This window comes from Triticum aestivum, chromosome 7D (assembly GCF_018294505.1).
Source record: "Triticum aestivum cultivar Chinese Spring chromosome 7D, IWGSC CS RefSeq v2.1, whole genome shotgun sequence".
Classification (NCBI taxonomy): domain Eukaryota; kingdom Viridiplantae; phylum Streptophyta; class Magnoliopsida; order Poales; family Poaceae; genus Triticum; species Triticum aestivum.
The window spans coordinates 44,636,777-44,707,594 of record NC_057814.1 but is presented as its reverse complement, the minus strand read 5'-3'; the positions used below and the strand labels follow the sequence as shown (position 1 = coordinate 44,707,594).

The following is a 70,818-nucleotide window of genomic DNA, read 5'->3' as shown; positions in this document are numbered from 1 at the left end:
GACCAATGCCCACGAGGCCCCGGTCGGCCCCCTGGGCTCACGAACCGGGACGAATGCCCCGATGGGTCCCGGTTCATGACTGAACCGGGACTAATGGGCTTGCCATGCCCGAACCAAAGCCCTGTTTTCTACTAGTGTGGGCAGGCCGGAGTCGCACTTGCATGACGTTCTTTGGGCCATCATGGCATAAAAAATCATAGTAGAAGTGAGGCGAATTACATGGAAGCATAGGCGCTAGATTCTCTCACTTGCAGTTCTGTCCCAGGCGCTAGATTCTCTCTCTCTTTTTTGGAACACAGGCGCTAGATTCTCGGGAGCAGTTCGTTCTGAGGAAGCAGATTACATGGAAGCATAAGGTGGATCCACGTTCCAAATGCTAATCCACCGTGATTTCTTGTTTCAGTTAGTCATAGCAAATTCCAAGGAAACCCTAGACAAGGACCCACTTTGCTAGTAATCCAACGATCGTAAGCAAATCCCATCTGCGGTGCTGCGTTCCCTTTTTGTTGTCAAACAAAAAAAAAGTCTCTACCCTTGGCCCCCTCAGATCGATCGGTCTTGTAGACGCCACCGGGACCGAACATGGCACCGTCGCGACGCCGCCGGAGACCGCCGCCCTTGCTCCACAGTAAAGTAAGTCACCTCGGCTCCCTCCGGCCATTCTCCAAGCGTCGACGTCTTACTAACGTGTCTTCATTCCTTTTTCTTTTTCCCTATATATATCAGCGAGGAATCAGCATGCAAGGCAGCGGCGGCGCGACCATCTTGGACGACCTACCCTAGTGGGTGGTCGTCCACGAGATCCTCGTCCGGCTGCCTGTGAAAGACGTGCTCCGCTGCCGCGCGGTCCGCAGGTCGTGGCGCGGCGGCACTTCCACGGACGCCTTCGTCCTGGACCACCATCGCCACCAGCCCTCGCTCCCCATCGTCAAACACGAAGACGGCATCTGCCGCGTCGTCAGAGCCTCCAACAATGATCTAAAGATACGGCCCGTCCTCCGGTACACACACAACGGCGTTATACACCGTGCCACCTGCGATGGCCTCCTCATCGTGCGACACCAATATGATTTCTACGTCTGCAACCCGGCCACCCGCAAGTGTGCCTCCCTGCCATATCCTCCACGACGACCAAACTTCTGGATCAGCGTAGCCGGGTTCTACCGGCACCACACATCTAGAGAACACCGAGTGCTTTGGGTGTCATACCCCTCATACACGATGCCCGATGGGAGCGACGTAGCAATTGAGTTGCTTGAGTATTTCGTCCTCACGGTCGGATCGGATCAGCCAAGATGCATCCAGTGGCCGACAGTTCCAGAACAAAGGTTTATTCCTGCTATTTGGTTCTATCATTGCCCAGCAGTGCACCATCGTGGTAGCCTGCATTGGGCAATGGGTCTCAACATAACGGTATTTGACACCATAGCCGAGACATTCCGGCAGATGAGCCGCCCAACACAGCTGGGCGATACGGCGTCATTGGTGGATATGGATGGCGCCCTAGCTTTGTGCCGCACCTCCTCTGAATGTGTCACTACTTTAGATGTTTGGGTGTTGCAGGACTATGATGCTGAAACCTGGGGCTTCATGTACAAGATTAACTTGTTAGCGATGGAGGCATCAACACTGCTTGATTTGGGGATCAAATATGTTCCTAGCATGGCTGTGATCAACGAGCGTGAGCTGTTGATTGAGCAGTGTCCTAGCCGTCTCTTGCATTGTGACATTGATGGAGTATTTTTAGGAAACGTGGAAAGTGAAGAGCATGAAAGCCACTTGACACTTACTAGGCATCGCTTCCAGGAGAGCATGATTTCACTTTCATTGTTTGAGACACAAAAACAAGAAGCTGTGAACAAGGAGCCTCTATTTGCTATTGTGCTATAAGATGCCATGCTCCATCTTAATGTTTTGGACTACTTGTGCTTGTGCACTTGTCGTGCCCTGGAAGCACCTATCCTGTATGAAGCGAACAATTTGGATGGGGGAATCGGCACTTCTATCATCATTCGGTGCTTAATAATTCGATCTTTCATGTTCAGTGCACACCTTGGTCCTATTGCTTTGTGTGGAGATGTTTTTTCTCAGTCATATTTGGGAAGCTGCCTGTGATCGGGGTTCTCAGCATGGTTTTGTGTCTGATTGTTACCGCAGCGGCAGTAATTGGGTCACTGCATCTGTTTTGGGTCCGATTGTTGCTTCAGCGTGGTTATTGTTAAGAGATGGCAAGTACTTTGTTTCATTGACCCATGTCTTCTGTTACTTTGTTCTTAGATGTTATTACTGCTAATAGAACGGAATACTTTGTACACTGATAATAGTACTGCAGCAAACTTGCGTAGTTGGGTGTGATTTGACACTCAACAAAGTTTTGTGGTTTCCGATTGTTACTACAGCACGGCCTCTGTTCAAGTTTTTGTTAAGTAATTCCTGGGCTGTTTGGAAGTGTTTGCTGGGGTCTTTCTTTCCTGCTGCTTCTGTGTCCAGGATTCGGTGTTGTTTTAACCAGCATGTTGGAAGGCTCGTGTTGGCCAATGGAGTATTATTTTTCTGCAAGGCCGTTGTTGCATGTCCCTTGCATTTGCGTTTTTGTTTGTGTTTTAACCAATTTGCTGTTAATGCTTGGCACTTGCTATTACTCCCTCTGTCTCATAATATAAGATGTTATTACTTCCTCCGTCTAGGTGTATTGGGTGCACGTAGTTTTAGGTCATCGATTTGGCTAACTAATTACTCCCTTCGTTCCATAATTCTCGCCGTGGTTTGAACTAAAACCCTTAATTCAATTTATGGAACGGAGGGAGTATATGTTATATGCCATCTACTACGTCGGTGACGGCAGGTCTCGACAGCGTGGCGCAACGGGATCTTGGCGTTGGATGTGTGTTGATGGACGCGCGCAGGGTGGTGGTGCTGTCTGGCGTCGATCTGGCAAGGTCAATGCATTGATCTCTCCTGAAGTTGGAACGACGGAAGATGACGGCGACATATTCTGGAGCGTGCGCATGCGTTACACACTGAGGGTCTGTTGGACCGATTGGTACTCTCGGCACGTCGTGGAGCAGCTTGGTGAGGCCATAAGACTAAATGATATGTGTTGGTGCGAGATCAAGGCACATTAGCAAACTAATAAATGTAGCCGCATGTAGATCGCTAGGATGGTGGTTTTGGGTTGATCCATGTATGTTTTGTCAGACTTTGTTGAATAATACTCCCTCTGTTCCTAAATATAAGTCTTTTTAGACAGTTTAAATAGACAACAACATACGGATGTATGTAGACATAATTTAGAGTGTAGATTCACTCATTTCACTTCGTATGTAGTCACCTGTTGTAATCTCTAGAAAAACTTATATTTTGGAACGGAGAGAGTATAATAAAGATGGCTGCGTGCATCGCTTGTTGTGTCAGACTTTGTTGAATAATATAATAAAGATGGTTGCGTGATCGCTTGATGTAGAGGTTGGGGGTTATCCTCCTTTTGATAAAAAAGAAAAAGGAATGACATCAAAAGCATATCATTGGATTCATATGTGGATATAGTTTTAAGCGAGCTAAATTATCGATCTAGAATTACGCATGTCCATGTACACCTGAAGTCCTGAACGGAGGTAATACACCAAATGATATATTGATTTTTTTTCTGAACCAAAAGGATATATTGATTGAATGATTGTAATAACATATGAGACAGATGGAGTAGGTTGTAATGGTTTGACCATAACATGCGTCAATGCTGAAACCGATGTATTGTGTTTTGTTTCGCGTTTTCTGGCATGCCACTTTTACTGTAGAAAAATGACTTGAAAATGTCCCCTCAGTTCACCTTTGTCTGTGAAAATTTGTAGCTTACATGGTGATACTTTGACCGTGATTTAAGTAATGCCGCAACATCTCGCAACAAATTTTTTTTTGAACCTTGATAAGTGTCACACATGTGGCACGAATACATGACAACTTCGAATGTTTTTATGAGAGGTGTGAAGTCTGAGAAGCTGGAGGGATGGCTTGCTCTCGCGATGGCGACGGCGACCCACCCCCGCCTGCGGCGCTGGTTCCCCCCGCCGTCTCCTCCGACCCCGTCGCCGCTCCGGCTTCCGCGCCCCCTCCCCCGCTGCCGGCGCCGCCCGCGGCGGCCGTGCCGCCGCTCCCTCCGCTCTCCCCTGCCCCTACACATCGCGTCCGGTGGGCGGACCTCGCTGACGAGGATCCGCTGCCCTCCCCCGCCGGGCACCCCTCCCCCTCTCCCGCCGCTCCCCGTCGCACTGCCCAGCCCGGCCGGACCGGTGGCTCAGCCCCCCAGGTGAGGGATTCTGCCGCCGGCTCGCGGCTGGTGCGGTCGCCGACGCCGCCCTCGAGTTCAGCTCGGGCCGCGGGAATGCAAGGCATGGCCTTGAGGAACGGGGGTGGTCGCCGCCGGCGCGACCGCTCTTGGGGCGTGGCTGGCTGATCCGACCGCGGCTCCAGCCGCGCGTCATGGCGCCACCCGTTGGCTGCTCTGCGCCCGGTGACTGCTCTGGCGTCGCCGGCGACGCGCGCAGGTCCGGCTCCCATGGCCCCGGCTGCTCGCTCCTCCCCTTTTCGCCCGTTCATCGCCACCTTCGGGTCCTTCTCGCTGCGTTTCCGAGCCTCCATCCCATGCGTCGTCCCTGGTTGCCCCTCACCGGCGGCGTGTCGGTGGCGGTGGCGCCTCCTGCTAGTCGTGGGGAAACCCTACGGGTTTCTCCCCCCCCCCCGCCGCCTCCTGGGCCGCTCATCACCCGATCGGGGCATTCTGGGCCGCGGTCAGGCCCATCAGCCGCTCGCGCTTGCTGGGCCCGCCTCGCCCCGGCTGGGCCGGCCCGCGGTGGCTGGGCCGCCCCTGTGCCCTAGGCCCGAGCCATCGGCTGGCTCGATTTGGCTTCCTCTAGGGCTCCCAGCCGCCCCGTCTCCCCCTCCCGCCGCCACGCTCGATTCATCCGTCCCCTCCCCTGTCCTCCCGCTCGATCCACCACTCCCTCCTCCCTTCCCGTCGTTCCCTGCAGTGAGCTCGCCCCCTCCTCCCCCCTTCGCTGCGGCCGGCCATGCCGCGCGAGTGGGACGACGGCGAGCCTCGGCACAAGCGGCGCGTGGATGATCGTCGCGACCCCCCCCCCCGTCCATCTCCCGACGCGCTGCGCCGCGAGGAAGAGCTTCGTCGCGAGCTGCGGGAGCTCCGCGACGGCCGTCGCGATGACCGGCGCTCTCCGGCCCCCTACGACACCCGGGGCAAATCCGGCTCCCCCCGTCCGGCGGTGTCTGGGGACTGGCGCCCCCGGCGCCGCTCGCCGTCCCCGGTCCCTCGGCGTGGTTGAAGCCCGTCCCCGTCTTGCTCGGCGCGCCCTTCGTCTCCCCGCTCCTAGGCACAGCCGACCGCTCCTGCTCCGCGGAAGTATGTCCCACCCCACGCCGCCGCGCCCTCGGCTCCGTCCTCCGCGGCCACCCCGAGCGCCGGCCCATCCCGCGGCCGCCAAGGACCCGCCAAGAAGAAGAAGCGTCGCGGTCAGGGACAGGGCACCCAAGCCGCGCTTCCCCCGGCGGCCCCGGGTCCGGTCTCCAACTTCCCTCGCCCCCTTGCTTCAATTGCGGGGTGGCGGGTCACTCGCAAGTCAACTGCGTCAACCCCCAGTGTTGTTGTTGGGGATCGTAGCAGAATTTTAAAATTTCCTACGCATCACCAAGATCCATCTATGGAGTATACTAGCAACGAGGGGAAAGGAGTGCATCTACATACCCTTGTAGATCGCGAGCGGAAGCGTTCTAATGAACGGGGTTGATGGAGTCGTACTCGCCGTGATCCAAATCACCGATGACCGAGTGCCGAACGGACGGCACCTCCGCGTTCAACACACGTACGGAGCAGCGACGTCTCCTCCTTCTTGATCCAGCAAGGGGGGAGGAGAGGTTGATGGAGATCCAGCAGCACGACGGCGTGGTGGTGGAAGTAGCGGGATCTCGGCAGGGCTTCGCCAAGCTTCTGCGAGAGGGAGAGGTGTTGCAGGGGGAGGGGGAGGCGCCAGGGGCTGTGGTGCTGCTGCCCTCCCTCCCCCCACTATATATAGGACCCCTGGGGGGCGCCGGCCCTGGGAGAACAGATCTCCAAGGGGGGGCGGCGGCCAAGGGGGAAGGGGGGTGGCTTCCCCCCCAAGCCAAGTGGGGCGCCCCCACCCCTAGGGTTTCCAACCCTAGGCGCAGGGGGAGGCCCAAGGGGGGGGCGCCCCAGCCCACTAAGGGCTAGTTCCCTTCCCACTTAAGCCCATGGGGCCCTCCGGGATAGGTGGCCCCACCCGGTGGACCCCCGGGACCCTTCCGGTGGTCCCGGTACAATACCGATAACCCCCGAAACTTTCCCGGTGGCCGAAACTGGACTTCCTATATATAATTCTTCACCTCCGGACCATTCCGGAACTCCTCGTGACGTCCGGGATCTCATCCGGGACTCCGAAAAACTTTCGGGTTTCCGCATACTAATATCTCTACAACCCTAGCATCACCGAACCTTAAGTGTGTAGACCCTACGGGTTCGGGAGACATGCAGACATGACCGAGATGCCTCTCCGGTCAATAACCAACAGCGGGATGTGGATACCCATGTTGGCTCCCACATGTTCCACCATGATCTCATCGGATGAACCACGATGTCGAGGATTCAATCAATCTTGTATACAATTCCCTTTGTCAATCGGTATGTTACTTGCCCGAGATTCGATCGTCGGTATCCCAATACCTTGTTCAATCTCGTTACCGGCAAGTCTCTTTACTCGTACCGCAATGCATGATCCCGTGGCTAACTCCTTAGTCACATTGAGCTCATTATGATGATGCATTACCGAGAGGGCCCAGAGATACCTCTCCGTCATACGGAGTGACAAATCCCAGTCTCGATCCGTGCCAACTCAACAGACACTTTCGGAGATACCCGTAGTGTGCCTTTATAGTCACCCAGTTACGTTGTGACGTTTGGCACACCCAAAGCACTCCTACAGTATCCGGGAGTTGCACGATCTCATGGTCTAAGGAAAAGATACTTGACATTGGAAAAGCTCTAGCAAACGAACTACACGATCTTTGAGCTATGCTTAGGATTGGGTCTTGTCCATCACATCATTCTCCTAATGATGTGATCCCGTTATCAATGACATCCAATGTCCATAGTCAGGAAACCATGACTATCTGTTGATCAACGAGCTAGTCAACTAGAGGCTTACTAGGGACACGTTGTGGTCTATGTATTCACACATGTATTACGATTTCCGGATTACACAATTATAGCATGAACAATGGACAATTATCATGAACAAAGAAATATAATAATAACCATTTATTATTGCCTCTAGGGCATATTTCCAACAGTCTCCCACTTGCACTAGAGTCAATAATCTAGTTACATTGTGATGAATCGAACACCCATAGCGTTCTGGTGTTGATCATGTTTTGCTCTAGGGAGAGGTTTAGTCAACGGATCTGCTACATTCAGGTCCGTATGTACTTTACAAATATCTATGTCTCCATTTTGAACACTTTCACGAATGGAGTTGAAGCGACGATTGATATGCCTGGTCTTCCTGTGAAACCTGGGCTCCTTGGCAAGGGCAATAGCTCCAATGTTGTCACAGAAGAGAGTCATCGGGCCCGACGCATTGGGAATCACCCCTAGGTCGGTAATGAACTCCTTTATCCAGACTGCTTCCTGTGCTGCCTCTGAGGCCGCCATGTACTCCGCTTCACATGTAGATCCCGCCACGACGCTTTGCTTGCAACTGCACCAGCTTACTGCTCCTCCATTCAAAATATACACGTATCCGGTTTGTGACTTCGAGTCATCCAGATCTGTGTCGAAGCTAGCGTCGACGTAACCCTTTACGACGAGCTCTTCGTCACCTCCATAAACGAGAAACATATCCTTAGTCCTCTTCAGGTACATCAGGATATTCTTGACCGTTGTCCAGTGTTCCATGCCGGGATTACTTTGGTACCTTCCTACCAAACTTACGGCAAGGTTTACATCAGGTCTGGTACACAGCATGGCATACATAATAGACCCTATGGCCGAGGCATAGGGGATGACACTCATCTTTTCTCTATCTTCTGCCGTGGTCGGGCATTGAGCCGTGCTCAATTGCACACCTTGCAATACAGGCAAGAACCCCTTCTTGGACTGATCCATATTGAACTTCTTCAATATCTTGTCAAGGTACGTACTCTGTGAAAGACCAATGAGGCGTCTTGATCTATCTCTATAGATCTTGATGCCTAATATATAAGCAGCTTCTCCAAGGTCCTTCATTGAAAAACACTTATTCAAATAGGCCTTTATACTTTCCACGAATTCTATATCATTTCCCATCAATAGTATGTCATCCACATATAATAAGAGAAATGCTACAGAGCTCCCACTCACTTTCTTGTAAACACAGGCTTCTCCATAAGTCTGTGTAAACCCAAACGCTTTGATCATCTCATCAAAACGAATGTTCCAACTCCGAGATGCTTGCACCAGCCCATAGATTGAGCGCTGGAGCTTGCATACTTTGTCAGCATTCTTAGGATCGACAAAACCTTCCGGCTGCATCATATACAATTCTTCCTTAAGGAAGCCATTAAGGAATGCCGTTTTGACGTCCATTTGCCATATCTCATAATCATAGAATGCGGCAATTGCTAACATGATTCGGACGGACTTCAGCTTCGCTACGGGTGAGAAGGTCTCATTGTAGTCAACCCCTTGAACTTGTCGATAACCCTTAGCGACAAGTCGAGCCTTATAGATGGTCACATTACCATCTGCGTCTGTCTTCTTCTTAAAGATCCATTTATTTTCTATGGCTCGCCGATCATCGGGCAAGTCAGTCAAAGTCCATACTTCGTTTTCATACATGGATCCTATCTCGGATTTCATGGCCTCTAGCCATTTTTCGGAATCCGGGCCCGCCATCGCTCCTTCATAGTTCGAAGGTTCACCGTTGTCTAACAACATGATTTCCAGGACGGGGTTGCCGTACCACTCTGGTGCGGAACATGTCCTTGTGGACCTACGAAGTTCAGCAGTAACTTGATCCGAAGCTTCATGATCATCATCATTAACTTCCTCCCCAATCTGTGTAGGCACCACAGGAACATCTTCCCGCGCTGCGCTACTCTCCGGTTCGGAAGGGGTGACTATCACCTCATCAAGTTCCACTTTCCTCCCACTTAATTCTTTTGAGAGAAACTCTTTCTCCAGAAAGGACTCATTCTTGGCAACAAAGATCTTGCCTTCGGATCTGAGGTAGAAGGTATACCCAATGGTTTCCTTAGGGTATCCTATGAAGACGCATTTCTCTGACTTGGGTTCGAGCTTTTCAGGTTGAAGTTTCTTGACATAAGCATCGCATCCCCAAACTTTTAGAAACGACAGCTTAGGTTTCTTCCCAAACCATAATTCATACGGTGTCGTCTCAACGGATTTCGACGGAGCCCTATTTAAAGTGAATGCGGCAGTCTCTAAAGCATAGCCCCAAAATGAGAGAGGTAGATCAGTAAGAGACATCATAGATCGCACCATATCCAATAGAGTGCGATTACGACGTTCGGACACACCATTTCGCTGAGGTGTTCCAGGCGGCGTGAGTTGTGAAACGATTCCAAATTTCTTTAAGTGCGTACCAAATTCGTGACTTAAATATTCTCCACCACGATCTGATCGTAAGAATTTTATTTTCCTGTCACGTTGATTCTCAACCTCACTCTGAAATTCCTTGAACTTTTCAAAGGTTTCAGACTTGTGTTTCATTAGGTAGACATACCCATATCTACTTAAGTCATCAGTGAGAGTGAGAACATAACGATATCCTCCGCGAGCCTCAACACTCATTGGACCGCACACATCGGTATGTATGATTTCCAATAAGTTGGTTGCTCGCTCCATTGTTCCAGAGAACGGAGTCTTGGTCATCTTACCCATGAGGCATGGTTCGCACGTGTCAAATGATTCATAATCAAGAGACTCCAAAAGTCCATCTGCATGGAGCTTCTTCATGCGCTTGACACCAATGTGACCAAGGCGGCAGTGCCACAAGTATGTGGGACTATCGTTATCAACTTTACATCTTTTGGTATTCACACTATGAATATGTGTAACATCACGTTCGAGATTCATCAAGAATAAACCATTGACCAGCGGGGCATGACCATAAAACATATCTCTCATATAAATAGAACAACCATTATTCTCGGATTTAAATGAGTAGCCATCTCGAAATATACGAGATCCAGATACAATGTTCATGCTCAAAGCTGGTACTAAATAATAATTATTGAGGTTTAAAACTAATCCCGTAGGTAAATGCAGAGGTAGCGTGCCGACGGCGATCACATCGACCTTGGAATCATTCCTGACGCGCATCGTCACCTCGTCCTTTGCCAGTCTCCGCTTATTCCGCAGTTCCTGTTTTGAGTTACAAATATGAGCAACCGCACCGGTATCAAATACCCAGGAGCTACTACGAGTACTGGTAAGGTACACATCAATTACATGTATATCACATATACCTTTGGTGTTGCCGGCCTTCTTGTCCGCTAAGTATTTGGGGCAGTTCCGCTTCCAGTGACCACTTCCCTTGCAATAAAAGCACTCAGTCTCAGGCTTGGGTCCATTCTTTGACTTCTTCCCGGCAACTGGCTTACCGGGCGCGGCAACTCCCTTGCCGTCCTTCTTGAAGTTCTTCTTACCCTTGCCTTTCTTGAACTTAGTGGTTTTATTCACCATCAACACTTGATGTTCCTTTCTGATCTCCACCTCCGCTGATTTCAGCATTGAATATACCTCAGGAATGGTCTTTTCCATCCCCTGCATATTGAAGTTCATCACAAAGCTCTTGTAGCTTGGTGGAAGCGACTGAAGGATTCTGTCAATGACCGCGTCATCCGGGAGATTAACTTCCAGCTGAGACAAGCGGTTGTGCAACCCAGACATTCTGAGTATGTGCTCACTAACAGAACTATTCTCCTCCATTTTACAGCTGAAGAACTTGTCGGAGACTTCATATCTCTCGACCCGGGCATGAGCTTGGAAAACCATTTTCAGCTCTTCGAACATATCATATGCTCCATGTTTCTCAAAACGCTTTTGGAGCCCGGTTCTAAGCTGTAAAGCATGCCACACTGAACGAGGGAGTAATCATCAACACGTGATTGCCAAGCGTTCATAACGTCTTGGTTCTCTGGGATTGGTGCTTCACCTAGCGGTTCTTCTAGGACATAATCTTTCTTGGCAGCTATGAGGATGATCCTCAGGTTCCGGACCCAGTCCGTATAGTTACTGCCATCATCTTTCAGCTTGGTTTTCTCTAGGAACGCGTTGAAGTTGAGGACAACGTGGGCCATTTGATCTACAAGACATATTGTAAAGATTTTAGACTAAGTTCATGATAATTAAGTTCATCTAATCAAATTATTCAATGAACTCCCACTCAGATAGACATCCCTCTAGTCATCTAAGTGAAACATGATCCGAGTTAACTAGGCCGTGTCCGATCATCACGTGAGACGGACTAGTCAAGATCGGTGAACATCTCCATGTTGATCGTATCTTCTATACGACTCATGCTCGACCTTTTGGTCCTCCGTTTTCCGAGGCCATGTCTGTACATGCTAGGCTCGTCAAGTCAACCTAAGTGTATTGCGTGTGTTCCGAGGCCATGTCTGTACATGCTAGGCTCGTCAACACCCGTTGTATGCGAACGTTAGAATCTATCACACCCGATCATCACGTGGTGCTTCGAAACAACGAACCTTCGCAACGGTGCACAGTTAGGGGGAACACTTTCTTGAAATTATAATAGCGGATCATCTTACTTACTACCGTCGTTCTAAGCAAATAAGATGCAAAAACATGATAAACATCACATGCAATCAAATAGTGACATGATATGGCCAATATCATTTTGCTCCTTTGATCTCCATCTTCGGGGCACCATGATCATCTTCGTCACCGGCATGACACCATGATCTCCATCATTGTGTCTTCATGAAGTTGTCACGCCAACGATTACTTCTACTTCTATGGCTAACGCGTTTAGCAATAAAGTAAAGTAATTTACATGGCGTTGTTCAATGACACGCAGGTCATACAAAAATAAAGACAACTCCTATGGCTCCTGCCGGTTGTCATACTCATCGACATGCAAGTCGTGATTCCTATTACAAGAATATGATCAATCTCATACATCACATATATCATTCATCACATCTTCTGGCCATATCACATCACATAGCACATGCTGCAAAAACAAGTTAGACGTCCTCTAATTGTTGTTGCAAGTTTGTACGTGGCTTGTATAGGTTTCTAGCAAGAACGTTTCTTACCTACGTAAAACCACAACATGATATGCCAATTTCTATTTACCCTTCATAAGGACCCTTTTCATCGAATCCATTCCGACTAAAGTGGGAGAGACAGACACCCGCTAGCCACCTTATGCAACTAGTGCATGTCAGTCGGTGGAACCTGTCTCACGTAAGCGTACGTGTAAGGTCGGTCCGGGCCGCTTCATCCCACAATACCGCCGAAACAAGATAAGACTAGTAGCGGCAAGAAGAATTGGCAACATCTACACCCACAACTGCTTTGTGTTCTACTCGTGCATAGTAACTACGCATAGGCCTGGCTCATGATGCCACTGTTGGGGATCGTAGCAGAATTTTAAAATTTCCTACGCATCACCAAGATCCATCTATGGAGTATACTAGCAACGAGGGAAGGGAGTGCATCTACATACCCTTGTAGATCGCGAGCGGAAGCGTTCTAATGAACGGGGTTGATGGAGTCGTACTCGCCGTGATCCAAATCACCGATGACCGAGTGCCGAACGGACAGCACCTCCGCGTTCAACACACGTACGGAGCAGCGACGTCTCCTCCTTCTTGATCCAGCAAGGGGGGAGGAGAGGTTGATGGAGATCCAGCAGCACGACGGCGTGGTGGTGGAAGTAGCGGGATCTCGGCAGGGCTTCGCCAAGCTTCTGCGAGAGGGAGAGGTGTTGCAGGGGGAGGGGGAGGCACCAGGGGCTGTGGTGCTGCTGCCCTCCCTCCCCCCACTATATATAGGACCCCTGGGGGGGCGCCGGCCCTGGGAGAACAGATCTCCAAGGGGGGCGGCGGCCAAGGGGGAAGGGGGGTGGCTTCCCCCCCAAGCCAAGTGGGGCGCCCCCCACCCCTAAACCCTAGGCGCAGGGGGAGGCCCAAGGGGGGGGGCGCCCCAGCCCACTAAGGGCTGGTTCCCTTCCCACTTAAGCCCATGGGGCCCTCCGGGATAGGTGAACCCCACCCGGTGGACCCCCGGGACCCTTCCGGTGGTCCCGGTACAATACCGATAACCCCCAAAACTTTCCCGGTGGCCGAAACTGGACTTCCTATATATAATTCTTCACCCCCGGACCATTCCGGAACTCCTCGTGACGTCCGGGATCTCATCCGGGACTCCGAACAACTTTCGGGTTTCCGCATACTAATATCTCTACAACCCTAGCGTCACCGAACCTTAAGTGTGTAGACCCTACGGGTTCGGGAGACATGCAGACATGACCGAGACGCCTCTCCGGTCAATAACCAAGAGTGGGATCTGGATACCCATGTTGGCTCCCACATGTTCCACGATGATCTCATCGGATGAACCACGATGTCGAGGATTCAATCAATCCTGTATACAATTCCCTTTGTCAATCGGTATGTTACTTGCCCGAGATTCAATCGTCGGTATCCCAATACCTTGTTCAATCTCGTTACCGGCAAGTCTCTTTACTCGTACCGCAATGCATGATCCCGTGGCTAACTCCTTAGTCACATTGAGCTTATTATGATGATGCATTACCGAGAGGGCCCAGAGATACCTCTCCGTCATACGGAGTGACAAATCCCAGTCTCGATTCGTGCCAACTCAACAGACACTTTCGGAGATACCCGTAGTGTGCCTTTATAGTCACCCAGTTACGTTGTGACGTTTGGCACACCCAAAGCACTCCTACGGTATCCGGGAGTTGCACGATCTCATGGTCTAAGGAAAAGATACTTGACATTGGAAAAGCTCTAGCAAACGAACTACACGATCTTTGAGCTATGCTTAGGATTGGGTCTTGTCCATCACATCATTCTCCTAATGATGTGATCCCGCTATCAATGACATCCAATGTCCATAGTCAGGAAACCATGACTATCTGTTGATCAACGAGCTAGTCAACTAGAGGCTTACTAGGGACACGTTGTGGTCTATGTATTCACACATGTATTACGATTTCCGGATTACACAATTATAGCATGAACAATAGACAATTATCATGAACAAAGAAATATAATAATAACCATTTATTATTGCCTCTAGGGCATATTTCCAACAGTTGCTACATCTGCAAGGATCCGGGCCATCCTGCCCTTCTGTGTCCGGATCGTCCGGTGACGTTGGAGCTCATGATGTACGGCCACGGTATCGAGGGGCTTGGCTTCTTCCACCTCGAGGTGCCCGACCTCCCGCCTCCCATCCCCTCACTTCAGGCGATCGTCACCATGGTCGACGGGGTGGCCTCCCCGGAGATGATTGAGGCCGAGCTCAACCACCTCTACCGTCGCCAGTGGGACTGGATGGTCACCCCTACCGCTGGCGACATCTTCACCGTGGTCTTCCCCGACGCCGTCAGCTACGGTTACGCCACCCGCAGTGGCCGGATCACCCTCGCCCTCAACCAGCTCGTCGTCGCCATCTCCGAGCCGATCCTCGACGCGAAGGCGGTGGCCGTCCTCGACACCGCCTGGATCCTTGTGGCCGGCCTCCCCGACATTGCCCGGTCGGAGCCCGTCATCCGCCAGATGTCCCGGATCCCGGGCAAGGTGGTGGTGGTTGACGAGCTCTCCCTCCGCAAAGAGGAGGAGGTCCAGGTTAAGGTCAAGTGCCTGAACTCCTCCAAGCTCCGTGCCACCGTGCGAGTGATCTTCAACGACCAGGGCTTTGACCTCCGGATCGCCCCCGAGCCTCCCAACCACGTCGGCCGCCCCCGCTTCTTCGATGATGGCCCGCCTGATGCCAACCCGGGTGCCGATGGGGACTACCGCGGTCGCCATCACCCTCGCGGCCACCGCTCCGAGGGGGAGGGGGGATCGGATGACTCGGCCTCCCGCTGCCCGTCCCGCTCGCCTTCCCCTCCAGCCACCGGGGGCCACGGTCGCCAGGCCGCACCCGGATTGCCTTCCTCCCCAGCGGCTCCTCTTGGGGCTCCGTCTGACCCGGCGGCCGGGGCCTCGGAGGAGAGCGATGCCTCCAGCGTCGGTTTGGTCGTCTGCCCCGCCTCCTCCCCCCCGCTCTCCGGCGACCCCCATCTCCGCCGAGACTGTCCTGGAGGTGGTGCCGCTCTCGTCTGCGGTCCCGGCCCCCGGCGCGGCCTCGCATGGCCTTCCTCCTGCGGCTCCTCTCGTGGCCGCCCTCCCGTCCCTGACCGCGGCTTCTCCGTCCGCGCCCCCACCAGCGGCTCCCCCCGTGGCCGTCTTGCCACCCACGGCAGTGCCCTCTCCAGTGGCTCCGCTGCCGCTGGCGGACCTGGTGCCCCTCGCCTCCGCTTCTGCGCTGCCATCGGCATGCTCGACTCCGACCTCTATGCTCCTCGTCTACACTGGACCGGAGCTCCAGCTCCCCCCCCCACGGGTGTCCCCGGCCCGGATGGGGAGACTCGGGTGACCACCCCCGTGGCCGCCCAGCCTCCCCCTCCGCGGTCCACGGCCTACTCCCACCATGCCCGGTCTGCCTCCTCCCCGATGACGACCTCCCGTCGGAGCGCTCGGCTCGACGCCGCGCGCTGATACGTCTCCAACGTATCTATAATTTTTTATTGTTCCATGCTATTATATTATCTGTTTTGGATGTTTAATGGGCTTTACTATACACTTTTATTATATTTTTGGGACTAACCTATTAACCGGAGGCCCAGCCCAAATTGTTGTTTTTTGCCTATTTCAGTGTTTCGCAGAAAAGGAATATCAAACGGAATCCAAACGGAATGAAACCTTCGGAAGAGTTATTTTTGGAACAAGCGCAATCCAGGGACTTGGAGTGGACGTCAAGAAAGAAACGAGGAGGCCATGAGGCAGGGAGGCGCGCCTGCCCCCTGGGCGCGCCCCCCACCCTCGTGGGCCCCTCATAGCTCCACCGACCTACTTCTTCCTCCTATATATACCTATGAAACCCGAAACCATCCAGGAGCACCACGAAACCCTATTTCCACCGCCGCAACCTTCTGTACCCATGAGATCCCATCTTGGGGCTTTTTCTGGCGCTCCGCTGGAGGGGGCATTGATCACGGAGGGCTTCTACATCAATATCATAGCCTCTCCAATGATGTGTGAGTAGTTTACCTCAGACCTTCGGGTCCATAGTTATTAGCTAGATGGCTTCTTCTCTCTCTTTGATTCTCAATACAAAGTTCTCCTCGATCTTCTTGGAGATCTATTCGATGTAACTCTTTTTGTGGTGTGTTTGTCGAGATCCGATGAATTGTGGGTTTATGATCAAGATTATCTATGAACAATATTTGAATCCCCTCTGAACTCTTTTATGTATGATTTGTTATCTTTGCAAGTCTCTTCGAATTATCAGTTTGGTTTGGCCTACTAGATTGATCTTTCTTGCAATGGGACAAGTGCTTAGCTTTGGGTTCAAACTTGCGGTGTTCGATCCCAGTGACAGAAGGGAACCGATACGTATTGTATTGTTGCCATCGAGGATAAAAAGATGGGGTTTATATCATATGCTTGAGTTTATCCCTCTACATCATGTCATCTTGCCTAATGCGTTACTCTGTTCTTATGAACTTAATACTCTAGATGCATGCTGGATAGCGGTCGATGTGTGGAGTAATAGTAGTAGATGCATAATCGTTTCGGTCTACTTGTTGCGGACGTGATGCCTATATACATGATCATGCCTAGATATTCTCATAACTATGCACTTTTCTATCAATTGCTCGACAGTAATTTCTTCACCCACCGTAATACTTATGCTATCTTGAGAGAAGCCACTAGTGAAACCTATGGCCCCGGGTCTATTTTCCATCATATAAGTTTCCGATCTACTTTATTTTGCAATCTTTACTTTTCAATCTATATCATAAAAATACCAAAAATATTTATCTTATCATCTCTATCAGATCACTTTTGCAAGTGGCCATGAAGGGATTGACAACCCCTTTATCGCGTTGGTTGAAAGGTTCTTATTTGTTTGTGTAGGTATGAGGGACTTGAGTGTGGCCTCCTACTGGATTGATACCTTGGTTCTCAAAAACTGAGGGAAATACTTACGCTACTTTGCTGCATCACCCTTTCCTCTTCAAGGGAAAACCAACGTTGTGCTCAAGAGGTAGCAAGAAGGATTTTTGGCGCCGTTGTCGGGGAGTCTACGCACAAGTCAAGACATACCAAGTACCCATCACAAACTCTTATCCCTCGCATTACATTATTTGCCATTTGCCTCTCGTTTTCCTCTCCCCCACTTCACCCTTGCCGTTTTATTTGCCTTTTCTTCGCCTTCTTCCCGTATGTCTTTTTGTTTGTGTTTCCATGTGCCTTCTATTTGCCTACATCTTTGCTTGCTAAAAATCTATTGATATGGATCCACTTAAAGTGTTCTACTTCGATCATCTTTGATCCTTATGCGCTCGTGCTGAAACCCCAACTAGCCTAGTTGATGGGAAATCTTTAGATGAGCATGATCATTTTGTGCGTCACCGTTTGTCTGAAAAAGGGAGACTCTTATGGGATCAAATAAACAGATTGTTGTGTTATGCTTGGAATCTTTGTGAAATTTGTGATTTTACTTGTTGCTCTAAGAACCCTAAAAAACACCTTCCCTACCTATGTGAGTTTAATGAAAATGAAATCTTATCTTCTTATGCAAAGGGTGTTTATAGTTACTATGATATCGAACAAATTGAAGAATTTGTTGCTTTTAAGGGTGCTTATGAAGTTGCTTATTTGATTGAAAAATATGATGCTACTCTCTACGAATCTGAAAATTTTGACATACTTAAATATTGCTATGAAAACTATGCTCATAATGTCTATGTCAAAGAATTTATTGAGAGAATGACCGTTGCTTTGGAAGAAAATAATGATATGCATGAATCTATGGATAATGATGATTCCGATGATTTGATTGAAATATCCCTTGATGAACATGATGCTTGCTATTCTTGTGGCCATGATGCCAATATTTATGAAGATGAATTTGCTATAGTTCCTTATGTTAAACATGAGATTGTTGCTATTGCACCCATACTCGGTAGTTCCTTCGATGAAAAGCATGATTTCAATGATGTTATTATAAATTCTCTTAATGCCAATTGTGCTAATAATATGCAAAACCCTAAGCTTGGGGATGCTAGTTTTTCTATGCCAATTGTGCTTCTTATGATCTTGAAAATTCATTTAAGCCTCATGATGAATATGAGATTGATAATAGTGTTTGCAATAATATTGAAATTGGGTTTGGAAGAGTGCCAACTTTAGATCCCACATATTTGGAGAATGTTCAATCTTATGAAATTTTTGAGAAAAGTGGGTTTGGAGAGGTCATGACTTTAGTTAATGTTAATCCCACTATTTTGGAAGAGTGTCAACTTTGCATGCATGTGGATCGTGTTGAAAATATTTTATGTGATAGCTATTTTTTTTGAATTTGCCTATGATCCTACATGTAATTATTATGAGAGAGGAAAATATGGTTGTAGAAATTTTCATGTTACTAAATTACCTCTCGTCATGTTGAGATTGCTACCATCTCTTTCTTCTTCCTTGCATACGCTAATCTTTGCTTGCTATGATAATTTGTTTGACTATAAGATGCCTATGCATAGTAAGTATGTTAGACTTAGATGTGTTTGTCACGTGTTTCATGATGCTCTCTTTGCGCTTCAAGTCTTGTCTTTCTTGTGAGCATCATCGAAATCTCAATGCCTAGCTAGGGGCGTTAAACGATAGCGCTTGTTGGGCGGCAACCCAATTTTATTTTTATTTCTTTCTTTTTGGTTCTGTTTAGTAATAAATTTTTGATCTAGCCTCTGGTTAGATGTGGTTTTGTGTTTTAATTAGTGTTTGTGTCAAGTAAAACCTTTAGGATAACCTACGGTGATAGTTATTTGATCTTGCTGTAAAAAACAGAAACTTTGCGCACACGAGATTAGTTTTAATAATTCACAGAAACGTGATTTTCAGTTGATTCTTTTTGAAGTAGATTAATAAACAAATTATCTAGGACTTCCTAATTTGGTAGAATTTTTTAGGTTCCAGAAGTTTGCGTTTGTTACAGATTGCTACAGACTCTTCTGTTTTTAACAGATTCTGTTTTCCGTGTGTTGTTTGCTTATTTTGAAGAATCTATGGCTAGTATCGGAGGTTATGAACCATAGAGAAGTTGTAATACAGTAGGTTTAACACCAATATAAATAAATAATGAGTTCATTACAGTACCTTAAAGTGGTGGTTTGTTTTATTTCGCTAACGGAGCTCATGAGATTTTCTGTTGAGTTTTGTGTTGTGAAGTTTTCAAGTTTTTGGGTAAAGATTTGATGGATTATGGAATAAGGAGTGGCAAGAGTCTATGCTTGGTGATGCCAAAGGCACTCCAAGGTAAAATCCAAGGACAACCAAAAGCCTAAGCTTGGGGATGCCCCGGAAGGCATCCCCTCTTTCGTCTTCGTCCATCGGTAACTTTACTTGATGCTATATTTTTATTCACCACATGATATGTGTTTTGCTTGGAGCATCTTGTATTATTTGAGTCTTTGCTTTTTAGTTTAACACAATCATACTTGCTGTACACACCTTTTGGGAGAGACACACATGAATCGGAATTTATTAGAACACTCTATGTGCTTCACTTATATCTTTTGAGCTAGATAATTTTGCTCTAGTGCTTCACTTATATCTTTTTAGAGCACGGTGGTGGTTTTATTTTATAGAAATTATTGATCTCTCATGCTTCACTTATATTATTTTGAGAGTCTTTTAGAACAGCATGGTATTTTTCTTTGGTTGAAATTAGTCCTAATATAATAGGCATCCAAGATAGGTATAATAAAAACTATCATATAAAATGCATTGAATACTATGAGAAGTTTGATACTTGATGATTGTTTTGAGATATGGAGATAGTGATATTAAAGTTGTGCTAGTTGAGTAATTGTGAAATTGAGAAATACTTGTCTTGAAGTTTGCAAATCCCGTAGCATGCACGTATGGTAACCGTTGTGTAACAAATTTGAAATATGATGTGTTCTTTGAGTGTCATCCTTTGTGTGGAGGTCGGGGGCGCGCGATGGTTAACTCCTACCAACCTCCCCCCTAGGAGCATGCGCGTAGTGCTTGGTTTTGATGACTTGTAGATTTTTGCAATAAGTATGTGAGTTTTTTATGACTAATGTTGAGTCCATGGATTATACGCACTCTCACCCTTCCATCATTGCTAGCCTCTTTGGTACCGTGCATTGCCCTTTCTCACCTTGAGAGTTGGTGCAAACTTCGCCGGTGCATTCAAACCCCGTGATATGATACGCTCATCACACATAAACCTCCTTATATCTTCCTCAAAACATCCACCATACCTACCTATTATGGCATTCCCATAGCCATTCCGAGATATATTGCCATGTAACTTTACCACCGTTCCGTTTATTATGACATGCTTCAACATTGTCATATTGCCATGCATGATCATGTAGTTGACATCGTATTTGTGGCAAAGCCACCATGCATAACTTATCATACATGTCACTCTTGATTCATTGCCCATCCCGGTACACCGGCGGAGGCATTCATATAGAGTCATATTTTGTTCTAGTATCGAGTTGTAATCATTGAGTTGTAAATAAATAGAAGTGTGATGATCATCATTCATAGAGCATTGTCCCAAAAAAAGTGAAAGGCCAAATAAAAAAAGGGAAGGCCCAAAAAAATAAAAAAAATAAGGGACAATGCTACTATCTCCTTTTCCACACTTGTGCTTCAAGGTAGCACCATGATCTTTATGATAGAGAGTCTCTTGTTTTGTCACTTTCATATACTAGTGGGAATTTTTCATTATAGAACTTGGCTTGTATATTCCAACAATGGGCTTCCTCAAATGCCCTAGGTCTTCGTGAGCAAGCAAGTTGGATGCACACCCACTTAGTTTCTTTTGTTGAGCTTTCGTATATTTATAGCTCTAGTGCGTCCGTTGCATGGCAATCCCTACTCACTCACATTGATATCTATTGATGGGCATCTCCATAGCCCGTTGATATGCCTAGTTGATGTGAGACTATCTTCTCCCTTTTTGTCTTATCCACACAAACCCCATCATGATATTCTATTCCACCTATAGTGCTATGTCCATGGCTCACGCTCATGTATTGCGTGAAAGTTGAAGAAGTTTGAAAATTCTTGAGTATGAAACAATTGCTTGGCTGAAACCGGGGTTGTGCATGATTTGAATATTTTGTGTGACGAAGATGGGACATAGCCAAACTATATGATTTTGTAGGGATAAACTCACTTTGGCCATGTTATTTTGAAAAGACATAATTGCTTAGTTAGTATGCTTGAAGTATTATTATTTTTATGTCAATATTAAACTTTTATCTTGAATCTTTCGGATCTGAATATTCATGCCACAATAAAGAAAATTACATTGAGAAATATGCTAGGTAGCATTCCACATCAAAAATTCTGTTTTTATCATTGACCTACTCGAGGACGAGCAGGAATTAAGCTTGGGGATGCTTGATACGTCTCCAACGTATCTATAATTTTTTATTGTTCCATGCTATTATATTATCTGTTTTGGATGTTTAATGGGCGTTACTATACACTTTTATTATATTTTTGCGACTAACCTATTAACTGGAGGCCCGGCCCATATTGTTGTTTTTTGCCTATTTCAGTGTTTCGCAGAAAAGGAATATCAAACGGAATCCAAACGGAATGAAACCTTCGGGAGAGTTATTTTTGTAACAAACGCAATCCAGGGGACTTGGAGTGGATGTCAAAAAAGAAACGAGGAGGCCACGAGGCAGGGAGGCGCGCCTGCCCCCTAGACGCGCCCCCACCCTCGTGGGCCCCTCGTAGCTCCACCGACCTACTTCTTCCTCCTATATATACCTACATACCCCGAAACCATCCAGGAGCACCACGAAACCCTATTTCCACCACCGCAACCTTCTGTACCCGTGAGATCCCATCTTGGGGCCTTTTCCGGCGCTCCGCCGGAGGGGGCATTGATCACGGAGGGCTTCTACATCAACACCATAGCCTCTCCGATGATGTGTGAGTAGTTTACCTCAGACCTTTGGGTCCACAGTTATTAGCTAGATGGCTTCTTCTCTCTCTTTGATTCTCAATACAAAGTTCTCCTCGGTCTTCTTGGAGATCTATTCGATGTAACTCTTTTTGCGGTGTGTTTGTCGAGAACCGATGAATTGTGGGTTTATGATCAAGATTATCTATGAACAATATTTGAATCTCCTCTGAATTCTTTTGTGTATGATTTGTTATCTTTGCAAGTCTCTTCGAATTATCAATTTGGTTTGGCCTACTAGATTGATCTTTCTTGCAATGGGAGAAGTGCTTAGCTTTGGGTTCAATCTTGCGGTGTTCGATCCCAGTGACAGAAGGGGAACCGATACGTATTGTATTGTTGCCATCGAGGATAAAAAGATGGGGTTTATATCATATGCTTGAGTTTATCCATCTACATCATGTCATCTTGCCTAATGCGTTACTCTGTTCTTATGAACTTAATACTCTAGATGCATGCTGGATAGCGGTCGATGTGTGGAGTAATATTAGTAGATGCAGAATCGTTTCGGTCTACTTGTTGCGGACGTGATGCCTATATACATGATCATGCCTAGATATTCTCATAACTATGCACTTTTCTATCAATTGCTCGATAGTAATTTGTTCACCCACCGTAATACTTATGCTATCTTGAGAGAAGCCACTAGTGAAACCTATGGCCCCCGGGTCTATTTTCCATCATATAAGTTTCCGATCTACTTTATTTTGCAATCTTTACTTTTCAATCTATATCATAAAAATACCAAAAAAAATTATCTTATCATCTCTATCAGATCTCACTTTTGCAAGTGGCCGTGAAGGGATTGACAACCCCTTTATCGCGTTGGTTGCAAGGTTCTTATTTGTTTGTGTAGGTACGAGGGACTTGCGTGTGGCCTCCTACTGGATTGATACCTTGGTTCTCAAAAACTGAGGGAAATACTTACGCTACTTTGCTGCATCACCCTTTCCTCTTCATGGGAAAACCAACGCTGTGCTCAAGAGGTAGCACGCGCCCCGAGGGCGGCCCGGCCCTGCCCATCCCGGAGCGGGCGGAGCTCCGTGCTGCGGCACGGAACCTGGAGCCAGGTACATCTGCAGCCCCATCCTCTGCTACTACTTGTTCGTTCTCTGCTCTCGAGTCTGCCCCGCTTGGGCACCTTTTGAAAGTCGCGACTGACTACGCGATCATCTTCAGGGGGAGGTGGCTCCCCCCTTAGTGCAGATCGAGGCCATCAGGGCCCGCGAGATCCTCGATGGTAGACTAGCGGAAGCCCGTGCGGCTCTGCTCTCACCTCCCGCTCTTGAGCCTGCAGAGGGGGCTCCCGCCCCGGCCCCTCCTCGGAGGACCGATGGCCTCCTCCCGCTGGCTGCCGCCGACCTTCGTGGCCGCACTCGGTCCTGGGGTCAAGCAGCCCCCCAATGGATTCCTGATGCGCGCCCTCTTCTGGAACATCCGCGGTTTCGGCCATGATGGCCGGCACCGCCAACTCATTGAGTACATGGGTGAGGAACACATTGACATTGTCGCCATTCAAGAAACCATGCGCACGGAATTCTCCCTCCCCGAGCTCGCTCGCCTTAGCTCCCACCTCTTCGCTTGGCATTGGCTCCCTTCTAGTGGGAGCACTGGCCACTCCGGTGGCATCCTGCTAGGTGTTAAGGATGCCACCTTCAAGGTGGGGAGTATGGACCAAGGCCAGTTCTTCGTTAGCATGGAACTTTTCGAGTGGGCCTTGAACTTCAAGTGGGAGGTTATTATTGTCTACGGCCCTACAAACCACAGTAGGTCTGCCTCCTTCCTCGAGGAGCTCCACCGGAAGGTTTCGGTAGCGACACTTCCGGTGGTGGTTGGGGGCGATTTTAACCTCCTTAGGTTCGCGGAGGACAAGAGCAATTCGCACGTCAACTTTGCTCACATGCAAATGTTTAATGACTGCATTGCCGACCTTGGTCTCCGCGAAATAGATAGGGTTGGTGCCAGGTTCACCTAGACCAACCGTCACGCATCCCCGACCCCGTCCGTCCTGGACCGGGTCCTAGTCTCCCCGGAATGGGACCTCCGGTGCTCCCTTGCCTCCCTCCGCGCCATAACTCGGATTGGCTCCGACCACGTCCCCCTCCTCCTCTCCACCGCTGACGAGCGCCCCCCGATCCCCCCCCCCCCGATTCTGGTTTGAGACATTCTGGTTGTCCCAAACTGGCTTCATGGAGGTGGTTGGCGCCCGTTGGGTGGAGGCTCGAGCCCATCCCCAGCTTCATCCCCCATCTGCCATTGACTCTTGGCACTTTTGTGCCAAGCGAGCCTCGCAGTTCATGAAGGGGTGGGGCGCCAACCTGGGGCGTGACCTCCGCGAGGCTCTGTTGACCGCCATCCAGGCCCTGGACCTTCGTGCCGGCGCGACGGGCCTCTCCCCGGAGGAGTGGCTTGCTCGATACGACTTGGAAGACCAGCTCTCTGTAATCTACACCAACGTGGAGACCTATTGGCGCTTGCGTGGTGCCCAGAAATGGGTGTTGAAGGGTGATGCGAACACGGCCTATTTCCAGGCCATTGCGAATGGCCGCCGTCGACGCAACACCACCCCCTCCTTTGGGATGGCCCAACCCTCCTTCAGTCCCCTCGTGACATTAGGGCCCATGTCGATGGCTTCTATAGGACCCTATTCTCAGCCGCTCCTCGGAGCGGCTTATCGCTGGCCCTTGACTGCTGGTCCGGCCGCCAGTTAGTCTCCAATACGGAGAACGTGGCCCTTACGGCCTCCTTCTTCGAGGGCGAGGTCTGGGCTGCCATTAAAGGCATGAACCCTACCTCGGCCCCAGGTCCGGATGGCCTCCCGGTTAAATTCTTCCAGACCTTCTGGAATGTGATCAAGCCTGAGATCATGGCCATCTTCGACGAGTTCTACATGGGGTCCATCGACCTTGGGCGCCTCAACTATGGGATCATCTCGCTCATCCCCAAGGTGCCTGGGGCGTCTGACATCCGCCAGTTTCGTCCGATCACGGTGATTAATGTGATCTTCCGGATTCTGGCAAAAGGGTACGCCAATAGGGTGACCCTTCTTGCCGACCACATTACCCACCCCAACCAATCCGCCTTCATCCAAGGCCGATATATCTTGGATGGGGTGCTAGTCCTTCATGAAGTCCTACACGAGGTCCGATCCAAACACCTCAAGGCGGTCTTCCTGAAGATTGATTTCCATAAGGCCTACGACACGGTTAGTTGGCCCTTCCTTCGGGAAGTCCTGCTCCGGAAAGGCTTCGGTGAACGTTGAATTACCAGAGTGGTGCAGATGGTCTCTTGCGGTCGCACGGCCGTGAACATCAATGGGGAGATTGGCCCGTACTTCCCCACCCTGTGTGGGGTCAGACAAGGCGACCCATTCTCCCCATTCTTGTTCAATATGGTGGTGGACGCGCTTGCTGCCATCCTGGATAAGGCTAAGGTCGCGGGCCATATTCAGGGGATCACTCCCCATTTGGCCGGTGGCGTCGGGATCTCCCTGCTCCAATACGCCGATGACACCATCATCATGGTCGAAGGCTCGGACGTGGACATCGCGAACCTGAAGTTCCTCCTCCTCTGTTTCCAACAAATGTCTGGCCTCAAGATCAACTTCGACAAGAGTGATGTGATGGTTTTGGGCTACCCCCGACGCAGGCCCTTGACATTGCCAACCGCCTTAACTGCCGCCTGGGCTCCTTCCCCAGGACCTACTTGGGCACGCCCATTAGTGACTCTCGGCTCACAGTCGTGGACTTGCGTCCATCTGTGGCCAAGTTGCAGACTCGCATTGAGCCTTGGCAGGGTAGATGGCTATCGAAGGCGGCTCGGACGATTCTCATCAACTCCTCCCTCTCTAGCCTCCTCTTGTTCCTCATGAGCTTCTACAGCCTTCACGAGACTCTTCACCATGAGATCGTCAAAATCCAATCTCGATTCTATTGGGCTAGCGATAATAATAAGCAAAAGTACCATATGGTTAGCTGGCCGGACATCTGCAAGCCCCATGATCAAGGAGGCCTCGGTATCATGTGCTCTAAGCGCATGAATATTGCCCTCCTTTCCCGCTGGCTTTGGCGCATTTCGCAAGGGCATGGTGCCCTATGGTTGGACATCATCCGGAACAAGTACCTTCGTGGGCAACCCCTGGCCTTCTGTCAAAGGTCCGGCGGTTCCCAGTTTTGGCAGTCGGTCATCCAACTGCTTCCCGTCCTCCGTATCGGAATGTCCATCTTGGTTGGATCGGGGGCGGCGACTTTGTTCTGGTTTGACCGCTGGGCGGGTGACTCCCCCTTCGCGGCTCGCTTCCCCGACCTCTTCTCCGTCGCTTTCGCCCCCACAATCTCTGTAGAGAGGGCCCTTATTGACTTAGGGCGCCTCGCTTTCCGGAGCCCATTTGGGCCTCCGGAGGCCGCCGCTTGGCACGAGCTGCTTGTCACATCCCTAGTTCTAGTAATGCCTAGTGCTAGCATCTGGTGTTGCATCATGTTTACTTTTCACAGAAAGTTGAAATGGGGATGACAGAACCCCCAGCACCCCCCCTGAAAACAACTGGGGTTTACTAAAATCTTTTTCAATGAACCTGAAATGCCCTTCTAAAATGTCCATCATTTTTGTCTTGGTCCAGAACCTCTGCCAAAATTGGTTCACATTTTTCTAGGACACATAAGGTCACTGAATTAAATCATTACCTATTTGCATTTGGGCATTTAAATGCTATAAAATATTTCAAATGTCCAAATAATCCTAAACTGAAATGTTCCATGTTGGTTATGTTCTAAACAGTGGGCATGTGAAGTTTGGTGATTTTTGAAAATGCCTAAGAATTTTTAGAAATGCCACAAACTTGCAGAAATAAAACAAAACAGAAAATAAAAGGGAAAGGACTTACCTGGCCGCAACCCACCACCCAGCTCGCCTGGACGGCCCAGTAGGCATCCCACCTGGCCGGCCCAGCCCAGCGCCGCTGCCAGTCATCTCCCACCTCTCGCCAGCAGGACGAGAGGCGTGTGGCCGCCGTGCGCGCCCACGCGCCCCGGCCACCTCCTGCTTCCTGCCGCTTCCCCCTCGATGCCCTGGAGTTGCCACGCGACCCCTGGAGCCGTCTGGATCCCCCTCTCGCCCTCTCAAGCTCTTTCCCCTCCTCTCCCTCGCTCTCTCTCACCGCGCCCGAGCGCTGCCCTCGCCGCCGCACGCCGTTGCCGCGCCCACCGCCACTGCCTCGCCTCTCCGACAAGCCCATTAGCTCCGCGCTGCCGTCCTCGACCTCTCTGACGACTCACGCAAGCCAGGACGCCCAGCAGAGCTGCCCTCGACGTCGTCTTCCTCATCGGTGCCGCAGATCGCCGCCGTCAAATTCGTCGCCGTTCGGCCTTCCCCGAGCTCGTCGTCCACCTCTACGGGATCCACGTGAGCTCACCGTCCGTTTCCCCCTCTCCGTTCCTTTGCTTGCGCGCCGTAGCCTGCTACCTGTCGAACCTGCGAGCACCTCGCCGCCGTCCATGGCGCCACCGTGACCAGAGCCCGAGCCAGCCGCTCCCGCGCGCGTCACCGTGCTCCTGGTGACGCCAGGAGGCCGTAGAGGCCCTCCGCAGCCCCTGCCGTGCCCTGCAGCCACATCCCGCCCGGAGCCGTGTTTCGGCCGCCGCCCCGAGCTCCGCTCCGGCGAGCTCCGGCCACCCCGCGTCCTCCCGTCGCCTCCCCTGGATGCGCGAGAGCCCGGGCTACGCCCCGGTGCCCTTAGTCGCCGCCCCCGTGGCCTGAATCGCGGACACCGCCGCGTCCAGAAATCGCCGGCGATGACCTCGCCGGCCTGACATGCGGGCCCGACCTACCAGGTGATTAGCTTAATGCTAACCACCATTTAACTAATCCCTGACGCTGACAGTGGGCCCCAGCGCCACTAATATTAATTAGATTAGAAATAACCCCCTCTATTTAACACTGTGACACTGACGTGTGGACCCCACACGTCAGGTTTGACCCGGGGCAGCCCTGTTGACCTGCTGACGCCAGCATGACGCAATGCTGACGCAGTTAATCATTTTTTGGATTTAAAATAATTCAGAAATTCCAGAAAATGCCCAAAACTTCTAAAATTCATAGAAATTAAACCGTAACTCCAAATGAAATAAATTATATATGAAAAATGATCAGAAAAATCCAGTCCATCCATTTGTGCTGGTTTCATGCATGTTCAAGCAACCTAACCTTGCTTTTTAGCTCAAAACATGTTAATGCACTTTATAAACCCATAACTTGAGTTTGTATTTGAATCTTTGATTCAAATGAGCTCAAACCACCCTGGTTGTAGATGCATTAGCCCAACACACTCATTTTGCCATGTCATATTCATGCATCACATTGTTGCATTGCATTGATTGTGTTTTCTCTGTGTTGCCGGTAAATGTCCCCTCTCACTAGACGTTGCTTCGACGATGTGATCGATGACACCGATGGAGAACTATATTATCTTCAGAAGTGACAGGCAAGCAAAAACCCCTTGTTCATTCCAATATAATCCCACTCTCTCGCTCCTGCTCTCTTTTACTGCATTAGGACAACAACGATTCATCTGTTACTTGCTGCGGTAGTTGAACCCCTTATCCTCTGCATGACCTGTCATTGCCACAGTAAATAGATGAAACCCACTAGCATGAGTAGGAGTTGTTTGAGCCCTGATGTACCTACTCATTCATGCTTGTTTGTCGTGCCTGCTATTGCTTAGAGTTGTGCCAGGTCTGATTCATCGGGAATGAATTGGAATGGTGATGAACATGTCCTACTGTGTGTGAGCTAAGTGTGTGAACACGATTTGGTAAAGGTAGCGGTGAGAGGCCATGTAGGAGTACATGGTGGGTTGTCTCATTGAAACCGTCCTCAGGAACTGAGTTCTGTGTTTGTGATCCATGAACAGCTACTACCACACATTGGGATCCTTAATTGACTCTCTCGGCTTCTTAACCACCCTTGTCCTCTGTCCAGGAGTTGCAAGTAGTTTCTGGTGTTTGTAGTACGCTGGAGGCCGTGCGCAGCACTGACCCGCGGGGTGGGCTATGATGCGGTAGGCACGTGGCACGGTGTACCGGGCGCCTGTTTGGTGTCTCCGGAACCCTGCTAACATCGTTCGGGGCCGTATGTGGAAACTTCGGCCGGACTCCCTGCGGATGGAACCTGAATAGGCGATAAACCTGGACTAGAGACTTGAGTGTTTAGGTAGGCCGTGGCCGACACCCTCGCCAGGCTTCCGCTTGAAGTACATGGCGGTAAGTGGCGAGAGCGTGTGTGAAGAAGTACACCCCTGCAGGGTTAACATCATCTATTCGAATAGCCGTGTTCGCGGTAAAGGACTTCTGGGTTGCCTATAACAGTTCATAGACAAGTGAAAGTGGATACTCTAAAATGCGCAAGATAAGCGTGAGTGCTATGGATGGCCTTCTCGTAGAGTGACGGGAGCGGATCCATAGTGGTGTATTGATATGGTGAATATGTGGACTCGTGTGCGCCACCTCAAAAGAGTTACTTACAGTCGTAGTTCAGGATAGCCACCGAGTCAAAGCTGGCTTGCTGTTAAACTCCACCACTCCCTTTGTTGATAATGCATATGTAGCTAGTTCTGATGTAAGTCTTGCTGGGTACATTTGTACTCACGTTTGCCTATTTTATGTTTTGCAGAGAGACGCCAGTCTCGCTAGTAGTTCCACGTGGACTTCGACGTTTAGCTTGTTACCTCAGCTACGATCTTGTGCCCTCGGCAGGATCTGGTAGATAGTCAGGCTTCTCAGCCTTTTTCATTTGTAGATGTCTGTACTCAGACATGTTAAGCTTCCGCATGTGCTTTGACTTGTATGCTCTGAATGTTGGGTCATGAGACCCATGTTTGTAATATCTCGCTCCTCGGAGCCTAATGAATAAATACTTGAGTCGTAGAGTCTTGTTGTGATGCCATGTTGTATCTACACATATCGACCATATTGTGTGTATGATTGAAATGCTTGGTATGTGTGGGATCCGACAACCTAGTTGTTTATCCTTGGTAGCCTCTCTTATGGGGAAATGTAGTCTTGTGCTTCCATGAGCCATAGTAGTCCGCTACAGCCCGGTTCACCGGAGTCCTGCTAGCCCAGCACTACTGCTCCGAAACACTTGACTGGCCCGCATGTGATTCACTTCGTTCCTGTGTCTGTCCCTTTGGGGAAATGTCACGCGGTGACATCCGGAGTCCTGCCTAGCCTGCTACAGCCCGGTTCACCGGAGTCCTGTTAGCCCAGTGCTACAGCCCGGATTCGCACGCTGCTGACCGACATGCTCGATGTTGATTCATGTATGCCTGTCCCCGTAAGTTAGTGCCACTTTGGGTTCACGACTAGTCATGTCGGCCCGGGTTCTCTGTCATATGGATGCTAGCGACACTATCATATACGTGAGCCAAAAGGCGCAAACGGTCCCGGGCCATGGTAAGGCGACACCCGTGGGAATACCGGGCGTGAGGCCGCAAAGTGATATGAGGCGTTACCGGCTAGATCGATGTGACTTGGAATCGGGGTCCTGACACTGCTTGACTGCATCGCCCTCCACGAGCCGGTTGTGGATGCTGGCCCGGATGAGGTCCGGTGGCGCCTTGAGCCTTCGGCCAATTCTCCACCAAGTCCCTCTATCTGGCCATCGCCCCCTCGCCCCGCCCCCCCCCTTTGGCGGTGTGGTCCATCCGCTTGCCACTGAAAATCCAGATATTCATGTGGCAATGGATCCGCGGACGGCTCCCGTCTGGGGTGGAGGTTCGCAAGCGCAACAGCCCTGGGTCTGGCCTCTGCCCGCTGTGTGGTACCCCCGAAGATTCCAATCACATCTTCTTCTCCTGTGTGTCCGCTCAATTCGTTTGGAGCTGCTTTAGAGAGGTGGTGGGTGGTGATTGGTGCCACACCAACTTCCCCGACCTCTTCACCGAACTACAGAACTCCCCCCTGCCCTCTCGCCACATTAGGTGGCTCGAGATTGGGGCACTCGCGTGGACCCTCTGGACGATCCGCAATAAGCTTGTGATTCAGCACGTCCCTCTCCGACGGGCTACTGACGCTCTATTCAAATTGTCTGGTTTCTTGCAGCTCTGGCGGCCGCTTAGCCATCCTCAGGACCGGGACGCCATCTCCACCTTCATCGCCGACCTCCGCTCGATGGCCGTCCGCCTATCGCCGCCGCTCCCTCCGCCACCCCCAGAGCCTGATTAGACGCCGGGCGTGTTCGTCGTCACCGGCTGCGGCCGCCTCTTTGTTTTTTTTTTGGGCTTGTTGAGCTGTGCCCTCAGCAGAACCTTTGTACTCCTTGTTGTGTGACCTGGGTGTGTGTGTTCTGAACTAGTCCATGTATGCGTGCTCTTGGCGGTTTGCTTTATTTATTAAGCGGGGCGAAAGCCTTTTTCGGTAATGTTTTTATGACAAGTCTATTGACGCAAGGATGTCAACTTCTTTTCGGATGGCAAGTTTTAGTTTTTTTAGGTTTTTTTTTCTTTTCGGATGGCAACTTCAGTTGTAAAAAAACGTCAAGGCCGGAGTGCTTCGAGTCACACGTGTGGCACTTATTATTTGAGATTTTCTTTTTATAGGATGCTCAATCAAATAATCCCTTGTATGGATGGACAGGTGGTAAATACATTATTATTTCAAAAACACTAACGCCCACGTGTGTGGGCGTTTGCATCTCGCCCACACGCGTGGATCCGCGTCCGTTTGTGGGTGCACGAATCTTGGCATGTTTGTGGTGCCACGTAGGACTGGGCTGGTGTGTGGGCATTCACCCGGTCGCCCACACGTTCGTTTCACCACACAGAGGGGTCGGTGTGTGGGCGTTTAGCAGTTCGCCCACACGCCAGTTTTCACTCACGCACAAGGGCTGGTGTGTGGGCATTTGCCATCTCGCCCACACGCCCGTCTCCTCTCTCCATACCCAAGCTGCCAGTTGCCATGCGTTTTGCAGTGTACATGGCCCTAGCGTGCTTGTAAGCAGATGACAACTCTTTTTTTTTACCCGAACATGTCAGCTGCCATGTGTTTTGCAGGGTACACGGCAACTACCCTAGTGTGCTTGTAAGCAGATGGCAACTCTCTCTTTTACCCGAACATGTTGTTTTGCCATGTCTCTTTGTAGCGCTACACGGCAACTGCCTAGTGTTAGTAGGTAACTCCAGGTTTTCAAATCATGGCAACTGTAGTAAACCAGACCATACATGGCAACTGCTTAGTGTTAGTAGGTGACAACCTCTAAAGTTTTCAAATCATGGCAACTATAGTAAACCAGAACCATACATGGCAACAGTTGCAATTGTCCAAAATGGCATCCGGCACTTGACCTGAGATGGCAACTGCAGTTGAGCAACTATGGCAATTGTAGTTGTCCGACATGGCAACTGCAGTTGAACGGACATTGAAGAGGATCCGGACCATGGCAACTGCGAGGACGCATGGTGACTGTCACGTGGGGCGTGCGGGACCGTGAGGTAGGTGGCTAAGAGAGGTCGTGTGGGCATTATGCATTTTGCCCACACGTAGGCGTGTGAGAGAGGGACCGCAAGAAAAAAAAGAAGCGTGTGGGCGCTAGTTATTTTGCCCGCACGTAGGCGTGTGGGCTCGTCCTCTTAGACACCACACGAAAGATGGCCTAAACCCTAAACCCTCACGTGTGGCAGTTATCGTCATCCTATTATTTATATGGGCATCCAAATCCAAACTAAGATAGATTGTCGCTAAACTACATTAACACACCAAGATACAACAAGGCTGTTTCTCAACAACAACAAAAAGATACAACAAGGTTGTTTCTCAACAACAACAAAAAGATACAACGAGGCCATAGGCCATCCAGGTTACATACATAATACATACTCTAATACATGCATACACGCTGGCTACCAAAAGGTCATCTCCGTGACTTGGTGGAGTTGGGACTCTGGCCATGAATAAACAGCCTCCACTGCACCAGGTCAGAAAGAAACCAGAGCCACCACCCACTGAACTGGCCATAAACTCTCTCAATGTTAGCTCATCAGCTGAGCTGGTCTCACATGCTGCCAGCAGTGGGGAGAAAAACCAGGGTTGCCACATTTGTCAAGTTGGATCTAGTATCCTGCAAATTGCTACAAACTTCGGCGCCAAAGCGGACTCTCCAAAACATGCTTTGGGATGGCAAGAATATATAGAATGACCTAAGCCAGAAAACAGCCAACGTAAGTCGATGTAGACAAACTGTGGGTCAAGACGCAGCTCAAGAAAGATCGCTGGCGCCCGATAACGCCCAACTGGCACATAAGGTTGGGCATCCCTTCGCAGCGGCCATCCTGACTTCCACCATCTGCCGCCAGCGGCAAACTTCCGGCCTCCACTGACACGCTTCTTGCCGTCAGACAACCACACCAACTCATTCACCACTTCTCCAGCGGCAATACACAGGACAAAGGATATGTAACCTTCAATGTGCTCGAACTTTGTGTCCTTCAATGTGCTCTGCTCACAGTTTTGTAGCCACTTCTCCACATTCAAGGGCGAAGGATATGTAACCTGCAATAGACAACACGCCACCACTCAATTTCCAACCTGAGACCATTGCCCTAGTTTTTGGCAAAAGAAAACAAATTCACAACAGGAAATGGCAAAAATGCTCATCAAAAGCATTACAGGAACAGAATCTCGGATTTAGGGCAGATTATCAAGTTGCCACATGTATCTTTCCAAAAAACAATATCAACTTTCTTTTTTGATAACTTACAGCAGGAAAGGCTCCCACTGTTCTATATTAAAAAAAAGGCATGCACATGGCACCAGAACCATTTTTCCTGCTATATCTTTGGCATGGAGAAGTGTCACAGCCACGAAAATGCTCATGTAGGAGCTAAAGAGAAGTGTGTACAGCTAATCAGTTACTCCCTTCCAAACAAATGTAGGTCACTTGGCCATTTTTTGTCCTTCACTATGCTCTATTCACAATTTTGTAGACATTTTAATCCACATTTCCTATTATGCCCCCAAACTATTACTCCCATCAGCAGAGTTGCCTCTTTGGAAAGAAAACATGCAGGGGCACTCAGGAGCAATAGAAAGGAATGATGATAATTTAGCCTATTCATTTTACTGGGCCCATTGCTGATAGTCAAATACAATGTACTTTTGTGGACGGAAGGAATATCAAATATGCTTTAAAACAGTGTTCCAAATATCGGCCGAGATAACAGTTAACTGGCCAGTTAATCATGTCTCGGAGGGTGGCCGATGCGAAAAACCTATTCAGCTGAGAAAATCGCCCAGGTAGGTAATCAGTCTGACAGGCCAAAAAATCGGTTGTCAGACCAAATTTTTGGGTGAGCAGAGATTAACTGGCTGCAGTTTTGGGCTGCCAAAGCCCAAAATTTCCCAGCCCGTGCACATCTCCAGTTTTGGGGGGGTTCAGGCTCCCACTCACGATTCAAGCAGCCGCCGGTCAGTTCCCACGGCGGTGCAGCTCCCTCAGAGTGGAGACAAGCAGAGAGATGACAGGCGCTCGGTGTGACACAGAGGATGAGAGAAAGCAGGAGCTGGGGGCGTGCTCTGGGAAGGGAAAGAGAAGAGAGGAAGAAGGTGGCGGCTGGAGAAGGGGAAGAAGGAAGAGACAAGGAGAGTGGCTGCACAGGGGGGGTCTTTTACACACCCACCGCTGGAACCCTAGTGGGCTGAATGGGCTTCAGCTTTGCAGCGGCGAGGACAGCCCAAACGTGACTTATGGAGAAAGAAAAGAGAAAAAGGATAGTAGAGGGACAAGCAGAATATGGCTAACACAAATATTTAGCTGTATGTTTGGTATGGCCCTAGTTAACCTGCCAATAAATTCAGTTAAATGGCCGATTCGCCAATTAATCCCTATTCAGCACCCGACCGAGATGGTACCCGTTACCGTTATCCTGAACATTACTTTAAAATCAATTAAAACTCTCTCCATTTGCTCACTACCGGATAAGTGAAGCAATAATACCAAGTTGTTTTCATCTACCATATCAAATTTACTAAAAGAGTTAATGAGATAATAGTTGTCACCTGCTGTATGGCAGCGATGTAAAAGTGATAGCAATGTTGTAAACCTGAAACCACTAGTGCAAATTAGCAATTCTCAACCATGGATGGCATACAGTACTGAATCATTAACAAGAGTCTTGTATGTTTGCAAAAACAATATTAACCTTCTTTTTTGAGAAGTTGCAGCGGGAGAGGCTCCTACTGCTCTATATTAAAAAACAGAGTATGTAAATGGCACCAGGACCATTTTTCCTGATATATCTTTGGCATGTATATGTGTGTTGCAGCCACGAAAATGCCCATGTAGGAACTAAAGAAAAGAAAAAGGACAAGTGCATACAGCTAGTTAATTACTCCCTTGGAAACAAATGTAGGTCACTTCAAAATTTTTTTGTCCTTCAATGCTCAGTTGACAATTTTGTAGGCACTTCTTCTTCACATTTCCTATTATGCCCAAAACTCCCATGAACAAGCGAACCTTGCCTCCTTGGAAAGAAAACATGCGGGGGAACTTTGGAGCAAGAGAAAGGAATGATGATAATTGACTTTTAGCATATCCAATAGTTATTGTGTGGTTTGTGCCCATGGCTAATGGTCTAATACAATGTAATTTTGTGGACAGAGGGAATAGCAAATATGGCTTTCAAAGCAATGGAAACTCCCCCCCCCCCCCCCCCCCCCCCCAACTGCTGAAAACAAGAGGATGATATGGTAGCAAGTTTACCAGTTCATAGAGTTGGTGCCGAGATCTGCGGCGGGTAGCCCCTATACAGGTGAGCATGCAACATTTTGTGCTTGGACACGTACATCCTCTCGAGTTGCAATGCCTTGAGCTCCAGTGCAAAATACTCAATATCCGGACTCTCCGATGAAGCGCTCCCGAACCAGGGCCAATCAAGTGAAATCCCTCTCAGGAGCAAGTACTCCTCATCAGAACCTATGATGCGCCAGTGATAGTCAGGCAGTGGGTGCTCTTTCGTTTCGTGTTGCCACTCTCCATTGCGTTTGCCTGGCCAGGCCTTATAGTACAAGTCCAATGTGTTCCTCCCAATATTTAGCAGCCCAATCCTGCCTTGCCCTGCCTCCAAAATGGCGAACCGCCGCTCGTCGTTGCCGGGCGGGAGGTCCACGATGGAGAACTCCATCGCACCAGCATCGAGCATGAGCAGCTTCTCCATCCACTCCAACAGCCAGCAGAAGCAGCCCTGCACATAGTGGCGCCGCTCATACAGCGCGTCCAGCGCAAAGTCGTTGGACAGCTCGCTCGAGCCGTGGCTGCGCCACTCACCGGTGCGCGAGGAGAAGGCGAACACGGCGACCCTGTCCTCGCACAGCACCTTGCCGATGACCCTGAAGGGCGCGCCCTCGTCGCGCAGGTCCTCGGCGCTGGCCGGCGCGAGGAAGGGCTCGAAGTCGAGCATGCCCCACCGCAGAACGGGGGCCGCCAGGTCGTCGGGCACGGGCGGGACGCGGACGCAGCGGCGGGAGAGCGGGTCGGCGACGACGAGGTCGACGAAGGTGGTGGAGGTGGCGTCGGCGAAGCTGCCGCGGCCGTGGGAGCTGGGCACGGCGGAGAAGAGCACGCGGCCGTCGCGCGCGTCCCGGGGGCTCCAGCACGCGGCGTCGTCGGGGAGGAAGGAGAAGGCGAAGTCGGCTGCCCGCGCGAGGGCGCGCGCGGCCGGGGCGGATGGGTGCGGCGGGCGCGCCGCGTAGAAGTCCTCCCGGAGGAAGCCGAGCACCGGGGCCCTGTGGAGCGCGCGGAAGCGGCGCCGGAACGGGAGGGCCGACGTGATGGCCCGGAAGGAGGCGCAGGCGGCCGACGCCCGCGCGACGTCTGCTGCCGTCGTGAGCCGCAGGAAGATGTCCTCCAGGATGCCGTCCGGGAGGTGCGGCTGCTGCAGAGGCGGGGCGTCGGCGTCGGCGTCCGGGGGCGGCGCGGCAGGGGCGTCGGCCTCCGGGAGCGGCGGGGGGGATTCGGCGTCCGTGGGCGGGGAGGGGGCATCTCCGTCAGGAGTAGGCGGAGGCGGAGGCTCGTCGGCGGTGGGCGGCGTGGGGGGAGGCGAAGGCGAGGCCATTGGCGCGGATGTGGCGGCCGGCCGGCGGTGGGAATGGGAGAGGGGAACTGGATTTTGGGCCTGCCGCGGGCAAGAAGAGTGAAGCGAGCGGGACTAGGGTTTGCAGGCTCTCGTCCGAGATCCGACAGAATAACAACAGCAGAGGAAATCACTCCGGATTTAGGCCAACTCCACCGCGCGACCTCAAACGGACGTCCGCTTTGCCCGGAATCGGTCCGTTTGGGTAGGGCAATGGGGTCATGTCCGGGCCTGTTCTGGGATGCAGTGGCCGTGCGCCCAGCGCGCAGGGCGCGCGGCCGCATCCGTTTGCCCCATCCTGTCCGCCAGGGCCAAAAATGTTCATATTTTCATATCAAAACAAGTTTGCATGTCCAAATATTAATTGTCTGAAAATAAAAATAGTTTTACAACCCAATCAAAATTGTCTCTAATAAAATAGTTTTACAACCAAATCAAAATTGTTTTGAATGAACATAAAATGAACCAATACATCTATTGGTTGCCAATGTGATCCACACGTGCTCAACCAAGTCATTTTGAAGATTCAAATGAGTGTGTCAATCACGCATCTCACGGTGGAATTAGGCAAACTGTTCAAATGTGGCCGGGTCTTGGTGCAGGAGCTCAATATTTTCACCTTGATAATCAAATCCTTGGTCGAAGATACTCTCATCACGCTCGTCCTCGACGATCATGTTGTGCATGATCACACAAGCAGTCATCACCTCCCAAAGCTTCCTTTCATCCCATGACAGTGCAGGGTTTCGAACGATACCCCACCGGGATTGAAGCACACCAAAAGCACGTTACAATCCTTTCTAACACTTTCTTACATTTGGGCAAATCTCTTTCTCTTCTCACCTTGGGGTTTCGAGATTGTCTTCACAAAAGTTGACCACTGAGGATATATACCATCTGCTAGATAGTATCCCTTGTTGTACTGGTGGCCGTTGATCTCAAAGTTGACAGGTGGGGAGTGGCCTTCTGCAAGCCTCGCGAAGATCGGAGAACGCTGCAGCACGCTGATATCATTGTGAGAACCTGCCATGCCGAAGAAAGAATGTCATATCCAAAGATCCTGTGATGCCACCGCTTCTAATATGACAGTGCACCCGTTGACATGCCCCTTGTACTGGCCCTGCCAAGCAAATGGACAGTTCTTCCACTCCCAGTGCATACAATCTATGCTGCCAAGCATGCCTGGAAAGCCTCTAGCTGCGTTGGTCGCCAACAATCTCTCTGTATCAGCGGCAGTTGGCTGCCTCAAGTACTCTGGGCCAAACACCTCGATCACAGCTTGGCAAAACTTGTACATTGACATCAGACATGTTGTCTCACTCATACGCACATACTCATCCACCAGATCGCCTAGAATTCCATATGCAAGCATGCGGATGGCCGCGGTGCATTTTTGGTAAGAGGAGAATCCAAGCTTGCCAAGGGCATCCGTCTTGCACTCAAAGTATGGGTCATGAGCAACCACTCCCTCTCGGATACGATTGAACACATGCCTTGCCATTCGAAAACGGCGACGGAATTTATCCGTCTTGAAGAGCGGGGTGTTGGCAAAGTAATCAGCATAGAGCAGGGCGTGGCCTCTCTCCCTGTTGCGGTTCAGGTTGGGAGCACGGCTAGGGACTGACCCCCTGTACCGAGGAAGTTGCCGTTGAATATGGTCATGAATGACCAGTGCAGCCACCACAAGATCTTCATCATCCAACGACGAATCGTCCGATGAACAAAGGAAGTGATGGAAGAAAAACTCGTCTCCACTGTACATACCTTTGTGGGCAAAATGCCGAACACCTTGCGGTCGTGGTGGCGAAGAGGCCGCGATGATCACCTCGACGCAGCAGGGGTGGTTGCCGGCCGGCTACTGGCCGCTCTGGAGCTCTCGTCGGAAGCTGCTGAGGCCGCCGTGGTGTGTCGCCGGCGGTCCTGTCGCCTCTACGGCCGGCAAAGACGGCGACGGCCAAACCTGATCGACGACCAAAACTACAGCCAAAGCACGGGCGTGGTGGCGGCCATGTCGAGAAGTGGTTTGGTAGGGACGGTCGAAGGCTGTGCGGTGAGGAGGCGGCCGGAGAATAGCGGCGGCGCCGGCGGCAGGGCGGGGCAGGAGAGAGAGGGTGGAAGCGTTGGGAGCGGAGGGACTGCTAGTGTCCCCGACAGGCGGGCCATGGGGGGACAAGGGCGTGCGTCCAGGCCGTCCGCGCGCGTCCGTTTCACCCCAAACTGAGCGCAAGTTTGGGCCGGGGATGGGTCGAAAACGGACGGAATCCGGACATTTGTGCGTTTGAGGCCGCGCGCTGGGCCACGCTATTCGTCCATTTTACCCCAAACGGACGGGGCCGGACAGGATAGGGTCGCGCGGTGGAGTTGGCCTTACTATTACTCCGTGAAGAAATATAAGGGCGCATGTTTTTCTGTTTTTTTTTTTCAGATTTATAAGGGTGTATGTTAGAAAAATTAAGTTTCACTAGAGGGTACAGTACAATCAACCATACCATGTGTGTGATGTGTGCTCGCCAGAGGATTTATTAACTTATTTCGATTTTGTGTCTGTGAGTCCTTTTTCGATTCTCCATCGTTACTTACTCGCGGTGTGCCTCTTAAACAGCCCACGGAAAAGTGATGCTTACATTTAATTTCATTGGAGATTATTACTGTTGTGCACGGGAAGGGGCAAATGACCTCTCGTCTACTGATGTCAAATGCGCTTTGGATTTCCATTTATCAGTTCTAAGGTTGATTTGAACTTCAAATGGCCGCTTTGCTGCAGCATCCACTCTTCGGTTCCGGGGCAGTAGAATCTCCACCAGTAGATTTTAAGCCGATTTGTGCATGACAACTCATCCTCAGCAGTAGATTTGGCCCATTCCCTAATCTCTACGGGTTGGAGCTGCATATTGCCGGAATTGTTATGTGCTCTGTTGTCTGCATAGCTATTTTGATATAGCAAGCACACATCATCCTAGCATGAATTTACGGTGCGGGTGCGGATCCTGAAGGTCAGACCCAAAAGATGATCCAAGTAAGATTTTAGACGACACTTTTGGCTGCTAGGCCCTGAAGCTCTGAAGCTTAAGGCACATACACGCGAATTTGTTGACCGCAGAAGGCAAACAGAGGGCAATAGAATCCTTACAATGCATTTCCTGAAAGATAAAAATATAGAATTGGCCTCACATTTACAAGAATGTACAATTCAGTGGATCTGATGTTTGGGGTGGGGCCTTGGCGTCCTGTTGAGGCGGAGGGGTGGTGGCGGTCGGCTACGTGGGGCTGGTGGGGGTAGGCGAAGGTGAGGCCATTTACATGGGTTGGGGCGGTCGGCTGGTGGTGGAAGTAGGGAAGAGGATGGATTTGGGGCCTGCCATGGGGCGAAAGAGTGAAGCGGGCGCAAGCAAGGGACTAGGGTTTGCAGGCTCTCATCGGAGATCCGACAGAGTAATAACAACCGGTGGTAGAGGAAAGTGGCTCTCCGGGTTTATTAAATCATGGCAAAATTAAGTTCCATATAGGATACATGTCTGCTCACGGAAACTGTGATATCTTTAGCTTCATTTTGGGATTATTAGTGTTATGTTGGGGGGGGGGGGGGGGGGGCAAATGTTCCCTCACTAATAATGTCAAATGCGCTTAGGATTATGTGTGTCAGTTCTAAGATTGACTTCAACTCCAAATGGCTGAGTATCCAGTCTTTAGTCCGGAGCACTAGAATACGTCATGTTTCGTCAAAAACAACTGTAGTAAGCACACATCATTCTTGAAAGTGAAAATTTAGAACTGGCCTCACATTGACTCTTGGTCGTGTGTACAAGAATGTACAGTTCAATGGATTCGATGTCCTGTGGTGGGGCGTCGGCATCCTGTTGAGGCAAAGGGGTGGCGGCGAGGTGGGGATTGGCGAAGGCGAGGCCATTGGTGTGGGTGTGGCGGCCGGCCGGCTGTGGGAGTAAGGGAGAGGATGTGGATATGGGGCTTGCCACGAGACGAAAGAGTGACGTGAGCGCAAGCAAGGGAAATAGGGTTTGTTGGCTCACATCCGAGATCCGACGGAGTGACAACAACCAGTGATGGAGGAAAGTGGATCTCTAGGTTTATTTACACGTGGAAAAAATAAGTTTCACCAAACAATACAACCAACCATATCATGTGCGATGTATGAAAAAGTCAAAAGCTAATAATTCATTTTGATTTGGTGTATGTGAGTCCTTTTCTATTCTGCATCATTACTCACTCGCACTGTGGCTCTTGAACAACCGTGGAATGTGATGATTATCTTTAGTTTTACTAGAGATTATTAGTCTTATGTTCGGGAAGGGGCAAATGTCCTCTCGGCTAATGATGTCAAATGCGTTTAGGATTCCATGTGTCAGTTGTAAGGTTGATTTTAACTCCCGACGGTTGCTTTGCTGCAATACTGTCAGTGTCCAGACTTCAATCCGAGGTAGTAGAATCTCTGATGTTTCATCAAAAACAAATGTAGTAAGCACACATAATTCCCAGCACGAATTCTGTAGTGCTGGGCGTGGATTAGTGAAGGCCGTATTTACATACAGAGAAAAAAAAAAGTAAGACTACTGCCTGCACTCAAAAGATGATCCGGGTGTGATTTTCGATGACACTTTCGGTTGTTGGATCCTGAAGCTGAAAGTACCTACGCGTGCGAGTTTGCTGACCGCAGCAAGCAAACAGAGGGCAATAGAATCCTTACAATTATTTTTCCAAAAGTGAAATTTTAGAACTGGCCTCACATTGACCATGAGTTGCATGTACAAGAATGTACAATTCAGTGTCTAGGGGTGGGGCGTCGATGTCCTGTTGAGGCGGAGGGGTGGCGACGGTCGGTGGCTTAGGGTGGTGGGTGTCGGGGATATACCCCGAGGTATGACCCGGCCGGAGTTATAACCCGGCTGGTACTTGGTAAACCGGCAGGAGTTAAGTCAGATGATAACCCGGCAGGAGTTAAGTCAGATGATAACCCGGCAGGAGTTAAGCCAGATCATAAACCGACAGACCATCATAAACCGGCAGACCATCATAAACCGGCAGACAGTCATAAACCGGCAGACAGTGATAACTGGTTGACGGTCATAACCCGGCAGATAGAGTCGCCTGGGGTTATGAAGCCCGAGACGTTATGAAGCCCAAGACGTTATGAAGCCCAAAACGTTAAGAAGCCCGTGAAGAGAAGTCAAAATAGTTTAAGCCTTAATCCGAGTTGGACTCTACTTCTAACCTGCCCCTTCAACTTATATAAAGAGGGGCAGGGCACCCCAAAGGGAGAGAAAAAATAAGCTTAGGGCTAGACATAACTAGGAGAGCCGGTTTACGGCGACTCCCTCATGATGATAATGAGACCTAGTCACAAACAGCACGTAGGGTTGTTACCGGATGATGTTTCCCGGGGTCCGAAGCTGTCTAAATCCTTGTCTTGTGTTGCGTCTCTCGATTCCGCTCAACCCCTCTCAAGCTACCACATAGATGCGGTGGCCTCACGACTAAGTCCTCACACTAGGACATTTGCTTTGACAATTCCACGACGGTGGGGGTAGGCAAAGGCGAGGTCAATCACGTTGGTGTGGCGATCGGCTGGCTGTGGGAGTGGGAGAGAAAGGAGGTGGGCTTAGAGCCTGCTATGGGCTGCATGGGGGGAGGCGAAGGCGAGGTCATTGGCATGGATGTGGCGGCCGGCCGGCGATGGAAATGGAAAAAGCGAGGTGGATTTGGGGCTTGCCGCGGGACGGAAGAGTGAAGCGAGTGCAAGCAAGGGACTAGGGTTTCCAACACCCCCCCCCCAAGGAGTGGAAAAATTCGCCTGGGGGGCCTGTTGGGGGCGCTGCTGGGGATTGCCGAGATCTGACAGAGTAAGAGCATCTCCAGCCGCGCCCCCAACAGGCTCCCCAGGTGACTTTTTCGGTGCCGCCGCCGAAAAAACGCCCTAGTCACGCCCCCAGGACGCCGAAATCCGCCGGCTCGGCCCGTTTTGGGGCCCGGCGATTGCAGGCCGAACCCGGCGCACTGGGGGCGCTCGGGGACTCCGGCGCAAGGGAAATGCACGTCTGGCCCACACCGTTAGGCGAAAAGTCAAGTCTTTCTTCCAGATTTTCCTCCCCCCCCCCCGCGCGCGCTCGGCCGCCAACCGGCTGATCCTGGCGCCGCCCGCCACCGCTAGTAGCCCATCCCGGCCGGAAAAAGAGCAGAGGTTTCGCCGAGGCAGCCTCTCCACCACCGGCTAGGCAATTTTTCCGGCGTCTCCGGCCCGGAAGGGGGCGGTGTAGCGGCGGGTACGCGCCCACCGCGCCCGCAAGGTGTTCGGCGATTTGCCTGCCTCGGCAATGGACTCGGACGACGAGGAAGCGCTCGACGTGCTGCTGGAGGAGGAAGCCGGGGCCGACGTCCAGGAAGAGGAACATCTCATGGTCCTCGCTGCCCTCGCCGGCCTGCTGGCGAGCAATGAAAAGCCGCGGCGAGGTGGCTCGGCGCCGGGGCGGATCAAAGCAAAGAACCGGCATCGTCTCGAAGGCTACTGCATGTTATACTCCGACTACTTCGCCGACGCTCCACTGCACGGCGACAAAACATTTCGGCGCCGTTATCGGATGAGCCGAAAGTTTTTCCTCGGGATTGTGAATTCCATCCGGGAGTTCGACAGCTACTTCAAATGCAAGAAGGATTGCACCGGCAAACTTAGATTCACCTCAATCCAGAAGTGCACGACAGCGATGAGGATGCTTGCATACGGAGCTCCCGGTGATTCACTCGACGACTATGGGCGCAAGGCCGAGTCCACCACCATTGAGTGTTTCTACAAGTTCTGTCGGGCAGTGGTGGCAGTGTTTGGACCGCAATACTTGCGAACACCCAATGCGGAAGACACTGCTCGGATCCTAGCACAGAATGCAGCAAGAGGATTTCCTGGGATGCTTGGAAGCATCGACTGCATGCATTGGAAATGGAAGAACGGTTCATTTGCTTGGCAGGGGATGTACAAAGGCGCCAAAGGCGGTTGCAGTGTGGTACTTGAGGCGGTGGCAACACAGGACCTGTGGATTTGGCACACCTTCTTTGGTATGCCAAGAACTCACAATGACATCAACGTACTGCAGTGCTCCCCTGTCTTTGCCAAGCTTGTTGAAGGTCATTCTCCTTCGGTGAACTTCGAGGTCAATGGGCGGCAGTACAATAAGGGGTACTACCTAGCTGATGGCATCTATCCGAGATGGTCTACATTTGTGAAGACTATCTCAAACGTTGTGCCAGGAGGCAAGAAGTCCCACTTTGCCAAGGTGCAGGAGGCTTGCAGGAAGGATGTCGAGTGGGCATTTGGTGTGCTCCAATCTCGATTTGCTGTTGTCCGGTACCCTGCTCAGACCTGGTCGAAAGATCAAATGTGGGAGATCATGACTTGTTGTGTCATCTTGCACAACATGATCGTCGAGAGCGAGCAGGAAGAGCCAGTGTTTGACACTAAACCATACTACATGCAGGGTCCTCTAGCCAAAGTTGATCATCGGCTACCGGCAACCTGGACTGCCTACCTCAGTATGCGTCAGGAGATCCGAGACCCACAGGTGCATCATCAACTGCAGCAGGATCTGGTGGAGCACCTATGAAGGATCAAGGGCGACGCATAGCTCGACGTGTGATGAGTTTTTATTTGTTAAACTATATAATTTGTATTGAACTATTTGTTGTTGCACTATTTTGTTGAATTATTTGATTTTCTATGATAAATTATGTGAAAAAGAATATTTATGTTGAGAATTAAACGACGAACCACGCCGAATATGGGTTGTTTCTCGCCGATATCGGGCCATTTTTCTATTTATCTGGGCCGAAATGCGGCCGCAAATGGGCCGATATCGGCGCCTGGGGCGACGGCTGGATGCCCAACCGCCCCCAGCGCGGATTCTACCGCCGGCTCGCCCCCAGGCGGTGATTTTTATGCCTCCTGGGGGGCCAACGGCTGGAGATGCTCTAACAACAACATGTGGCTCTCCTGGTTTATATTAACTCATGGGAGAATTAAGGCTTTCGTCACAGGGAACAACCAACCAGACCAACCAAGTACTCGAACCAAAACCGCAACACTTATTAGGGAGTACAAAAATAATAACAAGTCACATTGATATTGTGTCGCGAGTCCTTTTGATTCTGTATCATCAATTTCCCGTCATTTCTCGCACTGTGGTTCGTGAACAGCCTGTGGTAAAAATGTATCTTCAGCTTCATCGCGGGATCAGTGTTACAGTACAAGCGTAGGTCGCCGGGGTCCGGGGAAGGGGCAAAAATTGTCCTCTCCGCAACAAGGTTAACTTCGACCCAACACATATTTCAGAGATGCCCAATACCTGACAATAAAATAGGCAAGAGCAATGTAGACAGTTCAGTGGACGACACTTGCAGCATCTCCAACAACTCCACTTTCCCCAATAAACTCCTGGTAGTGGAGGAGTTGGGCCAAAAAAATAAATCAGCTCCAACGACTCCCCTCTCCCCAATAAATTTATTCATAGGATGAAATTGGCGCCTTATTACTTTCAGCAACAATTTACTCATAGGAAACTGAAATTTATTAGTCAGATTCAGTGGGCAACACTTAATTTTGGTCAAAAATGCAAATGAACAAATGAGAGCTTGCAGTCAAGAGCTCGAGATTTTCAGTCTTGCTGAACTAGAGTTCAACTCATGCTCTTCATGTACGAGAAATCCGGACCAAGAAATTCATCAGCATAGCTATGTATTTAACCCCTTGTTTGCAATGCGCCAAACATGGTACTGTCAAATGCTACAGATGGATGTCAAGATGCCAGCTGAAGACTTCTTTTTTTTTTAGGCTATCTGAAGACATATATTCAGATTGTATGGATCCATGATACAGAAAGATAAGTTTGCAATCATAACGAGCTCCCTCCAAAATGGCATCGATTCGCTCATTCATTTGATAGAAGTGCATATTCAACAGAGAAGTCGAGACCTAGCAAAATAAGTAGACCAGAAGTGTCGCAAAAGACTGGGTCCATATATCAGTTAGCAAATTAAAGGCTTACAGAAGGCTAGTGATATGCTAGATTTAAGTGGGACTAGAGAAGGCAGTTTTAGCTAGCCAAAAAGTTACACATATTGTCTCAGTTGGCCTTTGGAGTTTGGACTAATAGCAAATACGTACTCCCTCCGTTCCAAAATAGATGACCCAAAAGTTAATACAAAGTTGGGTCATCTATTTTGGAACGGAGGGAGTATGTTGTACAATACCCTGTACAACAAGTATATATATATGCATTGTTTTGCTTATCCAATGGTCAGCTAAAAATTCCTAAGCACATTGCACATGAATGACTCAGGCCAGCAAGCAATGTTTTCTCCCCAGGTTCATAGGAAACTGAAATTTATTAACTCAGCAAGTCAGCATCCATGAGATGGTCAAAACAGCTTTTATTTACACTGCATATGAATTCATGGTGCAGGTTACGAGTCACTGAGGACCATACTTACAGACGAAGGATTGCCTGCAGTGGAATAATTTAAGAACAATGTCTCAGCATCCAAAGATGGTCAGAGTAGAATTTTAGGCTATACTTTTGGCTGCTGAAGCCTGAAGACAGGTACACCATCCCCACAAGGATACAACCAACCATGTGCGATGTGTGTGAAAGTACAAAAATAATACTCCGATCCAAATTAATTGACACAGTTAATTCGGATCAGAGGTGGTAACACATTTTGATTTCGTTTCGTGAGTCATTTTGATTCTACATCGCTACTCGCACTGTAGTTCTTGAACAGCTCGCGGAAAAATGATTATCTCTACTTTCGTTGTGGGATCAGTGTTAGAAGAGAAGACACCCTTCTCTTCTCTACCACCGTCGTGATACATGTCGGAGAGGCGCAAGAGGACCGTACTTTTCTGTGCCGTGCCGTGCCTAGGCTCACATGTGGCCCGTTTATCCTGCGAAACTTAGCAAATTAGTTCACATCTGTGTGTAAAGTTAACACTAAACATGTACTATATTCCCTAAAGAACACTAAACATGTACTTTGATGTTGGCAGCACACAGCCCCACTTCCATAGTTAATTGGCAAGTGTCAGGAGGTCGCCGAGGAGGGGCAAAAATGTCCTCTGGGTTAATGGCAAATGCTTTTAGGATTCCTTGTGTCAGTTCTAATTAAGGTTAACTTTGACCCCAGGATATTGTATCCAGCGTACAGTCCGAGGTAGTAGCATCTCCACTGTCCATCTAAGACAAATGCAAGCGCGTCGTCTCTGCAAGAAACTGTCAGAAGCAGTGATTGTTTCCTCTCATAGAACTGCATTAGATATGAATTTACGGCGCGGGATACGGACCATCCAACGCCGTATTTACAGAGCAACGGACGACCGACGATCATCAGCAACAAAAACAATTTAAGATCGCTGTCTTGGCACACAAAGATGATGAGAGTTCAATTAGAATATAAGTTTGGCTGCTAGACCCTGAAAGTACATACGAGGGGAGGAACTTATTGAAAGCACCAAAGAAACAGAGTGCAAATAGAATCCTCACAGTGTGTCATGAAGTCCATTTTGTTGGCGCAAAATTAGAACTTGGATGCACATTGACTCTGCGTCGCATGTATAAGATGCCAGTTGCATATTTCAGAAATGTGGCGACCTTTATATACCGAGGACAACATGCCCATTACCTGAAAAGCAAATAGGCAAGAAGAGGAGCAAATCAGAGCTTAGGGCCAAGAGCTCAAGATTACGTAGTCTCGCTGAACTAGAGTTCAACTCATGCTCATCATATACAAGAAATACAGTCCAAGAAATTCGCCAATATAGTTATGTATTCAACCACGTGTTTGCAATGCGCCAACATGGTACTGTCACATACGTACTACAGAGAGATGTAAGATACCAGCCTAAGACATGTATTCAGATACTCTATTCAGATTGCATGAATCCACAATGCAGAAAGATAAATTTGCTACCATGAGTTTCCTCCAAAATGGCAGTGATTCATTCATTCATTTGGTAAAAGTGCATATTCATCGGTCCATATGTCTGTTACTCAGTTTGCGAATGAAAAGCTTAGAGAAATACAATAGATTTAAAGGAAATTAGAGAGGGCATTTTTAGCTGCCCAAAAAGATGAGGATGTTGTCTCAGTTGGTCTCCAGAGTTTGCACTAACATCAAATATGTTGTAAAAATCCCCTGTACTACAGGTACATATATTTTTGCATAATAAGAATTTTCAAAAAGAAAATCAGCTAAAGGGCTACCACTGTTTTGCTTATCCAATGTTCATCTAAAAAATGCTAAGCACATCGTACATGATTTACTCAGGCCAGCAAACATGTTTTCTCTCCAGGTTCATAGGAAACTGAAATTCATTAACTCAGCAAGTCAGCATCCATGAGATGGTCAAAACAGCTTTGATTTGCACTGCATAAGAATTTATGGTGCAGGATAAATTACAAGTCATTGAGCACCATACTTACAGACGAAGGATTGCCTGCAGTGGAATACTTACAGATGAAGGATTGCCTGCAGTGGAATACTTACAGATGAAGGATTGCCTGCAGTGGAATAATTTAAGATCAATGTCTCAGCTCCCAAAGATGATCAGAGTATCATTTTAGACTGCTATTGTCTGCTGAAGCCTGAAGATAGATACCATCCTTCCAATGATACAATCAACCAGTGTGATCTGTGCAAAAGTACACAAACTAATACCTCGTTTTGATTTTGTGTCGTGAGTCCTTTGATTCTGCATCATTACTCACTCACACTGTGGTTTGAACAGCTCGCGGAAAAATGGTTATCTTAATCTTCACTGCAGAATTCGAGTTAGAACAGAAGACACCCTTCTCTACCACCGTGCCTAGGCTCACGTGTCGCCCGCTTATTCTGCGAATCTTAGCAAATTAGTTCACGTCTGCTTGTAAAAATTAACACTAAACATGTACTATGATGTTGGCCGCAAACGGACCCACTTTCATCGTTAATTGGCAAGTGTCAGGAGGTCGCCGGGAAGGGTAAAAAATGTCCTCTCGGTCACTGGCAAATGCGTTTAGGATTCCTTGTGTCGGTTCTAAGGTTAACTTTCAACTCCAAACGATTGTTTTGCTGCAATACTGTCTGTATCCAGCATATAGTCTGGGGCAGTAGCATCTCCAATGTTCATCTGAAACAAAAATGTAAGCACATCATATATGAAAGAACTAAGAAGATTGTTTCCTCTGCAGGATGTTCATAGGACTACATTACATATGAATTTACAGTGCGGGATGCAGATCACTGAACACTGTATCTACAGAGCAACCAAACAATTTAAGATCATTGTCTTCCGTTTTCGTTCACAGCACATTGAAACTCTATTCAGATTTTGTTGGCACAGGAAACAAACAGAGGGCAATAGAATCCTCACACTGCTTGTCACGAAGTCCATTTTGTTGGCGCAAAATTAGACTTTGCGTTGGATGTATAAGGTGTTAACTTCATATTTCAGAAATACAGTGGCCATTATACCCAAGACCAAATGTCAAATACATGAAAAGCAAATAGGCAAGAAGAAAGACTTTGCGTTGGATGTATAAGGTGTTAATTTCATATTTCAGAAATACAGTGGCCATTATACCCAAGACCAAATGTCAAATACATGAAAAGCAAATAGGCAAGAAGAATGTATCCAGTTCCATGGACAACACTTGCCTTGATCAGTCATGCACATGAACAGATGAGAGCTTGTGACCAAGAGTTCAGGATGTTCAGACTTGCTGAACTAAAGGTCCACTCATGCTCTTCATATACAAGAGATTTGGACCAAGAAATTCACCATCATAGTAATGTATTTAGCCACCTGTTTGCAATGCTCCAACATGGTACTGTCAAATGCTACAGATGGATGTCAAGATACCAACTGAAGATATATATTCAGATTGTACGGACCCACAATACAGAAAGATAAGTATCAGAGGCAGATGTGTTTCCTCCAAAATGACAGTGATTCATTCATTCATTTGCTAAAAGTGTATATTCCTCGCTCCATATGTCAGTTAGCGACTAAAAGGCTTAGAGAAGGCTCATATGCTAGATTTAAGGGGAATTGGAGAAGGCTCACATGCTAGATTTAAGAGGAATTAGAGAAGGCATTTCAAGGATATTGTCTCAATTGGCCTTTGGAGTTTGGACTAGTAGCAAATATGTTGTAAAAATGCTCTGCACTGTAAGTATATATTTTTGCATAAGAATTTCAAAAAATAAAATCAGCTGAAGGACTACCATTGTTCTGCTTATCCAATGTTCATCTAAAATATTCTAAGCACATCCTACATGAATGACTCGGACCAGCAAGCAATGTTTTCTCTCCAGGTTCATATGAAACTGAAATTTATCAACTCGGCAAGTCAGCACCCATGAGAAGGTTAAACAGCTTTGAATTACACTGCATATGAATTCATGGTGCAGGTTACAAGTCATTGAGCACCACACTTACAAAAGGATCGCCTGAAGTGAAATAATTTAATATCATTGTCTCAGCACCCAAAGCTAATCAGAGTAGAATTTTAGACTATATATATACTTTTGGCTGCTGAAGCCTGAAGATAGATATACCATCCCTTCTGCCAGCAACTTGTCAAACGTAGCAAACAAACAGAAGCTAATACAATACTTACAATGCTTGTCCTGAAGCCTATTTTGCGTGAATCATGTAGGGTATCTCTTGTCTTTGCCAGATGGCCCAGATACACACTGGGCATTGCGTCACATCATATATGATGTCAATTGTTTAACTCAAGGATAGTGACCTCATTATACTCAGGACAAAATGCCTGATACCTGAAACGTAAATAGGCAAGAAGAATGGACAGTTGACTGGACACCTTGATGGATCGTACAAATGAACAAGCGAAAGCTTCAGGCCAACACAGGCCAAGACTCTCATTTCATTCATTTAACTGTAGGACTGTAGTTCAACTCACTCTCCTCACGTATGAGAAACATGGGCCAACATATCCACCAACTACAATTTTGAACTGTACTGATTTAAATACCCCCATTGCAATGTGCCAAGATGGTAATGCAAAATGTTACTGATGGATACCAAGATAACATATATTCAGAATGTATCACACAATACAGAAAGACAAGTTTGCTATCATAATCGAAAACAGACAAGTTTGCTTCAGTACAAAATGCCTAATACCTGAAAAGCAAATAGGCAAGAATAATGGGCAGTTCACTGGACACCTTGATGAATCATACGAATGAACAAGCAAAAGCTTCAGGTCAACACTCATTTTATTCATTTAATCAGAGGACTATAGTTCAACTCATGCTCTTCACGTATGAGAAATATGGGCTAACATATTCACCATTTCAACTGTGGGTTAACTGCAATTTAGAACTGTACTGGTTTAAATATCCCCATTGCAATGTGCCAAGATGGGTCATGCAAAATGCCACTGATGGATACCAAGATAACATATATTCAGAATGTATCACACAGTACAGAAAGACAAGTTTGCTGTCATAATCGAAAACAGACGAGTTTGCTTCAAAATGGTATGGTATCAATTGACCGATTCGTTCATATGATAAAAGTACGCCACATAGTAACTTAATCAACGGTACTGTAGGATCAAACTGCAAACTTCCTTATTTCTACCCTGAGACAAACAACAAGAACTTAAGCCAACCTCTACTGCAATGGCCACACTGTATCAGCTTGTAAGGGGGGAAATCCAAAGCAAGCTCCATTTTAATCGAACTATTGATACCAATTCTATGGCTGCTGCTTGGGGTCGCGGTACCCAGCATCCACAAGGACCTTCTCCTTCTTGGCGAGCTCGATGTCGTTATCAACCATCATCTCAACCAGCTGCTGGAAGCCAACCTTGGGCTTCCACCCAAGCACTCTCCTCGACTTGGATGAATCCCCCTGAAGGCAGTCCACCTCCGAAGGCCGAAAGTACTTCTTGTCAATCACCACATGATCCTTCCAGTTGAGGCCGGCGTACCCAAAAGCGGCCTGCAAGAACTCCTCCACGGTGTGGCACTCCTCGGTGGCGACGACATAGTCGTCAGGCTTGTCCTGCTGGAGCATGAGCCACATGGCCTCCACGTAGTCCCCGGCGAAGCCCCAGTCCCTGGCGGCGGAGAGGTTGCCGAGGAAGACCTTGGTCTGGAGCCCCACCTTGATGCGGCCGATGGCGCGGGTGATCTTGCGGGTGACGAAGTTCTCGCCGCGCCGGGGGGACTCGTGGTTGAAGAGCACGCCGTTGCAGGCGAAGAGGCCGTACGCCTCGCGGTAGTTGACGGTGTACCAGTGCGCGGCGACCTTGGCGGCGGCGTAGGGGGAGCGCGGGTGGAAGGGCGTGGCCTCGCTCTGCGGCGGCGGCGTGGAGCCGAACATCTCCGAGGACCCGGCCTGGTAGTAGCGCATGGGCTTGGCCCTGGCGGAGAGGCGGACGGCCTCGAGCAGGCGGAGCGCGCCGGTGGCGGTGACGTCGGCGGTGTAGTCGGGCACCTCGAAGGAGACGGCGACGTGGGACTGGGCGGCCAGGTTGTAGACCTCGTCGGGGAGCACGTGGTCGAGCGCGCGGCGGAGGGAGGACGAGTCGGAGAGGTCGGCGTAGTGGAGCCGCATCGGCGGGCGCGCGGCGGAGGGGGTGGCGTGCGGGTCGTGGTAGATGTGGTCCAGCCGCTGCGTGTTGAAGTTGGAGGAGCGGCGGATGAGGCCGTGCACCTCGTACCCCTTGGACAGGAGCAGCTCCGTCAGGTAGCTCCCGTCCTGCCCCGTGATGCCCGTCACCAGCGCCACCCTCCGCGGCGGCGCCAGGGACCGGGGCACCGCGGGGTCCTCCTCCTCGGCGACGGCGCCGCCGTTGGAGTGCGGCGCGGAGGAGTCGGCCATTCTTTTCTTCCTTGCGAGATCTGATGGGAGTGGGATGTGATTTGGGGGAAGGGGACGGCGATTTGGTGGAGGAAGGAGGCGATGGGGCCCAGGAGTACTTGTAGGCCCGGAGACTTGGGTCTGGGTCAGCTTGTCCTGCCTGGAAAAAATATGGAAAAATTTGGACACTCTATAGAAATTGACACTTGTACTATTTTTATTTCCAAAAGTATTTATTGGGCCAACTTTGAAATGTCAAGTGCTGCTGAATTTCATTGTCATGACGTTGAGGTGAAAAGAATTACGAATTTTTTTTTGCGATGAAGATAGAAATGGAATTCGACGATGCTAAAGCTTTGAACTAGGCGTGGTTTGAGCTAGCTGAGCGGCGATCGGTAAAGAATACGAGTGTGCCATTCGATGTCCTCATCCGACGCTTGAATGGTCGCCAGCTGGCATTTCCTGGTGTCACTATATAGCTCTCCTTCTCCTATTTCAGCAGTTGTTGTCGCCCGTTCGGTTGATTTTGAGTGTTGTCATCACCGCCAACCTCTCTTTTTTGGTATATTTTGTGGGCCACTACATGTAATCCCCCACCCATCGATGCTAAGCCCATAAGAGCTTGTTGCACCATTGTACATTTTTCTACAATTTTTGTTGCTTTTACTTGAGGGGGACTTATCATTTTTGTGTGTGTGTGTGCGCGTGTGGGTGGGGGGGGGGGGGGCTCATATTTTCTGATGATAGGAATGGGCCGGCCCAGACCTGTCCTCGAGGCCGATTTTGGAGGCCAACGACCCGATGAGTCGACTCGGCCCATTCCGGTCCTGACAATTTTCAATATATTTAAGTCAATAATCCAAAAAGTGGAATTCTGCTTTTAGACTTGCAACTTTTTTTGGAAGCAGCACACCCTGGGTGAAAGTGAAACAATGCAGAATGCACTTCTCACTGAACAGCGTTCTTGAGTCAGCTTAGTATCTTTACGTACTAATAAAGCGGTATCGCTTCTGGTCGCTCCTCATTAAAATTACCCTCCAAGTTGGTAAAAATTATCCACCAGTGCCACCCGTAAGTGGGAAAACAATTCTTTCTTTTTCTTAAGTCGCCGCCGATAGCGTTTGGTTCATCTACGGAAATGCCCTTGCACAACACAAGCAAAGAAACCAACCTACTGACTAAAATATTCATAACTTTCAAACCCTAACTCTAAATTTAGCATGCTATATACAGAAAATTGCCCAGAAAAATTTGCAGATTCTAAATATAATGTTATCTTGCATGTTAATTATTTTTATGTTACACCCTTAATTAGTACTTTTCTTTTTCTGTTAAAGGCGCGGACGTTTCTTATTACCAGATTTTGATCCGTCGTTTGGTTCGTCCAATTGCACATAAAATAAAAAAAGAAAATAAAAAATGTTTGCAATTTCTAAAAATGTTTGCAAATAGTATAAAATGTTAATGAATTCAAAAAAGTTGTTGCTTTAGAAAATGTTCAACAATTTGTAAAAGTGTTCACAAATTTAAAAAATGTTCATGATTTCAAATATGTCCACGAGTTTTAAAATTTGTTCATGATTTCACGAAACTGAAAGTAATAGTATATCTCGATGATGCAACAAAATGTGGTCATGGCCATTGAAGATTATGAAAGAGAAAAACTCCCGTTGCAACGCACGGGCCCTTTTGCTAGTACACATTTAAAAAAAAGAGAATCGAAACTATGGATGCGTTATTTATGCACAATGGATCCAGATCCCATCTCCTCTCATCAACGACGACGGACCGACGTTGCGCTCGGGCAATCGTAACTCGAAGCATCAATCTCAGTGCTACTGCTACTAGTGCAGTATACAAATCTGAGTATCTTTGAGCTGGCCGTGGATCCGGGCAGGAGGCATGCCTGAACCTGACCGACGGCCGGGTGCCGGGTCAATGTCCGGGCCTCCGTTCACCTCGCGTGATCCCCATGCGTTGACACTGCAGGGAGCTAGCTTACGCCGTTACGCGTACTTGAAATTTTGTAAATTATATAGTCTCTCCGTACTACTCATGCAGACTTAAGATCACCGGCATGGTTTTCAAGATTAATTGACCTCGTCGGCGCACCGACAGGATCCACCAGCGGCTGACAGTAAACAAAATGGCGAGCGCTGCCGACTTAGCTCAAGTTCTGGCCCTTTTTTCTCTCTCTTTTCTTTTCCAGTTTTGCTTTCTTGTGGTCGGTCCATCATTCAGCCTCGTGGCCTGTGTGGAGAGATCTGTGGCTGTCGGTGATCGCGGTAAAAGAAATAAACAGAAGAAGAAACTGTAGCTGAAAACAGAGTTTTCTTTAGGAGGATCCATAGCCTCTCTCACCAGCAGTAACTCCGACGGCTGTTTTTTTTTTTTCCTTTCGTGTTGTCGAATCATAATTCGGCCTCCTGGTCCCTGTGGAAGACGAGTGATCTTTCGTGTGATCATTTTTTTTCTTTTCTTTCGTGTGGAAGACGAGTCAAGAGATCTATAGTAGTCGGTGATCCCTGTAAGAAAGATGAAGAAAAAGGTGTAGCTGAAAACAGAGTTGTCGTGGACTGGTGGGCAACACCGTGAGGACTGAGGAATCTCTGCCTTTTATGTACCAGCTCGTGCCTTGATGTACCAACCCGCGGCACACAAGCACCCACGATCTTGGCGCAACGTGATATTTTTGTGGGCTTTTTCCCGCATGTGTTGGCTCAAACTTAGATCGAGTGGGCAGATCACTCACCCCTACAGACATGAGATGCATGTTCGTACACATCAGCAGACAATGAGCCCTTCTATCAACGTCTATGTGTGCCTGTTGACGACCATACATTTGTGGTGCATAACTTGAGCTGTCTGACTCAATCCCTCCCTCCCTCCCTCCCTCCCTTGAGGATTCCACCAGTTGCTAGCAGCTTGGTTTTGCTAGCCAAATGCTTTTCAGTTTGTTGTGTTCTTCCTTCTGCAGACCTCTTGACCGGTCAGCTAACTCAACTGTACGAAAGAATTTTCCATGTTTCTTTTGTTCCTCCCGGATGGATGAAACAGTTGCTTTTCATGCACCGAATGGGGCTTTTGTGCACTAGTTCTTGGGACTAACCCTTGACATAGGAACGGAGCCCAGGAAAGTCAAAGAAATGTGCCCAAAGATACCCAGCCCGACGTATGCTCAACCACCAGCTCCGTCCAGGTGCTTGTAAGCACCTTCTTGTGAATGCATGTTTCTAGGCTAAGTATGTTGATGAGATAACCTATCTCTATTTATGATATTATTCAGCAGACAATATAGTAATACACATGCAGTAAATTATTCAGATGATTGTCATTCTTTTGCCCCTGTTAGATCACAACTTGAAAATCAAATCTGGTTACGGGCACAGGCTTTGAAACGGGCTCTACGGAAGTCAAAATATAGTTAAGATTGTGCGTGCAAATTAATCATATATGATCCACTCAACCGATTGAAACGGATCTTTTCAACATCTTTATTTATGGCCTCACATACATGCAGCTGAATAATCCAGATCATGAACTTCGAATGTAGAAATCCGGAGTATCACAAAAGGTCCATCAGCCTTGAGTAGGGCCTTAGCCGACACTAGTAAAAAAAGGCCCATTTGCCCCGGTTCTATAGGCCCATTTGTCCCGGTTCTGGAACCGGGACTGAAGCCCAATACCTTTAGTCCCGGTTCGCCTACGAACCGGGACAGATGGGGCTCCACGTGGCCGCTGCGGCTTGCCCAGGCAGGAGGGCCTTTTGTCCTGGTTGGTAGCACCAACCGAGACCAAAAAGCATCCACGCGTCAGCAGTTCAGGGGCTGGGATTGTTTTTTGAAAGAGGGGGGGGGGAGGGGTTGGGTGTTTTGAGGGTTTTGTAGGGTTAATTTAGGGGTTTCATATATTGTGTTACCTAGCTAATAGAGAGAAGTGTCTTCTCTTATCTCCGTGCTTGGTCGACGCTACGTACTATACGTATAGAGAGGACTCGACACACTAGATAGTAAGCAAATGAAGGAAACCATCAAGTACACAAGATCGTCATGAACATATACAGAGAGAAGTGATCGACCTCTCCTTCTCCAAGAGATTGGTCGAACAACAAGTTTTCGTATATCTATCCGACGCTACTGGCTACATATATACAATATAAGATCTCTTACAATTCCCTAACATCTAATGTCAAATTACACATGATATTCTCTGGCTTTATTGATGACGTGGTCAAAAAAGAATCCCGCCAATTTCTCTTGATTTGCTTTCATGCGATCTTGTGGTAGGAGTTCATCCCGCATCTGCCACATCTAATTTGAAGAAGGGGGTCAATACATATATATGAATGAACTCAACACAAATGATGGTAATAAAATAAAATTGTGAATATTATTGCTTACGCACTTCGTATTATTTTTTAGAGTAGCCCCGCTTAGAGGTCGTCGCGTTGTAGATGAACTCGCAAACGTAGTATCCACAATAATCATTCTCGGATTCCTGCCACAAGCACTTTACGAGAAATAGAGGTCAATCAAACTGATAATCAATCATTATAAATGGTATTGATGAAACTAGCTAGAATCAATGAGAGATGCGCGGAACTAGCTAGTAGCACTTACTTTCGGGTGTGTAAATCGCAGCTCCCCCGGCAGTCCCGGAGCTTTTGCGGTAAACTCTTTCCAAACCCTGCGAGACAAAGAAAATAATTATTTGATATCAGGAAATGAACAAAGTTGCCGATATGGTGCAATAATGATCGATTGAACTTACTTCTGGAGCATTTCAGTCATGTTCGCATACTCCTGGGGATCTTTTCGTCTTGAGTCTAAGACAGGTACTACTCCCAACTCAAGCTTAATCTCTAGCAGAATAAAGTGGAAGCTGTGCACGCATGCATAACTCATCAATTACATTACTATAACCTCGAGTAATAAGGGAAACCGAATATGCACAAGATAGCAACACTCACTTGAAGTTGTAAGGAACGAGTATTTTCTCTTTGTTTTGATTTTGAAGCAACGATTGTAGCAAGTTGGCCTCGGTTTCCGTGGCTTTATATTTAACCATCCATTCATCTATGAGATTTGTGTTAATGAACCCAATATAATAGATTTGTGCTTTTCTGCATTCGACGATCTTCAATCTGCATAATATAGTGAGGATAATTATATATACATGCAATGAAAGAGCTGACCTATATATAGAGACTTAATTACAGAAGTAGTACTTATAGACGGTAGCAAGTGTCGATTATTTTATCGAGGGCCTTTTGATTGTAAAACTGGAAGAACTCCTCAAATGAAACAGACAACAGATAAATTCCAACGAGGTCGTGCTCCTCTTTAACTCTCAGCATCAAAGTATCCTTCCCAGACTCGCTACAGGTGTCCATGTACCACTCATGGAATCTTCGCATCATCGTTGTTAGAGGAGGATGACTAGGTTTGACGAGAGGTTTCCCGTATCGGTATTTGAATTCGTCCACCTCCATTGTATTAAAATGTGCATCGTCGGGCAGGTAAGTACCGGACACCATCCCCGGATTATTAGCGACGATATCGCTAGACACCTTGAGCGGGAGGCATGATTGGTTCGCTTTTTCGCCGAGCTGGGGATTTTTTCCCCACTCCTTCATTCTGCTAACCTTCGATCACTGCAAGTACTTCCTGAAAACTCCGCTTCCTTATATGTCCTTTCAATAATGCGCTCATAGTTGGTTTGCGGCGGAGACGGTGGTGGTTGCTTCAGGGCGTCGATAGTGCGCTTCGCTTTCACCGGATCTATCGTCTCCTTCAGAGGTGGATGTTTCATAGCTCTTCGCGTTTCAAAAAAGTCCTTCACTTGGGCTTTACAAATCTTCGCGTTTTCCTCCTCGGTCATCTCGTATGGTAACTTCTCTAGAGGCTTGACAGATGGACCGAATCTGTATTGCCTCCCGCCTCTGGCTGTACTGCTAGACGCTGAAGCAGCCGGAGCGGCGGCGTCTCTCTTCCGTTGCTGCTGACGAGTAGTAGAAGGAGGCGGAGTGCTCCGATGCGCCGGAGCAGGCGGAGCGGCGGCTTCTGTCTTCCGCCGTTGCTGACGAGGCGAAGGAGGAGGCGGGCTGCTCGAACGCGCCGGAGCAGGCGGAGAAGGAGGCGGAGTGCCGGTATTTGAATTCGTCCACCTCCATTGTATCAAAATGTGCATCGTCGGGCAGGTAAGTACCGGACACCATTCCCGGATTATTAGCGACGATATCGCTAGACACCTTGAGCGGGAGGCACGATTGGTTCGCTTGTTCGCCGAGCTGGGGATTTTTTCCCCACTTCTTCATTCTGCTAACCTTCGATCACTGCAAGTACTTCCCGACCGCTCCGCTTCCTTATATGTCCTTTCAATAATGCGCTCATAGTTGGTTTGCGGAGACGGTGGTGATCGCTTCAGGGCATCGATAGTGCGCTTCGCTTTCACCGGATCTATCGTCTCCTTCAGAGGTGGATGTTTCATAGCTCTTCGCGTTTCAAAAAAGTCCTTCACTTGCTGCTGACGAGTAGTAGAAGGAGGCGAAGTGCTCCGATGCGCCGGAGCAGGCGGAGCGGCGGAGTGCCCTGACTCGCCGGAGGAGGAGGAGGAGGAGGCGGAGGCATCGAGTTCGGAAGGTTGATGTGCTCCTTCCGCCATAGACATGGAGTCTTCAAAGCAAGACCCAACTGAGTATCCCCTTCACCTGTAGGGTGGTCAAGCTCGAGCTCCTCAAATCCCTCAGTTACTTCATCCACCATCACAACAGCATAGCCTTGTGGAATCGGACGACAGTGAAAAGTTGCGTCGGGTTGAGGAGGTGCAACAGAGCCGACAACCGCCTTGACTTTGAGGTGCTGCCACTGCGTCATAAGCTGGCAATGTTGAGCCTCCGTGATAGCATCCACTGGGTAACTAGGAGCCGTGAAGTCAGGCTGCTGAACGAGCTCGGTGGAAGCCATGCTGCTTCTCCGCTGAGATGGCGGGGTAGCTTCTGGGGTAGCTCCGGCACCTCGCTGGATCTCAACTTGTTCCTCTAGCTTTCGTACCCTTGCATTCAGCTTCTGCACTTCAGTCTGCTCCGGTTTCCTCTTCCTCTCCCGGGTTTTGTAATCGCCTGCACCGGGAAACCCAACCTTCCACGCGACAGAGCCTGACGTGCCTCGTGTTCGTCCAGGGTGCTTAGGATTCCCGAGGGCCTCGGTGAGCTCTCATTCTCTCTGTCGGGAACGAACGTCCCTTTCTGCGCTGCGGCGATACACTTCTGAAGCTTCTTGACGGGTGTTCCAAGTTGCTCGTCCGTCCAAATGCACTTCCCTGTTTTAGGGTCCAAGGTTCCCCCAACCCCGAAGAACCAAGTCCTTGAACGGTATGGCCAGTTCAATGTCTCTGGTTCGACCCCTTTAGCAAGCAGGTCTTGCTCAGCCTTGTCCCACAACGGCCGGGCTTTTAGGTAGCCACCTGACCCCGTCCTATGGTGAAACTTCTTCTTTGCAGTATTGTTCTTGTTTGTCTCTAACATCTTCTTAGTCCTGTTCGATGTCTTGTAGGCCACAAATGCGGGCCAGTGATCTCTTATCTTCTCAAATCGGCCGGTGAATTCTGGAGTCTTCCCTTTGTCGACATACGTTGATTTCAACTCATTCTTCCACCTCCTGAATAGATCTGCCATCTTCTTAAGAGCATGAGCCTTGACCAATGGCTCTATAACTGGCTTATCCGGATCCTCCTCTGGAGGTAGGGTGAAATTTGCCTTTAGCGCTGTCCAAAGATCATCTTTCTGTCTATCGTTGACATAAGGAACTTGAGGGTCTACGTTCTTAGGTTGATTCCATAGCTGGATGCTGATCGGGATCATGTCCCTAACAATAGCCCCGCACTGAGCAGAAAATGCTTCCTTGGTCCGCCTGGGTTCAATCGGTTGGCCATCGTTCGCGTTTGCTGTGATCGTGAACCTTTCATTCTGGCACAACCTTTTCTTCGGGCCTCGTCTCGTTACCGAAGTTTGGCTCGATCCGGAGGGCTATAAAAGAAGAAAGAAGGGTTAATATATGTACATACCAAAACAATTAATACATCAATTAGCTAGTTAGCACAGGCTTAATTAATATATATACCTCGCCGGACTTTGCAACACCTCCCTCCTCCGTTCGATCACCGAGCTGTCATCACGGACATCATGATTATGTCCTTCATCCTCCATTGTTCGATCACTGGAGCCTTCATCCTCTCCTTCCAGACCATCGGTGTCGTTGAGATATGACATGACATCACCTCCGCCGAGGATTATGTCCCCCAACATTTGTTCTGTTTCCAAGTCTTGGTGCTCCATAGTTTCTGCAAATATTACAACATGGCAATTAATATACAAATATGACAAATTGATATATTAGTGGCAAACATAGACCTAGCTAGCTCGACGCTTCTATGGTTTGGGGTGGCCTCGACAACGCTTCTAGGGTTTGGTCGGGCGAGAGGGGGTAGGAGACGGACAACGTTTGTTTTCTAGGGTTTGGGTGTCCTCGAGAGTTGGTCGAGTGAGAGGGGGTGATCGATGTCCCCCTCTCTACCCCTCGTCGAACCTCGACCCTCGACCCTCGACGACCCTCGACCCCTCGGCGACCCTCGACCCTCTACCCTAGTTCCCGACACTCGACCGCTCGGCGATCCTCGAAACCCTCATTCCCGATAAAAACTAAGAAGAGGAAGAAAAAAAAAAGAGGATAAGAAGAAGGAATAGGGGAGAAGAAGAAAAAATAGAAGAAGGAAAAAAGAGAGGAGAAGAAGATACCCTTTTTTTTCTTCTTCCTCTAATTATTTTTTATAGAGCCGCTCTAAAATGCTAACCGGGGGGGGGGGGGGGGTATATCGACAACGACGACATACATACATGAAAAAAAATGTTATTGGGGAGGGGGTATATCGACCCCCCTCATGTAGAAGTTATCGGGGAGGGGGTATATCAACAACGACATATACATACATGGAAAAAAATGTTACCGGGAGGGGGTATATCGACCCCCCTCCCTCATGTCGAAGTTATCGGGGAGGGGCTATATCGACAATAACATACATATAAAAAAATTCTATGAACATCCATACATACATGGAAAAAATGCTATGAACAAAAAAATACATATAGCCACATATATGAAAAAAATACATATAGCCACATAGCCGCAAGGTTAAGTTGCTTTTTCATGCATGAAAATGCCGTAAACAGATTCTTTGGATTTTTTGATAATTTTTCATATATAATTTATTTCATTTGGAGTTGTAGATTATTTTCTATGATTTTTCAAAGTTTACAATATTTTCTGAAATTTATAAATCATTTCTGATTTATCTAAAATCCCAGGGTTGACCCAGGTCAAACCTGACCAGTGGGATCCACTAGTCAGTGACCCAGAGCTAATCCCGGTCAAACCTGACGCTGACTAGGGTTTGACCTTGCTGTGGGGCCTGCTGTCAGTCCCTAATGGCCTCGCCACGTCGGCTCTCGTCGGAGCTCGGCTGGCGGTGACCAAAACAACGGCGGTTGCGCGCACGGAGACCACCTGGAGGTAGCTCGCGCACGTGCATATCCAGGGGAGCAGGCGGCTGTGCGAGAAGTGGCCGGAGCTACGTCGGCGACGAGCTCGGGCGGCGGCACGTTTTAGTCTCCGGTGAATCAGTGGCTACGGAGAGCATTTGAGCATGGGAGTGAGGGGGAAAGAGACAGGGGCTCACGGAGATTGCGTTGAGATGCTCAGCCGGCCTGAGCAAGCACGGATGGTGGCGAATCGGCGATGGGGATTGCCGGCACCCGAGGACGAAGACGATAATGTTGGCGATGGCAGGGGCGGGGACAGGGGCGCGGGATTGGGGACGACGACGGCGACGTCAACGGGGCGGGGGCGGCGGACGGCGTCGGGGCAGCCTGGCGGCGTCGTTGTCGTCGGCGTGGTCGGGGGCAACTGCGAGATGGAAGTGAAAAAATTCCTAAGTGTTGGCTTATATAGCCACACCTTTAGTCCCGGTTTGTGGCACAAATCGGGACCAATGCACCCCTTTGGTCCCGGTTTGTGGCACAAACCGGGACCAATGCACCCCTTGGGTCCCGGTTCGTGCCACCAACCGGGACCAAAGGCTTCTTTTTAGCAGCCTAAAGGGCGGGAAACATGGACCTTTGGCCCCAGTTGGTGGCACCAACCGGGATGAAAGGGGGGCATTGGTCGCGGTTGGTAGCACGAACCAGTACCAATGCACCCCTTTCGTCCAGGTTGGTGCCACCAACCGGGACCAAAGGCCTTGTGCTGGAACTGGCGCGGTGCGGTGGGATGTTTAGTCCCACCTCGCTAGCCGAGAGGCCTCGACAATGGTTTATAAGCGTGGTTGCGCTGATCACTTCGAGCTCCTCTCAAATGCAGGCTTACGAGCCTAAAGTGACTTTATCTGCCTGTGGGCCTACTGGGCCTTCTACGGGCCTGAATCCTGGCTCAGTGTTGGGTTTCTAGTCGTATTCAGGCCGTGGTGGCTCACTAGGTGGCATTTTTTAATTTTTTCCTTTTTTGTTTTGGTTTTTGCTTTATTTATTTTATTTTGTTTCTAATTACAGTTTTTCAGTGATTCTTTTTGCTTTTAGGTAATAAAAATTATAAACTTTCTGTTAGTGCCATTATTTTTCCAATTTGAATAGTTTAAATTTGAATTTTTTGAAATTTGTGTGAATCACTTGTTTGTGAATAACTTTACTATAAAAATAGATTTTTGAGTGATTCTTTTTCCTGCTATTTATTATTACTGTGTTTTATCATTATATTCAATTTGGTAATTTTTAGTTTATTTGAAATGTCTGTTTTAATCAAAATCACATTTTGTTATTTCAGTTTGCTATTAGAGTTTAATTAAAGTTTTCTAATTCATTATTTTTGCTATTAGATTTTCATTAAAGTTTTCTAGTTCATTCATTTAGTTCATTATTTTTGCTATTAGAGTTTCATAAAAGTTTCACCAGTTTTTGCCGTAACCCGGTCAACTTTTTAGCACACGATATGTGGGTGAAATGATGAACTTATTTGAACTCCAGACTTTGAGCTAAATGACCCTGAAATTGAAAAGCACTTCAAATGAACTCTGAAGAGGGTTGAAAGTTGGCATGGTATCATCATTTCACCCACATGGCATGTGCTAGAAAATTGAGAGGGTTACGATAAAAATGGATGCACTTCGTGTACAAAATGGACAATCTCTTTCGAAGTATCAGGGTTTCAGACGAAAACTCATCTGTTACAAAGAGATTTCATTGTTTGAACTTATTTGAACTTCAGACATTTTGTGTGTTCAAAATGCACCATTCAAAGCCACATCATCAATTTTCAACCCTTTCTGACTTCATTTGTTATTTTTCATGCATTTACTGATTTTTTGAGCTATATGACCCTGAAATTGAAAGCACTACAAATTAACTCTGAAAAGGTTGAAAGCTGGCATGGTATCATCATTTCACCCACATAGCATGTGCTAAAAATTTGAGAGGGTTGCGTCAAAAACTGGATGCACTTCGTGTACAAAATGGACAATCTCTTTCGAAGCATCCGAGTTTCGGACGAAAACTCATCTGTTACAAAGGGGTTTCATTTTTTAACTTATTTGAACTCCAGACTTTTTGTGTGTTCAAAATGCACCATTCAAAGCCACATCATCAATTTTCAACCCTTTCTAACTTCATTTGTTATTTTTCATGCATTTACTGATTTTTTTGAGCTATATGACCCTGAAATTGAAAATCACTACAAATGAACTCTGAAAAGGTTGAAAGTTGGCATGGTATCATCATTTCACCCAAATAGCATGTGCTCAAAAGTTGAGAGCGTTACGGCAAAAACTGGATGCACTTCATGTACAAAATGGACAATTTCTTTCGAAGTATCAGCGTTTCGGACGAAAACTCATCTGTTACAAAAGGCATTTCATTTATTCACATGTAACTGCAGTGATATTCTAGATCAAAGGCATCATCATAATAGTTATGGAGAGCAAGTCTTTCTTACGGTCCTCTCTGTGCGACCCGTCAGCGGGTGCTCTCAACTTCCCGTCTTTCTTACGGTCCTCTCTGTGCCATCGCATCAACTTGGCATGCTCTTTGTTTCTGAACAGACGTTTCAATCGTGGTATTATAGGAGCATACCACATCACCTTGGCAGGAACCCTCTTCCTGGGGCGCTCGCCGTCAACATCACCCAAGCGCATTATATATAATTAAGTGTGTCAAAAACCATTACAGAGCATCATGAATAGATAAGTGACCAAATTAATAGAAGTTCATCATCACATTAAAACCAAAGTACATACATAGTTCTCGAGAGCATCTAATTAAACCGTACATTAAAACTATGTAAAACATTTCAATGCAACAACAAATGCGGTCATAATCGCAACCAAGGTAACAATTGATCCAACGGCATAATGATACCAAGTCTTGGTATGAATGTCATATTTTCTAATCTTTCTAATCTTCAAGCGCATTGCATCCATCTTGATCTTATGATCATCGACGACATCTGCAACATGCAACTCCAATATCATCTTCTCCTCCTCAATTTTTTTAATTTTTCCTTCAAGCAATTGTTTTCTTCTTCAACTAAATTTAACCTCTCGATAATAGGGTCGGTTGGAATTTCCGGTTCACATACCTCCTAGATAAAAATATCTATGTCACGTTGGTCGGCATAATTGTCATAAACAATAAATGAACCAAATAGTTATAAAATATAATATATACCACATCCGAATCATAGATAGGACGAGGACCGACGGGGGCGGATACCAAAACCATCGCACTATATAATAACAAAAAATAATAAAAGTAAGAAAATTATACAAGTAAGAATTTTTTCTTTTAGAAAGAAGATAAGAACAAGAGGCTGACCACGGTGGTACTCGGCGACGAGATCGGCGTGGGCAATCGACGGCGGTGAAGACGGGGACGGGACGTGATGGACCGCTAAACCTAGACAAATCTTGAGGAAAATGGAGCTTGGAGGTCGAGTTTGGATAGGAGAAAGCTTAAGTAGTGTGGCTCAGGAATTTCATCAAACACCTCATGTGCATAGGAGGTGAGCTAGAGCACTACAAAGCCCTCCCCTCGCCGGCAGAAAGAAACGGAGCAGTGGAGTGCTCTGCTTGCTGGCGAGGGGGAATATATAGGCACCTCATTGGTCCCGGTTCGTGGCTGGAACCGGGACTAAAGGACCCCCTTTGGTCCCGGTTCCAGCCAAGAACCGGGACCAATGGTTGTGGGCCAGGAGCGAGGCCCATCGGTCCCGGTTCGTGTCTGGAACCGGGACTAAATGGTCCAGACGAACCGGGACCAATGCCCCACGAGGCCCAGCCGGCCCCCTGGGCTCACAACCGGGACCTATGCCCCATGGGTCCCAGTTTCTTGACTGAACCGGGACTAATGGGCTGGCCAGGCCTGGATCAAAGCCCTGTTTTCTACTAGTGTGATCATACCATGGACTAGCCTGAATTTCTGGCCATGATTTGATAAGACCGACATCAAAAGATCAAGATGGATCTTGTTCCATCCTGAATAGTATAAAATAATTTATTTAAAATTAAACATATTGAATTAATCAGTTTCCAAATGATTATGTAAATGTATCTTCTCCATAATGATAGTAATCCCAAATATTTTTTCCCTATGGACTAGGCGGCTTTGGTTGTCAAGTGGAGTCAAGACGAGTTTGGTTGTCGGGTTTTTGGGCCAGGCTGGCCAGACCCAGCTGGCCAGGTGTAGCCTGAGCCTAATAAATCGTGTACGAATTAATTCTTTGCACATTATATACAAGTTGCTCCATATCCAAGACCGTGTAGAGATATTTTATATGCAATGACCTAGCCAGAAAAAATATATCTGAAAACAGCAATAGAATGTTGGAAAAAAAACTAATGGAATAAGAGCCATTGGGAAGGACACATAGGGGTGATGTGCCTCAAGTCCAAGAATGGGGCTATGATGGCTTGAAGGAAGGAGGACGTGCAGGGAGCGACTTGCATGGTGGAAGAAGGTCCCCTAGCGACGACGGTGAATGACATATTGTTGTAGTTGTAGTCGGTTTCCCACGTGGACGACACATCTCCTGCGTCTATCGTAGACGTGAAGAAGGTCAAGCCCCGATGTTTGAGCATGTAGCTTGTTGTTGATCTTCTGAGGATGTGAATTCTTATCTCCCCACTCTTTGGTTTCTCATGAATTAAATGGGGGCTGCAACATATCCTGAGGATGTGAATTCTTATCTCCCCACTCTTTGGTTTCTCATGAATTAAATGGGGGCTGCAACATATCCGTGGTAGACTTTTCCTATCACTTACTCCTATAAGGATATTGGCATACCTGCACGCGAGGTTATCTGGAGGCTCAAACGTTCCTTTTACCATTATTGGATCAAATCATTGTATTACCTTTTGACTGCCTGGTGATTTTTATCCCATTGGATCTCTTTAACTGTCGTGTTACTCCTACTAGTAGAACGCCCGTGTGTTGCTACGGGCTACAATGCATATACTTTAGAAAGCATCTCTGGTTTGAACTCGTAATCCTAGAGACATGCATGACCTTGGTACCGAGAATGATTGCTTACATAATTTTTGGAACGTGTGTTGACACACATATCCATTTTAAAAGAAGAACGATATTTATATTAAGAAAAATCTGAGAGTTTGTACAATTGGTTATTATGGGGACTTGTATTGATTGTGGGTGCCACTCATGTCTGGTATGCATTGTAGCCCACTAAACATATTTGCATACCATACATAGCCGAAGAAATGTGCATCAAAATCGACTTTAATGTGTATGAGAAAAAAAGAAAATTACAATCTTGCTCAGAAAAACAGTGGAACCACCTTTTGTTATAACCCAATTCTTGATTTAAAGTAGAAAGACAAAATTGCAGTTTCAGAATTACATAGAAAGGAGGCCAACTACTTCCTGATCTGGAAAAGATTTCGAGTATGCATGACAACGATATTGTCCTTGACAGTATCAACACTTCTACAGGATTAGCTTCTTGTACAATATACGCAAGATATGGTAGCCATGACCCAGTTCAGGACGAGATGCTTGACGTCTTGGAATTTGTAAACATGATTTCTGCGGCAAATATACAAGGAGTTTCATCACCATGTGAAAGTCTCAAAACAAGCAAATTAACAGGCAAATGAAAGTCCTTTGCTTCTGAAACCAGTGCAGCTATGGCTATGCGCTTATACCTGGTCATTTTGCAAAGCAACATTCAATTTGGTTGCCTTTGCACATCAGCCAACGGAGTGTGAAGGCCACACCGAAGCTCCAACTTTTATAGCCATCAGCTTTCCCTCTTTTCACATGAAAATTCTATATATGTTGAAGTTGGAGGTTGCAATTTGAAGCCATGCACCGGGTAGCATTCTGAGAATGAGACTATATCAAACACGATCAGTTTTGGCTAGATTTCAATATCAGAAAATGGCTCATTCAAAATTACAGTTCAGAAGAACATTGCAGGTTATGTAGGACAATTACTATTCTCCTAGATATTCTGTAGCATCAGCAAAACACAACTACACAAGTGACACATTCCAGCCCCTCTATGTTACTATTCTCCTAGACACATAAGCAACTGACATAATCTACTAGTAAACCTCTTATTTGTTTCAAAGTAAGTTCACATCCATCTAACTCTTGTCTAGGTTCTCTGTAAGTTAGGTGAGACAGTGCGAATGTGCTATCACATAAGCGCAAATTCAGCTATTCACCAAATGAATTGGCCTCTACAAAATCCAACTCCATACATGCTCATTCATGCCAAGGACTCACAACCGACAAAAATGGATTATGCCCCAAAACATAGTACTATTGTAGGCTTGTACCACAGAGATAATCATTCCGAATCATACTAACGAAATATGATTGTTATGCACCCATCTTCTGAAATTAGTACTATCAAATTTAAGGTTTGATATCAATGCACCAATTTCACTCGAACCTACAAACAAATCATGATAAAAAAGAGATATAAGAGTAATCCAAGTTATTCGAGGGATTAACAACGAAAATAACTATGCAATTTGAGTATTGGCTTTTAACATGGGAGAAGCAAACTTGTACCCTGTAAATTAGGATATCATAAAGAATTTATGGTCCTCTCCTCCTCCAGGACCATGAACCAAATGGTCAATTTGCTTGCTTTTGCCTCCTCATTCTTGCATGGAACATAATCGTGACCATCACTTTCTATGCACTGGTTCATGATAGGACGTCGATCCAGTGATACACTGGTTCATGATAACACTACAAGTTTGGAATACAAGTATCATTTTATTAATCTACCGGTGGGCATCAACCAAACATATAGAAAATATATTTGTGAGTCATTTTGATCTAAGTTTGTTAAATTAATCGCCCGTTGACCCAGTGGTAAATATAGATATCTAAATGTCATTTGGCTACATGTCTCTACTGAATCAAAATTTAGCATCTCAAATTTTTCGCAATACATTCCCCAATAAACAAAATGTCCTCCTAGGAGAATTGGTCTTGTACATTAGAATTTTCTTCTCGAGCAGGAGGTTCTAATTTTTTCTTCCAAATAATGTCCTACTAAATTGGACATAATCTAAAAGTGCAAACATGAAGATGGTCTGGCCAACTGACCACACCCCAACCATAAGTTTTGTGTCCATAGCTTTCTTTTACAAATGCATGTTTGCATTACTTCCAAATGTTCTGTTCCATTTGTTAGTCATCAATGAAAAATTAGGATACTGCAGATGAACATATGTGATAAAACATACTACGATTGACACTACAGAGATAGAGCAACATGACAAATAAAAAGCCATCCTTCTCATCTTTAGACTTCTATAGTTAAAAAAATGGCAACTAAACTTACTACTCTTTTCAACACCTTCCACATCATGCTGGCCACATAAATTATCTTCCCATCATGATTGAGCTGCACTTGTGAAGGTGCTAGTCGTCTCTAGAGCTCATCTATAACGGGCGTTATATTATCATCTGAAGAACCCCTCAGAAAAAACCTGTGCCTGGACAAAACTAGTAACTATAAGTATATCACAAGATTACTGGACAATCAAGAAAAAATATACACTGCATATCAAGTTGAGATAGTTCAGAACTCCCAGGCCATATTTTAAGATGCACACAAATCATGTATCTCAACTCCCAGGAGATTCTCTGGATCAAATCGAGATAGTCAGATAAGTCATACCATAAACTTTTACAACACACCACATATATAGCAACCAAGAATTAATTTTTGGCATGCATCTCAACTCCTAGCAGACAGTCTTCATTGCATGCATCTAGTACACCTTTCTGCCAACGCATCAAGACCTCCAATCGGAGCCGCCATGACTTTCTCCACCTCTATCAATGGCTTCAGAATCTCGACTTAGACATGTCCCATGACTCCG

At 48.1% G+C, this 70,818-nt stretch overlaps 3 protein-coding genes across 6 annotated transcripts; 1 reads left to right on the top strand and 2 right to left on the bottom strand.

The window, feature by feature from the left end:
* The first annotated feature begins 494 nt into the window (after positions 1-494).
* On the top strand, positions 495-2,396 carry LOC123170189 (uncharacterized). The gene is made up of 2 exons (XM_044588019.1): positions 495-633; positions 727-2,396. Exon 2 carries the CDS (start codon positions 1,222-1,224, stop codon positions 1,888-1,890), a length of 669 nt encoding a protein of 222 aa, XP_044443954.1. The 5' UTR covers positions 495-633; positions 727-1,221; the 3' UTR covers positions 1,891-2,396.
* A 30,723-nt stretch (positions 2,397-33,119) lies between these two features.
* On the bottom strand, positions 33,120-37,591 carry LOC123165133 (uncharacterized). Of its 4 annotated transcripts, none has more exons than XR_006482799.1 (3): positions 36,116-37,591; positions 35,413-35,465; positions 33,120-33,906 (listed from the first exon to the last, which is right to left on the bottom strand). XR_006482799.1 is itself a non-coding variant. In XM_044582768.1 (3 exons), the coding sequence occupies exon 1, from the start codon at positions 37,464-37,466 to the stop codon at positions 36,120-36,122; it is 1,347 nt and encodes a 448-aa protein (XP_044438703.1). In that variant the 5' UTR covers positions 37,467-37,591; the 3' UTR covers positions 33,120-33,906; positions 35,413-35,456; positions 36,116-36,119. The 4 variants fall into 4 exon arrangements, 3 of the variants coding, with proteins under 3 accessions (XP_044438703.1, XP_044438704.1, XP_044438705.1); XM_044582768.1 differs by having other exon boundaries at positions 35,413-35,456; XM_044582769.1 differs by lacking the exon at positions 35,413-35,465.
* A 14,338-nt stretch (positions 37,592-51,929) lies between these two features.
* On the bottom strand, positions 51,930-53,456 carry LOC123165694 (GDP-mannose 4,6 dehydratase 1). Its single transcript, XM_044583388.1, has one exon. The coding sequence runs from the start codon at positions 53,374-53,376 to the stop codon at positions 52,246-52,248; it is 1,131 nt and encodes a 376-aa protein (XP_044439323.1). The 5' UTR covers positions 53,377-53,456; the 3' UTR covers positions 51,930-52,245.
* Between the last annotated feature and the right edge of the window lie 17,362 nt (positions 53,457-70,818).

Coding starts and splice junctions, on each gene's coding strand:
- LOC123165133 (XM_044582768.1), bottom strand. CDS start 37,466: ATGGCCTCGCCTTCGCCTCCCCCCACGCCGCCCACCGCCGACGAGCCT.
- LOC123165694 (XM_044583388.1), bottom strand. CDS start 53,376: ATGGCCGACTCCTCCGCGCCGCACTCCAACGGCGGCGCCGTCGCCGAG.
- LOC123170189 (XM_044588019.1), top strand. CDS start 1,222: ATGCCCGATGGGAGCGACGTAGCAATTGAGTTGCTTGAGTATTTCGTC.